The sequence below is a fragment of the Haemaphysalis longicornis genome, unplaced genomic scaffold, assembly GCF_048455015.1.
Source record: "Haemaphysalis longicornis isolate Haplotype H1 unplaced genomic scaffold, Haemaphysalis longicornis Haplotype H1 scaffold_12, whole genome shotgun sequence".
Taxonomy (NCBI): domain Eukaryota; kingdom Metazoa; phylum Arthropoda; class Arachnida; order Ixodida; family Ixodidae; genus Haemaphysalis; species Haemaphysalis longicornis.
This window is the reverse complement of record NW_027526225.1, coordinates 41,477,897-41,549,985: the sequence shown is the minus strand read 5'-3', so window position 1 is coordinate 41,549,985 and position 72,089 is coordinate 41,477,897. Positions and strand designations below refer to the sequence as shown.

General features: G+C 46.0%; 1 non-coding gene and 1 pseudogene across 1 annotated transcript; both read left to right on the top strand.

Annotated features, from left to right (window-relative positions):
* Positions 1–34,376: 34,376 nt before the first annotated feature.
* Trnat-cgu (transfer RNA threonine (anticodon CGU)) lies at positions 34,377–34,449 on the top strand. The gene has a single exon. It is a non-coding gene; the product is annotated as a tRNA-Thr (tRNA).
* A 2,596-nt stretch (positions 34,450–37,045) lies between these two features.
* LOC144161571 (uncharacterized) lies at positions 37,046–69,340 on the top strand (annotated as a pseudogene).
* The last annotated feature ends 2,749 nt before the right edge of the window (positions 69,341–72,089 follow it).

Below are 72,089 nucleotides of genomic sequence, written 5' to 3'. Positions count from 1 at the left end.
CAAGTTCGCTGCAATAAACTTGTTTTTTCTTGAAGACAACTGCGTCGTCTTTGGGAACGTGACATCTGGTAGAGGTGCTGGGTACATGCACCCTCAACCCTCTTCAAGTCGTCAAGAAAGCCCAACTCGTTGCAGCCGCCGACAGCAAGGCCTAGAGCCGGAGTTTGGGCTACTATCAGATAAATTGAAGGCGGAAGACGTCACGACCGTTTCCATGAACAACGTATCCACGATGACCAACGCATCGAGCCATCCTGTAGTTCTGCAGCAACCCCGGGAACCACCATCATTTCATGAATCACCCACGGAAGATAGTGAGGACTGGTTGGAGAAAGGGGAGCGTGTTCGGATCTTTAACAGGTGGGATGACGAAGAAACGTTTCGGCATGTCTTCTTCTGTTTGGAGGATGCAGCACGAACTTAGTTCGAGAACCATGAAAACTCTTTGACTGATTGGACTGTCTTCAAGAGCGAGTTCCAAAAAATATTCGCCACCGTCGTGCGAAAGGAACGAGCCGCACTTTTGCTAGAAACGCGCGCGCAACACCCCAATGAAGGGTAGGGATCTTTGCTGAGGAGATGAAGAGGTTGTTTCGACGTGAGGATCCGGAGATGAGAGAAGAAAAGGAACTAAGGTTTCTCATGCGAGGGGTAAAGCAGGAGTTTTTTGCTTGCCTTGTCCGCTACCTTCCCAAGACGGTGGCTGTATTCGCGTCTGAGGCGGCCGCGATGGAGAAGACGCTCGAAGTTCGAACGAGGCAGTACGATCGCCCGGTCAACGCGCTGCTTTCCGAGACGATCGGTGCCGTGGCTACAAGCTCCGACACACTGCGCGAGACCATCCGAGCACAGGGAGGAGCTTCGGAAGCTTTTTCCAACGACGACGCCGCAACTTCAAGTGGATTCTCTGACTGCCGTCATCCGCGAAGAGGTTAAACACGCTTTGGGCACTTCTATGCCATCCGAGGCACCCGGCGAGCCACAGGCGATGACCTACTCCGCGGCTGTTCGTCGACCCCGCCCTGCTCCAGCCCGTCTACAAGAAGTTCCGCCCTACCACCGTCCCCTCTCGCCGCCGTCCCCACGGTCGCCGCCGTCCACCGTACCGCCGTCCACAGCCCAAAAAGCAGACGCCGAGGAAGACCGACGTTTGGCGAACCACCGATAATCGTCCGCTGTGCTACCACTGCGGAGAGGCCGATCACATCTATCGTCGTTGCCCATACAAGAGACTCGGACTGCGAAGTTTCTCCGTCGACGCACCTCACCATCTCCTTGGGCAACGACCACGTGAAATCGACGACTACCTTTCCCAAACCAGCCGTGGCACAGCCCGCTTCAACCGTTCACCGTCGCCCTACCCATAGAAATCGCCGAGCCGCCCTAGCAATGCTGACTTCTCACGTGGAAGGTCCCCCAGCCCACGCACGCGAAACTAAAAGCAGCAACTTCGGGAGGTAAAGTTGCACAACGGCAGAAAAATAAAAACCCTCCAACGACGCAGCGACTCGCTGAAGACCATGATTCACGACATGCCCCGACCCCGACGACCCAATTTAACTTTGATGTGACTCCCGATGACGACGACAGCAAAACGGCGCTACGCGTACCCGACATGACCGAACCTGCCGATGAGAATACAACGAAGACCAAGACGCACAGTGCCCGACCGTCAACACGCAGAAGCCGAGATACGACGCCACGACGCACCCGGAACTCGAAGAAGGCAGCGTCCGACGTTCAGCTGTCCATCGACGGCTTTGAAGTAGTCGCCCTCATACACAGGAGCCGACTACTCAGTAATAAGCGGAGCTTTTGCGTCTAGGCTGAAGAAAGTTATGACCAGATGGGACGGTCCGCACATTCGCACAGCAGGAGGCCACCTCGTGACGCCAAGTGGAACGTGCACATCGCACGTCACCATAGACGGCACAAGGTACCCTGCGGCGTTCTTCATTTTGCATAACTGCTCCCGCGACGTAATTGTTGGAATGGACTTTTTGACGGACAACGGTGCAATAATTGACCTACAGGCCAAGCCCATAACTTTTTCCTCCGATCACTCCATGACGCCGGAACCGAACCCCGAAAACAGTGCTGCTTTAAGGATCGCCGATGATCATGTCACACTGCCACCCCGCGCAAGCTTGATGATCACCGTCTACTGTGAAGATGCTGTTCCTGACGTCGACGCCATCGTAGAGAGTGACCAAAGGTTGCTCCTTGACCGTGGTGTTTCCGTTGCAAGAGGCATTGCGCGCTTTACACAACGACAATCCCATGTTTTGGTCACTAATTTCAGCGAGGAATACCAGCATTTAAACCGGAGCGCTGAAATTGCGTTCCTCAAGAAACGCAAGAAGCATGTGACGTGATCGCGGTTGCCGACTTTGAACGCGCACCCGAAGGTACCTTCAAGGTTACGAATTCCTTCGACGTGAATTCGGCGTTACAGCAAGAAGAACGGAAGAAAAATATTGGATTTGCTGCATCGCTACAGAGAGTGTTTTTCGTCGAACTCAAAACTACGTCAGACACCTCTAGCGAAGCACCGAACAATAAAAGAAGATAGAGCCCTACCTACCCGACAGTCACCGTACCGCGTCTCTTCACACGAGCGGGAAGCCATCCGGACTCATGTTGACGACATGCTCAGCGACAACATTATACAGCCATCGCAAAGCCCCTGGGCTGTGCCGGTGGTACTCGTGAAGAAAAAAACACGGCACATTAAGGTTTTGCGTTGACTACCGGTGACTGAACAAAATCACCGAAAAGGACGCGTACCGCCTCCCCCGAATCGACGACGCCCTCGACCACCTCTGCCACGCGAAGTACTCGTCGATGGATCTGAAGACCGGCTACTGGCAAACTGAAGTGGACGAGAGAGACCGAGAGAAGACTGCACTTATAACCCCGGACGGCCTATACGAGTTCAAGGTGATGCCGTTCGGGATGTGCACGGCGCCAGCAACGTTTCAACGAGTCATGGACATGGTGCTAGCTGGCCTAAAGTGGCACATCTGCCTCGTATACCTCGACGATGTTGTGGTATTCTCCCGGACATTCGACGAACACCTTGCAAGGTTGCGGTCTGTACTCGAGGCTATCCGTACGTCGGGGTTAACGCTGAATACTGAAAATTGCCGCTTCCCATACGAGGAACTCAAGTTTTTGGGCCATGTCGTCAACGCCGCGGGAGTCCGGCCTGATCCGCCGAAAACTTCCGCCATAGCGACCTTCCCAAGACCGAAAGACAAGAAGGGCGTGCGGCGATTTCTCGGACTATGCGCATACTACAGGCGCTTCGTCGCAAACTTCGCCCGCATTGCAGAGCCACTCACCCGCTTGACGAAAGATAGCACCCCTTTCAGCTGGGAAAATGCCCAAGAAACAGCCTTCTACGAGCTGCAACAATGCCTGCAAAGCCCGCCTGTGCTCCCACATTTCGACGAAAACGCAGAAACGGAAACGCACACGGACGGCAGTGAAATGGGCTTGGGTGCCGTCCTCGCACAAAAGCAAAGCGGGTGCGAGAAAGTAATCGCCTATACCAGCCGTGGTCTGTCCAAGGAAGAAAGAAACTACTCAGCCTCTAAAAAAGAGTGCCTCGCGATTATATGGGCCATTTCAAAATTTCGCCCATTCGTGTATGGAAGACCATTCAAGGTTGTGACAGACCACCATGCGTTGTCTTGGCTCGCCAATTTGAAGGACCCCTCTGGCCGTCTTGGTAGGTGGAGCTTGCGCCTGCAAGAATTCGACGTTGCAGTAGTCTATAAATCCGGGACGAAACACTCCGACGCCGACTGCCTGTCCCGCGCCCTCTTCGACCCACCACCACAAGACTCTGATGAAGACAGCGCGTTCTTCGGAGTTGTGACTGATAGCGACCTGGCCGCCCAGCAGTGTGCCGACCCCGATTTACGCGTCATGATCGACTACCTCAAAGGATGCAACGTCGCCGTGCCCAGGGCCTTCAAATGCAACTTACCTGCTTTCAGCCTAAAAAACTCCGTCCTCGTGAAGAAGAATTTCAGCCCCGGAACGAGAGCAAATTATCTTCTTGTCATCCCGGCAGATCTTCGTGACGAAATTTTGGAAGCATGCCACGACGACCCGTCTTTCGGGCATCTCGGAACAGCTCGCACAATTGGGAAAATCAAAATGAAGTACTACTGCCCCGCCTTGCATCCGACGTCACCCACTACGCCCGGAGCTGCCATGACTGCCAGACACGAAAAACGCCACCGACGAGACCCGCCGGACTTCTGCAGCCGATCGCCGTCCCATCTAGGCCCTTCAAACAGATTGGAATGGACCTTCTGGGCCCGTTCTCTACGCCGATCCGAGAACAAGTGGATTGTTGTAGCGACAGACTACATGACGGGCTACGCAGAGACCGCCGCTCTTGCGAGGGGGACTGCACAAGAAGTCGCAAAGTTCTTCTTAAGCTAAGTTGTGCTGCGAGATGGAGCCCAGGAAGTCCTAATCACGGACCGCGGAAGGGCCTTTACTGCGGAGCTGATGCAAGGGATATTACGCTACAGCAACACGAATCACCGAAGAACGACGGCTTACCACCCCCAAACGAACAGACTAACGGAACGCCTGAACAAGACATTCCCGGATATGTTGTCAATGTACGTCGACGTTAAACATAAGACTTGGGACGAAGTGCTCCCGTATGTCACGTTTGCGTACAACAAGGCTATCCTGGGAACTACGCAGATGACGCCATTCGAGCTTGTCTACGGAAGACGGCCGACTACGATGCTCGACGCCATGCGTCCGCACGTAGAAGACGATGACCTCAACGCCGACGTCCTCAGGATACCTTCAGCGTGCGGAGGAGGCCCACCAGCTGGCTCGAGTTCGTAGAACTGACGGGCAGCTGGTGGATGCCGGGCGCTACAACCTCCGACGCCGAGACGCTGAGTACCACCCTGGGGATCGTGTGTAGGTTTGGAATCTCATCCGTCGACGCGGACTAAGTGAGAAGCTCCTGCTGCGGTATTGCGGACCCTACCAGATTCTACGACGTGTTGGCCAACTTACCTACGAGGTGATCCCCGATGGTTATACCGGAACATCACGACGACGCACGCGGCCCGAAGTCGTCCACGTGGTTCGCTTGAAACCTTACTACGCATGATGGCGGACTTTTATTTTTTTATTTGTTCGAACGGTCGCTTATGTAAGCATCGAGTCGATGCACTTTTAGAGGGGGGTAATGCCGCGAACCATGTCTGGGTTTGTTTATTTATCGTTTGTTTTTACTGCCGGGCCACGCCCGCCTGTGCTATCTGCATTCCAAACGACGCGCGTCTTTCATTCTTTACTTTTCTGCAGCACTGGCTATCACATTCAGATAAGCAGACTGTTTGGCCCTAACGTCACTATCCCAGAATAATCTTCTGTGATCTACAGTGTTCTGGATGTGAATCGTTTTTCCAGAAACACTTGCGCCGAAAGATAAACGCCTGCAGAGCAGACGCCGTGGCATTCGATCTCCGACACTGGCTTGCGTACGTCACTTTGCTGACTGCTGCTTCGCCGCCCGTGTATTATTTGAGTTGTTAGGGGAGCACAAGTTCGCTCCAATAAACTTGTTTTTTCTTGAACGCAACTGTGTCGTCTTTGGCAACATCACAATATTGGTATAAATAAATTGCGACAATCAGTATAAAAACTGTGCCAACGGAAGAGAGCTAGAAACAAACAAATAAAACTGGTTTCACAAATCACTATTGTGGGAACAGTCAGGGCTGCGGCTTCTATAACTTGATTTGTATGAGTACTCCATTTACATCTTGGGTGCTGTTCTTGGCGTAAGTTTATCTACATTATGGTCACTTTAAGGTATCAACCCTGGAGAAATAATCTTGTTTCACACATAGGATGTCTTCGCAACATCGATTGAATATTTCATCCAACTATCAAGCTCAGTAGAATATGTCACCCGTGTTTTCATTAATAACAAGAAATAAAAATATTCCAAATCTTTTTGTAGGTATGCCTTTGCAGTGTTTCTGCTGGTCAGAATATGAACATTACTGAGATGAAGTAATTATCTCTAGTTAGGCTTCACGTGCGAGCACGCTGCCCAGTTGTTGAAGCTGTCTAACACCTGGAATTGAAGAGTGAAATGGGGGATTCCACTGCAGTTAACTCTTTCCAAATAGTGACCGTATGAATCAGATGTGACAGTTTCATATGGTTTTAGGACTGCTTCATCACTGGTTTGAGATGCTGTTATTTACAAACACTGCAGAACGTATTGCTGCAGCACCGAAGTAAAATATGCACAAGGCACACATACATCGTAGTGGTAGTGTAACATCTCCAATGCAATAGACACAGTAAATGTAACCTGGTTTCAGCTGACTGCCATTCACAAACAGCGCCATGAGTGTCGAGTTGCGCCACCATAAAACGTACGAGAACCACACTTGGATTGTAGAATATTTTTACTACAATACAAACGGCGTAGGGCACTGGTTTCCAGCAGACCAATATTCACAAGTTGTGCATTGGCTCTTGGAGTAGCACAAAAATGAAATATACAGGAACAATACCGGGATCGTACTCAAAAACGTTTGAGGCAATACACTGTATATAATCTCATTTTAGCTGAGCAGGTCTCAGAGGTTGTGCAATGAGTTTTGTGGTAGCCTCTAAATGAAATGTACAATAGCCAGACGTGTATTGTAGTTATCGATCGATCAATCAATCAACCAATCAATCAATCAATCAATCAATCAATCAATCAATCAATCAATCAATCAATCAATCAATCAATCAATCAATCAATCAATCAATCAATCAATCAATCAATCAATCAAAAAATCTTTATTCCACAAACAAACTGGAAAGCCTCCCAGGGCTAAAAGCTGCGTTACGCAGCTTGACGGGGCCCCACAGGCCATTATTATATATGTAAAATATGTTATATATATAATGTATATTATAATATAATATATAATATATATAAACTGAAATATATATGTATATATATATTATAATACTGTATTATAATATATAATATATGTAATATAATATATATGTAATGTATGTAAAAACCAATAAAGGCAGTCTATGCAATTTCTTGGAGATGCTGTTCTTCAGAAATACTGGAATATGTGTTACTGAACAACCCAGATAAAACATACACGCACCACACCTGGATCGTATGGGAATATATCGAAGGTACGAGACACAATGTATGCAGCCTGGTTTCAGCAGGCGACAGGATTATCCGCGAAGGATGGTCGCTTAAATGCCGTACTCGCGCCATCTAGGTGCTGTTCCGATAGTTTGACAAGTTAAATCAGCTTGATAGGCGCGCTTGTGTTAAAGTTATAACCAAATGCCGGAATGTTAACATCCAGGCCTACTTATGTTCAAGAAGCTTCCAGTCATGGCGCGGGACGCTTTTTAACGGAGCTCTGCAAATTTTCGGGATTTCGTCAGCAGCCTTTTTGGCCAGCTTAGATTCAAACTAGTACTTAGATTAGGTGGTAAGAAAGAACCTCAGATAAAAGCTACTGCTCTATTCCCACCAGATAACTTAGAAACATTCCCTTGTCTAGGACGGACGCAGCTAGGGCCCTCCGCATAGTTGTCCGGGAAAAACCAATCTCGCAATGGTCTACAGTATAATTCACATGTGCAACTACAGGTGCCTTTCACCCGCACCTACAACGTCCCCTTCCACCAGGCCTCCAGGTCGGATGCAACTCATCTTTGCCGTCTGAGGAAGCGTCTGAGTGGCAGCTTCTCAAAGGCATGGTAGATGAAACGCACACAAGGTACGGGCTTATTTTGGTGGCATAACCGCCCCACGATATCGTTGTGGTGGCTCAGCTCCTGGTTGAACCACCACACGAAGCGCTAATTGTTGCCGCTTCGGCGGCAGTTGGGTGCTCGTAGAAGAGGAAGGCTCAGGAAGATGGCCCTAACCTCCGGGCGCATGTCGCGAATACCGTACACCATACGAAGCAATGCAGCGAGGGAAGCGAAAAAGCCGTTCCTCGCATTGTCGGTTGTCCAGACATGGATTATGAGCTTCTCCAAGCCTCGAGGTAGGTACTCAAGCATTGCAAAAACGTCTTCGTACAGAGCGCCACCGTATGAGATGAACGCCGGCGCTCCAAGGTCACTAGGGCAAAAGTGTTCATGAACATATTCTATCATCGAGTCCCCGACCACCACACACTTAATTGACACTTCGGGAATCTTAGGGACAGACCCCCGGTCGTAGGGTTTCTGGCAGCCATGATACAATATTGGTCGGGTTCCTTCTTGAATGGGCCAGTTCAGCATAGAGCATAGTGAGGGAGACGAGAATGTTTGTCACGTTTCTTAAATTATTTATTTCCCAACAGTTTCGGAAGTGGAACTTCCTTCATCAGGGGTTATAGTAGAAAGACTGCAAAACTTCTATACACCCGTCGCATACGCGGGACTCCTTTTCTTCTCACCATCGTAAAGAAAGAAGCACCCTTGGGGAAAGTGAAGCAGAGAGAGACGTACATAGCAACAACATTTCATAACTATACAGCAGTGGCAACGCAAGGTGTAGATAGGGAGGGGATAAAAAAGCAAATAGACCGTGGCCAGTGGGAAGCAGCTCCAATCGCGACGTTCACGGAGAGGAACCGGACGCATAAAGCACAACCGATGCATGTACACACGAAACGACCGCGGGTTGAGTTGGGAGAGGAATAGTCAAAACTTGTAAGCCCGAGCGGGAAAGCGCTAAACGGTAATTATACAAAGAACGAAAAAGAATTACCAAAAGACACTTGTTGAGCTACGCTTTGAGAAAGTTGTTAGACCTGAAGAGAAATGCCATCTTGCACACAGTGGGCTTCGGAAAGCTCTAGAAAAAAGGCGAACATGGAAAACAATAGGGGAAAGAGGGGCGGGGGCTAGGGGGAGCATGGGGGTGGATATTGAGACGCGTACATCCCGCCGAAAAACCGCAACGACCCCTCCCCCAAGTCCCGTGCCACGGGAGGAGAAGGACATAGTATCCAAACGCCGCCCTGGGAGGCGGGGGTTGGGGAAGGCACCATTGCGTCCATACATGGCTTCGACCTATCTCTTTTATCACCCCCTTTCTCCTCTGTAATCCTTCATCCCCCTCCTTCATCCCACCAGTTTGCCTCTCCCCCCGCACTGGGTTGTATGCAGGTGAGCCCCCAGATGGGCTCAATATTATCCCCGTGCATTTACTTTCCTTTTCACCCGAATTACCATCTCTCTCTCTCTCTCTCTCTCTAGTTAGCAGAGCAGACGTCCAGCCGGGCCGCTCTCATCCTCCCATTACTCTCAGAGCAGACCGAAAAGAGGGCGAACACAAGTATGACACACACAAAAAAAGACAGAAGAAAAGAAAAAAAAAACTGCACACATGATCTCAGACATTATAAGCAGGGATGGCCCGCCCCAGACACTGTAGTCCCTCAATGTAAGGTTTTCAATGTGTTAGCCGACGATGCCACTCAGTGCTGTTAAAAAAGAAAGTTGCTCGATTTCATCAGGAATCTGAGGTATCAATTAAGATGGGAAGTTAGTTCAGTTAGTTCCTTTAGGCACGGTAGCCTTCCTGTGGTCTCGTTGATTCTATGTGAGTGATTGGAATTTCTAGATGAAAAAGGAGTCCTTGTTTTCCCGATCAAGGTTATTTCGAAAGCCTCATTGGAGCACCACGACCTTGACGTGTTCCAAGCTGTGGTTGGGAAGTCGGAGGTGCCGTTAAAGTGGTGGATTTGGTTTCGATGCAACGTCTGACCTGTGATTGTTAAACCGATCGGAATGGGGTTCCTGTTTGACCAATCTATTCCATGCTGCAGCCGTCGCACTGAAGTCGGTATACCACGTTGGTCCAGTCACAATTTAAGTTTACTTTTATGTTATGTACAAAGTCGGAACAGCTGGACTTTTACTTGTTGGTCGGCACAATGTGAGGACAAACCTTGCAGCGTAGTTTTGCACAAGGATGGCAAACCAGTGCGTTGTCTGGTGGGGCTGTCACAGCCTTCACTATTAAGTCCCTAAGGTTTTTTCTCGCGGGTACACAACCATGGGTGGTCTTTCAAAAATTGTGCACAACCGATTGCTCTGTTTTGTTATGTTGAAATGTTTGCTACGTATGTTGTTAACTCGAGGAGCCATTGCTGAGTAGGTCAGTACAAGGTTGGTCTGAGATACGCTGTGAGTCCGTTGTAGGCTCGGCCCTGATAGAGCTGCAGTGCGATCGCGGCTTCGGGCTTTCTCTATTGCATCGTCAATGACATTTGCAGGGTAGTTCTGTTCTAGAAGGATGATTTCGAGCTCTTGCGTATGCCTGTCAATGTCAGAGTCGTTGGAGCAAAGTTTGCGGTATATGTTGGATTGAGAGTGTGGAATGCTGGTCTTACAGTGCCGGGGATGGCTCCTATAAAAATGGAGGTATCTCTGCCGGTCCGTAGGCTTCCTGTATTGTGTTGTGGAAAGGCAGTTATTGTCTACATACAAGGTAACATCTAGGAAATTAATGACCTGGTCAGATATCTCATGGGTGAAACGGATTGAAGGGTGAATTGCATTACAATTCTCAATAAAACGTACGAGGCCTGTTTTTCCGGAGCTCCACACACTAAATATAGCGACTAGAAACCTTATGTAGAATAATAGTTTGGTAGGGCAGTCCTCCAGAAAGGAATTTCCAACGACGGCATGAAAATGTTTGCATAAATTGGGGCCATTTCGTTCCTATTGCTGTTCCATTGAGTTGAATGTAATGCCTTGTGTGAAATTCAAAGTTATTGTGATTCAATACTAGGCCCAGAAGGGCAGAAAGTATCCTTATCGATGTCCACCGAGGGCTCCTTGTTTTCGAATGCTGCAACATTGGCCGCTATGGCGTCCTTATGTAGGATATTCGTATAGGGTGAGCAGATTATCAGGAACTAGCATCACCGCGTTCTATCAAAGAGGCAGGCGCAGCATCCAAATCTCTACTACATTTAAATGCGCGCTCAGTAGTCAATAAGGAAGACGAAATTTCAATGTTTTTGAGTGATTTCTCTTGTAAATTTGATATAATAATGCTTTCAGAAACGTGGTATCACGACAGATGCAACATGCTTACATTACCAGGGCATGAGCTTTTTTATATTAACCGTCTTAACAAACGAGGTGGTGGTGTGGCAGCTATGGTTGCATCTAGTACACATTGAAACCTAGTTACAGGTTTTACAAAAAGTAGCGAGGATTATGAAGTTCTGGTTCTACATAGCAAAAACGAAATTTTTTCTGTTGTGTATCGTCTGCCAAATGGAAATATTGTTAGATTTTTAGATTTCTTTGAAGGTTTTCTAGAGTATGTAGCAAAAAACAATTTCCGACTCGTATGTGCGGGTGATTTCAATATTAATGTCTTAGAGCAAAGTACTATTAGCCGTGAACTTAATATACCGTTACAGTCCTGCGGTTTCGTAAATCTAATCACGACACCGACCAGAATAACGAGCACTACTTTATCTGCAATTGACCTTTTTCTTACAAATGTTGAAACCAAGATTCTCAGAGTCCGAACCCTCTCTTGTGACATCAGTGATCATTGTCCGATTGTTTGTATATACAACACAGGCATAAAAAAAAAAGAATGAGTTAGGCGATGGCTTCACTTCTTAGCCAATCACAGAGCTAGGCTTGGCGCTATTTAAACTGGACGTTGAGAGGCACGATTGGTCTTCGGTTTTCGAAAAAACGACCGCGGATGATGCATACAATAGTTTCTTGAAAACTTTTTTGCGTCTGTATGAGAAATGTTTCCCTCTTAAAACTGTAAGACGTTCAAAAAAAGTAAGAAAACCCCGGGTGTCATTAGAACACTTGAAAATGATCAAACATAAGAACAGTCTATATTGTTCCTTTCAAAGTACACAATCAGAAGTAACCCTAAACAAATTAAAAAAAATGCGAAATAAATTCAATAAAAATTGAGGCTCGCCAAAGCAACGTACTATCAAAACCTGTTTGCTGACGCCAGTCAAAAGCGCCCAGTTTCTGCTTGGAACATTATCAATAAAATTTTATGTCGAAATTGCACTTCCTACCCCACTTCCTACTTCCTACCCCACTTGCACTTCCTACCCCAGCGCAATAACTTACGACTCTGTCGAATTGACGGGCAAATCTCTGGCAGACCACTTTAATGATTATTTTGTAAATATTGTAAGGCCTAGTGCAAATGTCTTGCATATTAGGAATAAACAGCCCGGACCGGTTCAGAGTATTTTCTTGACTCCAACTGATGAAACTGAAATATATAGTACGTTTATGAATATCCGAAATAGTACAGCTACTGATGTTGATCACCTCCAAATAAAGCCAATTAAATATGTGATATCATCAATTTCCCGGGTACTGGATCGCATCGTTAATTTAGTTCTAGAAACAGGAAGATTTCCCAGTGATATGAAAAAGCCAAGGTTTCTGTAATTCGCAAAGGTGAGGCTAAAAATGTTGCCTGCAACTACTGGCCAATATCCGTACTTCCTGTTTTTTCCATAGGAGTCGAAAAGATTATTTCCGCCCGCGTAACTACGTTTTTAGAGAAAAATAACACCTTGACAGATTTTCAATTTGGCTTTAGGAAAGGCAAAAGTACAGAAACGGCGCTACTTGCCATAAAGGGGAATGTATTACAAAATATACAAAATATTCTTTATAGTATAGGTGTATTCATTGACCTGAGCAAAGCTTTTGACTGCTTCAATCACGATATCCTCATAAACGAGCTCTCGAATATAGGCATTCGTGGCTCAGCATTATCATTTTTTGATAGTTACCTAAGAAACAGAAGCCAGTGCGTATGTATTCACGACCACAAATCCTCTTTCTTGTCCTTGAATTGTGGAGTGCCTCAGGGAAGTATTTTAGGCCCACTTTTATTTAATGTTTTCATAAATGATGGGGCTGAAATAGATCCCAAAGCACACCTTGTTATGTATGCGGATGATATTACTCTGCTTCTGTCTGGCACCAAATTAGATGATATAATTAATATTTGCAACGAAGTTCTTTCAAAATTATCAAGATGGGCCCAGATAAACGATATGAAAATAAACCCCAGCAAGACTAAGGCTGTCATTTTTTGTGCACGAAATAAAAACGTTAGTCTACAAAATAGCATTTATCTTGAAAATCAACTTGTTGAAATAGTCCATGAACATAAAATACTAGGCGTTCACTTTTCATCAAATTTAAGCTGGAACACCCATATTGATTATATATGCAAGAAACTGGCTCAGGTAAATCGAGTTTTATTTCGTTGTCGTTCCTTAATCCCACTGCAGGCAAAACTACTGATATATTATGCCTTCTTTTATTCACGTTTAACAAACTGCAGCCTAGTATGGGGGACAACAACCACATCCAACATAAATAGACTTACTATCCTTCAAAAAAATTATTCGTCTCATTGATAACATCGACCGAATGCAAACAACAAAAGAGGCCTTTGTTAAATACAATACTGTTCGATATGATAACAAGTACAAATTCCGGCTATTAGATACAATGTATTACGCTTCACCGGTTATTGCAAACTTTCTAAAACAATTAGCTGGATTGCGAAGTCACTACACTAATGTTAATACACGAAATCCAATTTTATGGGCTGTACCTTTATTTCGCACAAACTATAAACTACAGTCATTAACATATAACATTCCAACATTGCTGAATCAGCACAAAAACACAAGGAGCTGCCAAATCATTTCGTGCTGTTACAGGAATGATTGCTTGTTGAGATTAACATCTTTCTTTTTTTTTAAGAGTATGAACAAAAGGTGATTATCATGTGAATTAATTACTACCCTTATCTTACGCGTTCAAAGCGTATTCTTATCTTGCGCACAGTTCCGTTATGATAGAAATATTATCTGGGTTTTTAGTTTTATTTTCATCTTGTACTCTCACATTATTTGCTGTTTATATATTCCTTATTTTTCTCTCTTGCCGTATGGGCATATATGTGTGTGATTTCATGGGATATGTACAAGTATATATGAATATATTATAAAAATGTCCACAAATATATGTACTTATGTGTGCAAATGTAGTTTTATATGCAATACCCAACAAAAAGACCAAGAAATTGCATTATTTGTTATTGTCATTTTTCGCAAACATAGAACACGTGGCGATTTTTTTATTTTTATCGTGGAATGTATTTTGTCTTGTTTCCGTGTCACATGCAAACCGATTGCATACCGTTGTCTGGTGTACCGGTTCCTCGGGCTTTGTCAAGCTGGAAAAGTGGCTTTTACCCGAGGAACCATCCACTTGTGGAAAATAAACTGATTTGATTTGATTTGAAACATCCATGGTCACGAGAAGGCTTTCCGGGGGAATTTCTAGGTTTGATATTTCGCGGAGAAAGTGATCGGTATCCTTAATTTAGGAAGGAAAGCTTGCTGGAATGTCACAAATGAGGTAGGTAATGAAGTTAGAAATTTCTTCCGTTGCAGCGCCGTTGGCTGAGACTATGGGGCAGCGAGGGTGGTTCGCCTTGTGTTTTTTTTTGGGGAGCAGGCAAAAACGCCGCGCTACGCCGTATTTCGGCGACATGGCTCTCATCGTAGCAGGAGTCATATTTTTGTCTGTCAACAGCAATGCCTATGTTTCCTTGATTTAGTTTTGAATTGCAGGAAGAGGATCAGTAAGGACTTCTTCTTAAAAGTTAGTGTCACTTACCTAGCGGAACCCTTCCTGCACTTACGCAGCTTTGTCCAGGACCACTATTGCGCCGCCCTTGTCCGCCGGTTTGATCACGATTTCCCTATCATTTCGCAGCTCCTCCAGGGCTCTTCGCTCCTCGCTACGCAGGTTATCGCGGACCGGCTGGTATTTAGAATACGCTTTAATTATCGAAGGAACGGAAACCAGCGAAACAGGACGCTGGTTTCCCTGGACGCCTTTTTCGCGGGTTTCCGTTCCTTCGATTTGTACCAACTGGCCCAGCGAGCTGCGCTTTAATCATGCCTACACTCTTAATCTGGTTCCATGTAAGTTCCAGTTAAACGGGGCGATCCACATATTTTTATCTGGATCTAAACGAAGAATAACTGCAACGAGAGATATAAGTGGATCTTATCTGGAACTGGGCATTTGTTTTCTTTAGGTTTGTGGTTATTATGTGGAACCGAATAAATGAGGGGATGCGCTGTCGGCCGTTCCAGTTACTGTTCCACTTATGTCCCAGTAAAAATTTTGGACAGTGCTTTTGTATATTTTTTGCTCGTGTCTTGTTCCACATAACTTGTGCGCTGCAGTGAAGTATGCACTTAATCGTGCATTAACTGGAACAATGAACCACATATATATTTGACGCGCTTTGGTGCACAAGCGCACGCACAAGCACTTGCACGGACACGCCCACAGACATAGATACAGACACGAACGCACACCCGCGCACCCACACATACACACACACATGCATGCAGTCACACACGCACACACGCACGCACCACATAAAATTTAATAAACTTCGTCGATATCTATGGAACTGTCTTAGAGCAGTTTACTTATATAAGACGGCTAAGACGTATTTTTAGTGACATTATTTGACAGAAAAAAATATGTCCACTGCTTAACAACACCGTACAAAGCATGAAAGGTGCGAAAAAAGGGTATCTTAGCGAAAATAGAAATTCCACGAACCCCTCTCAGGTTGTCTGCGGCGCTCAAACCGCTTTAGTGAATATCGTCTTTTGCTAATTGCAGACGCGCAGTACGTCTGAAATCACCAATGACTTGAATTTGAGAAGGACCAGATGTCCTCAGGTTCTCCTTCTGCGTTTGGGACAGAGCCGCGGTAGTGCTGAAGAATTCATTGGGCTTTTGTGGATACCTCATAAAGACATATGTATAGTTGTTGAGACTATTGCATGTTCTGCATTTGGTTCACAAAGCGTCGCAGAAACATTGTTTTTTGCTCGCTCAGCCATCAGCTCACGGTGTTGTAGTACGTGCACAATTTTAAGTGCTTTACAGGAACGTATAAATGGCTACAATCTGCTGTAAAATAGGTACTTAGTCCACGTTATTTATGCCCTGATGCGGTATATACATAGTGTTAACCGACTGTGCCGCATTTCACACTGCACGCAGCATGTCACGCATGCAGTTATATATGCTTGGATGTTCGTTAGCATTTTTCGTCTCGTGCATGCTATTAAGGGTGACTCACCTGATCCAATTCATATGGGACTCACTAATTCATGACGCAAATTCATGAGACTTACTAATTCAAAAGCACCATGTACCGATACAAGAAGTTTTACAAATTCACAGAAATGACACTAACGACCCGGTTTGCTTCTTCTAGAAATACAGTAGACCCTCGTTAAGACGAACTTGGTTAAAACGCTGCTCCGTCCACAATGCAATACACATCCGCTTAAGACGAATTTCGGATAATACGAATACATTTTTACGGTCCCATCGGGTTCGTCTTAACGGGAGTCTGCTGTATATCATTTCTTTGCAGTGGTAAAAAAAAAACAAGAAACGCATTTTGGTTTATCCAGTCTTCCCTGGAAGGCGCTAGCGGTCTACCATGTGAGAGTTTTATTTCTTTGTTTATATCTAAAAAAAAATCCCCGCATTTCCCCGAGGGGAAGAATGTGAAAGTGCGAATGCATGAGTTGAATTTGCGCGGTTCGGTAATGTTCGCGAAAGAGAGATCACACACACACACACCACTACAAAGAAAGAAAGATGCATTTATTCACAGACACCTATTTGTGTTGTCGTTGTACTTGATTGCTAGAGCGGATCTGAGCTTTGAAATTTCGTGTCAGTACTCCTTTAAGCAGGTGCATTAGCCCTTCTCACGCCCGATTCTTGGCCAATCCCCCACGTGGGTATGTGCCATGTCAGCGGCCAGGCAGCGTGCGCCCATCTCCCCCCGTTGCCAAGGAAGACGAGGAGATTCCTGGCCAATCCCCCACGTGGGTATGTGCCATGTCAGCGGCCAGGCTGCGCGCGCCCATCTCCACGTGCGCGGACATCGCCGGTGGACGCAGGTTCAGGGTCGCTTAAGAAGTGCATTGCACTTAATAAGCAAAATAGGCCATTGTGAATATCGGTATGTATTTGTAAAACTATTCGTATTGGTGCCCGATGGTTTTTAAGTCCGTTGGTCATGACGTGGTAAGTCCGATAGGAATGCTAACAGGTGAGTCCCTTTTAATTTCCACAAGAAAAACAAAAGCCTCTTTGCAGGGAGCGGTTGACTGGGTGAACGGAACTAAACTTGGACAACTAAATATACCACGTGATACCTGCATTATTTTGTATGTATTATTGATGATGATGATTGTAGGGTGTTAACGCGCCGACGCAACGCAGGCGATGAGGCGCGCCGTAGTGGAGGGCTCCGGATTAATTTTGACCACCTGGGGATCTTTAACGTGCGCCGAGATCTCGTACACACGGGCGTTTTTGCTTTTCGCCTCCATCAGAAAAGCGGCCGCCGCGGCCGGGAATCGAACCCGCGACTTCGTGCTGTATGTATTATTGCTGAAATGGCATTGTATTCCTAATTATGCTGTGCAGTAACGGCAAAAATGCGCAGAGTTAACTTGCTGTTGTTGTGTCTTGTAATAGTAATTGAAGTTCATTGAATGATCCGCCTTCTCCAGCTGCTTCCCCAGTTGCTGTTTTCCTGTAGTATTGGTGTTCAGGAGGGAAAAGGGCTGGGAAACGAGCCGATGTATTACTCGCTAATTAGCTGTAAGTAGCTTTATATAACGTGGGTATCTAAGAGCGTCGCAGTGTATTTTATTGACTACGGAAAGGCTTGTTGTCAAGAAAAGCAGTAAATGAAGCCAAGCCCTTTTGCGTTCATTGTAAACAGTAACGCAGAAACTGTCATCCAAAGTTAAGCTCGGATATCGCACGCACTCACGGCCCTCCGCGAGAAACAACTTTAGCCAGTATTAACGCACTAACGCGGCTATTATCTGAGCTTTGTTTCGACATCAGCGGGCGTAAACGTCCGCTTAGACGCACCCGTTTTGCGAATCAAACAAAAGCCATCACGTGTGCCGAGTTTGTATGAGCTCTTATGGGGGCGCATCGCCAAAGCCTCCGCGAGAACGAAAGTTTGCCGAAGCCATTAGGAAAAGACCGCCACTCCAGTAGCGCATTCCATGCGCATGCGTCAGCAGCAGCACGGCAGAGCTGTTTTTGCGTTGATTCACGGTACAGTGGGGCTGCAACGGGTACGACGACGACGGATGAAAATCGGGGCTGCGTCAACACTTTAAACGACAGCAGCGCTCCCATCTTCCAGGATTCCCTCCGCTAATTTTATGGTCTTCCGCATGCAGAGCCACCAGTGGCATTCCCAAGCGGGTTGCTCAATTGCTCGCACGATGCGCCTGATATGTACTAAAGAAATTCTCGGTCTCGCTGGCGAGAACCGTTAGCGCCGTTAGCAGCTTGATTGGGTCGATTGCGGCGTGCAACTGCGAATTTTTTCATATCCCCGGGCTGTATTTCCTGTTCGACGAAGTGGAGTTTTGCCAGGAGGCGCTAAAAAGGTCAGTGCTCCTTAGTTATGTGCTGGTAACCGTTGTTGTTCAGTGACATCCTTGTTAACTGCGTCCGATAAACATACCGCTTCTCTGCCCGTTATTCGTGTGTCGTCCATGCTTGTGGTCGCGGCGTGTAACATTTTGTGTTGGAGAAACGTTTGCAGCCGTAATTTACCAAAACTTCCGTGTTCGTGGGTCAGAGTCGGCTGGACATTTCTGACTGCGTACGTTAGCCATTGCTATAAGGAAGTTTCTGGTTTGCGCGTTTCATGATTGGATTTTCCCTTACTGTGTGGCTTTGCTTAGTTGTATATTGACGGTTGCTGTGTATCTCTGCGGTAGCGAATCTTCTCGGGTTAGTCGCTCGCGATAATCGCGCGTGCACACGTGTACAACTTCCAAGCAAGTTTGTCGGAGCGTCTGTCCTTAGATTTATTGGTATTTTTGCGTGGTAATTGCGTGGCGCCGCAACTTGCGTGGTAATTGCGGCGTTGTGTTAGTCTGCTGAGTAGAATGCATTTGCTGTGCTTACCAGACCGCGAGTCTTCGACCTTGCCCGTTGCGCGCAAGGTAGACGCTATTTCGAGTTGTGTTGATGTGCTTTCAAGGTGTCATCTTACGTTTATCTGTTCCATGATTCCATGTTTCATGTTTATGTTCCATGTTTCTTCCAATTTCTTTGACCAATTGAGATGATCTATTTTAAATAACATTGCCTGAAGTGTAGAGAAATGGAAGGGGCAGTTGTTGTCTTAGCAGTACCGCAGTAACAAACGTTTCTTTTGTAGAGGGGAAGAAATGTGGAAGCACGCAGCGGGTTTATAGAAAGTGTGCTGCCGTTTCTATGCTGTTAATGTCAGTGGTAACTCCAGACTTCAGGATAATTATCCAATATCCATAATTAGTGGTTGCTACTTCACGAACCGCGTTAGAAATAAGCCACTCTTGCATTTTTATGCCGTCAATGTCGGTGGTAACCCGAGAGTCGAAATAATTTCCGACAACGCTCAGGTGATAAGTTCTTGCATCACTATGTGCCCCCAACATTAACCCATTTCTGTGCTTCCTTGAACTTAGAAAACATACTGCGAAAACAGATTGCTACATTCTGTATTCGATCTGTATAACCTGTCTAGATGGCTGACTGATGGCTGACTGTGAAGACATTTGTCTCTACACTGGTAGTTTGCGACAATTGTTTTCCTTTGTCTGAAGAACAGAAATTAAAACGAATTATTTTCGTTCCCTACATATACCTCTGAAATCATGGCTGTGGCATTCACTGTTGCAGAAGACATCTTCGGCACGCCGAGGCGTCGTCGTGACAAGTGTGGCAGATTATGAATGCATTGTGGAAGTCATAAAGCCACGAAAGAGTGCCTCTTGAGTGTTGCGTATTATACAGACGTTCACCACTCCGCATGGAGCAAGGACAGGTGAGCCTAAAAATGTTCAAATATTTTTATATCTAAAATTGTTTCGCCTGAAAACGTTACCAGGGCTCGTGCTGCAAAATAAATTTTAGCACAACTAATCAGGCATTGTACGAGATCTTGTAGTACTCCCTTCTTTGAGGGAAGCTAAAATTTATGCTTCGATATTTTTATACTGTTTTTATTTTCTAGGAAACAATGGAACAAGGAATGCATACTGCCATTTTCCTGGTTCTTGAAGGTGTGTGTTCACCGTTCTTGAAGGCGTGTGTTCACAAAAAGGGAAACACATGAAAGCCGTTGTACGGGATGAAATCATTGCAGTCTACAAGTAAGTACGCACTCCCAGTTCTGGAACTTTGATAGTCCCTTTTTAGGTAGTTGCAATATACGTAATGGCTTCGGAACACCATTTCAGTGATAACTTGACCTGTAGGTGAAAACGACAGTAAGAGCTTTTGGGAACACGTTGGCAAAACTTTCCTGGAAATGTACTCCGAGGAGGCCCTGCCAGGAACGCCTGCATCTTAATTTTAGTTGGGTAAGTTGGCATTTTAGTTTTGTGGGACTCAATTTATGGTAGTGTTTATTGAATCTGGCATTTTATTTTTGCGGGACTGAATTTGTGGTAGTTTTGTTTGTAGCAAAATCTTACTGTTAAAAATAAATCGTGAGCTCCAATATTGGGAAATACCTTCACATTCAGCCTGTTTCGGATGCTGCAACATGTGGACAAAAAAAACTATTATTTTGCATTCAAGTTTTGCAAACATTTTGCTTTCACATTGAGAGCTGCTGTGAAGCGCACGGCCACGCCCAGTGCGCTTGCTTTCCAGAATTAGAGAACGGCCATTGACAGTCTGTGCTAATATTTTTTGTACATTGTTAGCAGCATTCCCAGAAAAGAAACCAAGAAATCGCTGATATTTCAACCAATTACTGTGCTATAAAAGGGGTATCCTAAGCAACTCACTCATTTAAAGCCATCGTCTAACAAAATTTTCTTCTTCCTTCCTTAAAGGTACATGACGTGGTCCAGTTATTCTCGAGGTCCAGTTATTTTGCGAGAAAAGAAAATGGCAGCGTAAATATTGTCTGCAAGAAACACGTCATGGATTTTCCGCCTGCGTTGTCACATCAAGATGTGGTCATCCTCCTCGCCGTATATTTCATCTTAATCTCCTGAAACTTATGCGACTTTGGAGAGTTCTGGGGATTTTTGCAGAGTTCTTGGCCATTTAACAGTGGTCTGGTGTCATTTAGGTTGAAAGCTCTGTTGAAAGACTTGATGTGGTCACTCTACTTGTGGTTTTAAATTATTGTTTGACGTTGAAGCCTATTCGGAAAGATATGTCGTGGTTCAAATGATTGGTAGATGCAAGCGGCATGTCAATTGCAAAAGTGAAGTCGTGCTTTCCTTTGAAATTTTTTATTATTGGCACAAAGCGCACGCTGCATTTGCAGCTACTCTGTTACTCTGTTAATGTAGTTAATGGCACTGCACTGTAACGTTTCTATTATTCAAGTGCAGCTCGAAATTTTTTTCCATGGCAGTGCTGCTGTTGATGGATGCAAACGTGAGAGTAATTATTTACACAGACGGTTTGGGGCTTTATTAATCAATTTTTGTACTGTGTCTCAGCTGATACCTAAGCCCTAGAAGAATGCGAAATATACATATTTGGCTTGAAAAAGTTGTTTACTTTGGACTAAGTTGCATTTCTTGCTTGTTAGAGGCAGTGCTTTGGTCACAAGCATACTGTCGTCATGATAGTAGGGTTTGTATAGCACGCAACTGTGAATTTTACCTCAGATAAATGTTCCGGCTGGAAAAAATGCTTCCAAGTTCGCTTGGTAAAATTGGTTACCTGTATGTTTCAACGCTACCTGGCTTGGTTATTTGGGTTGTCTGAATTGTTCCTGAGGGAATTAATAACGTCTTTAGAGTTAGGATGCTTGTTAAATTTTAAAATGCATAACATGCTCCGAGCTATCTGGTTTGTAAAATTTTGTAATATTCACATTGGGTGCTATGAGCTTTTTTTGGATAAGTTATTTTAAATAGCTACATATTGTCGGGGAAGCAACGCGGCTTCAGTGAAAGGCTTTTTCAGGGCGCGTATATAGTCGGTTTTGGCTAGAGTTAGCTTGATATTACAGTTAGCTTGATATTGATATATAGTGTATGTTTTAGTTGTCAATAGTGCCACATGCTTCCGGTAAGTTTTTCTGTGCAAAGGTTATATTGTTAGTATTGGCTCCGGTGTTCTTTTCCTACACTCTTGCAGGTCTTGTGATAATCCAGCCGTGTATGGCTTGTATTTTTGGCTTTTCCCTACAATTTAATAGCAAACTGCATATTTTGGAACCGGTATGCGTAAACATGGTATCGCAAGCGCTGTGGGTACTTCCGCATTTGCGGTACCTGATTTCATGTGATAAAACAGCATATTTTATGCTCACTGTTGTGTAATGCTTTTTGAGTTAGTGCGGGGCTAGATGTACAAGTCTGTTTGTGACGCGGTTGCGCTTAAAGCCATCTTTATTACCCATGTTTTTTTAGCAAAAAAGAATGTAAATATTAGCGAAAATAGGAAAATGCCACTTAGATCGTTTTGGCCACTTGATATCGTTTTAGTATTTGATCCTGTACGCTGGTCATTGTCTGCCCAAGTGGAAACAGATATGTCTCCGTATCTCAAATGTACGCAATAATACGAGCGAATAAAATTTGCTTAGTGTTTTGAAAAGCATTGTATCAGTGCTAATAGTTGGTTTGGTATGTATTTTAATGCGAGTCTTGTTTCTTTACATGCAGCCAAAACCCAGAACAGGATGCGGCGGATGAAGCCAAAGTCCGTGTGCCGCTCAAGGTATCTCAGACCAACTTTTATATAGAACTGTGCTCTGATAGGCAACTGTTGGGAACTGTCAGGGACCACACTGCTGCGGCGGTTTCTGTTTTCCAATTGTTGGTATCACTGTGGGCCATATGTCAAGGCCGCGTTAGAATGGTGCTTGCGGTTTCCTTCTGATACCAATGCATCCGCCAGCCTGGCAAATGCCCTCAGTTTATACCAACAGGAAAGCAGATATATTGGAAAAGTGGAGTCCCATAGACAGCTTCTCAATGTCTACCGGAACACCGTTTTATATAAAGAGCTGGTCTGAAGGTACCTGGAACGGCGCACCGGATAAATCCATAATCATTTTACGTGGATCAGTGTTCCAGTAACTTACACTACCCGTTTATTTGGAACAGTGATCCGTATACTTTTATTTGGAACGCCGATCCAGATAATTTAGCTGCAAAAATATGTGGTGCACTGTTCCACTTACATTTTCAGGGTATGTGGAACACGGTTCCAAATATATAAGTGGAACTTTTTTGCAAAAAAGTTCCAGTTACTAAGTGGATCTTATGTGGATCCTGATTAAGAGTGTATTTGTACCTGCGGATATGTACAAGTTCGCATGTTTGTTCCGTTGTTCGTTTGGTGTCCGAGATTTGTCCGATAACATGGGCACGCTGTTTTAACTCCCTGTATTCTTTTCATGGAAGTACTCCCTTCAGTGCAGGTTCGGGAAAACACATCAAGGGAAAACACACAGTTGAAATTCATCGAATTTATCAGAGGTTCGACAAAAAGTTGCGCCTTTAGAATGTAGGGTTTTTTGGGTCTCCGAAAGCGTTTCGCAGGAGAGGTTAACCATATTCGGTGGTGGTGTTTTTGACCTTTTCATCGATGGGTGAGAGAATAACCACGTTAGTTTTGTTTTAACCTATTCAGCGATGGGTGAGAGATTATCCATGTTAGTTGTTTGTGTTTTGACCTTTCCAACTACGGGTGCGCGCTCAGTGCGAGGAGCTGCTTGGGCGAGGTCCACGTTATCCCGCTGTAATTGTTCTGTTTCCTCTGCGATATATCGTTTTTTTTTCCTTCGGCCTCATATGTGTTCAATGGCTCTATTTCTGATTGAGGAAGCTCAGCCTGCCGGCGCTGCAGGGGCTTCTCATCCCTCAACTCCGTAGCCTGGCGTGTACTGTACTCAACCGCTATATTAGTTAGTCAGAGAGAGGCGTTAGACAGCGTTTCCTCTCACCTTTTTTTCTCGTACTCGTAAATGTTGTCACGGAGTTCGTGCACCCCGCACTAAGACCCTTTGGTGCTAATTGGGATGAAATACACGCGGACAAATGGGAGCATGAAGTTCCAAGCGTACCTTCTTTTCAATTAATTTTCTAATCGAAAGAAATTCGGGGAACCATGTCTGTTTGGGGTGGGCCATACCTGTCTGTGCCGGCAGTCACTCGGACACTGGAGGTCCGCGGGATGTCGCTGCGTCATCCGGCGGCGACGTGGTGTTCTGTCGAAGAGTGTCCCGCCTGGTCGGCAACCGGCCCGATGGTGCGAGCACTTTGTCAGACCCACCGCCCATCGCACCAGCATCATTGCGCGAAGTCGGCATCTTGCGGCTCCAGAGCGCTGGCCGCCAACTCAGCGGCACCGGAAAGGCTGGGCGAGCAGTCCGACACCTTCAAAACTTGGGTGGAGGCCGTCCAAGGCGAGGAAGCGTCTGAGTGGCAGCTCGTCAAAGGCATGGCAGATGAAGCGCACACAGGGTCCAAGCTTGTTTTCGTGGCATAACCGGCGCACGATGTCGTTGTGGCGGCTCAGCGCCTGGTTGAACCACCACACGAAGCGGTGGTTGTTGCCCCTGTGGCGGCGGTTGGGTGCTCGTGGAAGAGGAAGGCCCGGGCGCATCTCGTGAATACGGTACAGCATACGAAGCAATGCAGCGAGGGAAGCGAAAACGCCGTTCCTCGCAATGTCCGAGCTCCCGACATGAATGATGAGATTCTCCACGCCGCGAGTTAGGTACTCAAGCATTGCCGGTACGCGGTCGTACAGCGCGCCACCGTATGAGATCAACGTCGGGGCTCCAAGTTCACTAGGGCAAAAGTGTTCATGAACATATTCTATCATCGAGTCCCCGACCACCACACATTTAATTGAAAACTTCGGGAATCTTAGGGACAGACCCCCGGTCGTAGGGTTTCTGGCAGCCATGATACAATATTGCTCGGGTTTCTCCTTCCACGGGTCAGTTCAGCATAGAGCATAGTGAGGGAGACGATACCATTTGTCACGTTTCTTACTTTATTCCGAACAGTTTCTTAAGCAGAACTTCCTTCATCAGGGGTTCTAGTGGCATGACTACAAAACGTCTATACACCCGTTGCATACGCGGGACTCCTTTTCTTCTCACCATCGTAAAGAAAGAAGCACCCTTGGGGAAATTGAAGCAGAGAGAGAAGTACGTAGCAACAACATTTCATAACTATACAGCAGTGGCAACGCAAGGTGCAGAGAGAGGGGATAAAAAGAAAATAGACCGTGGCCAGTGGGAAGCAGCCGCAATCGCGACGTTGACGGAGGCAGAACCGGACGCATAAAGCACAACCGATGCATGTACACACAAATCACCGCGCATTGAGTTGGGAGAGGAATGGTAAAAAATTGTAGGCCCGAGCGGGAAAGCGCTAAACGGTTATTATACAAAGAACGAAAAAGAATTACCAAAAGACACTTGTTGAGCTACGCTTTGAGAAAGTTGTTAGACCTGAAGAGAAGTGCCACATTGCGCACGGTGGGCTTCAAAAAGCTCTAGAAAAAGGCGAACATAGAAAAAAAAATGGGGACGGAGGCGTCGGGTACGGGGGAGCACAGGGGTGGACATTGAGACACGTAAAGCCCGCCGCAAAACCGCAACGGCCCCTCCCTCCGTCCCTCGCCCTGGTACGAGAAGTCCATAGTATCCAAACGCCGCCCGGATAGGGGGGTCATCAGCAAATATATATATATATATATATATATAAGAGAAGAAAAACTTCGAACAAGGTAAAAGCACGATTGTGGCCTACGTTTCAGCAAAGAGAACTTGCTTTCCTCAGGGCAATCTCTCGCCTGGCAGGCAGGGACCCTAGCAGCCCCCCTAAACTACTGACTCCAAGCAAAAAAGTGTCACCCCGGAGGTCTGCTCGGAACAAACACAAATGACTACCACCGAGTAGGCCGTATGCTCCAACCCCTAAATCCCGCTCTTTCCTCAAAGCTCGAAAACTAGCCGGGAAACAAACCAACTACAGATTTCATCTAAAAACGTACTCCTTGTATCTCCAAAGCAAAAAGATCCCCAAAGGCCTCCGCCTAAAAGTTAGATGTGCCCTTGGTGAGCTCCCTCCTGAACTAGCTGCCAGGTGGCAAGATATTCTGAATAATGCTTCTCTTTCCCTCCTAGAAATTCTTAGAGAACACTGTACTAGCCAACTCAGCCTCTTCAACGACCAGATTGAAGCTCTTCCACTAACCGAGCAGGAGAAACTAGATCTCAATATTTTCATAAATCGTAAGGAAAATGATCTTAGCAATAAGCAAGCGGTTAAGTTTCAGCGTGACCAACTTCCCTCGCAAAATGCAGCATGTACTGTAAGAGATCAGCCTCTCAATAGCCGCGACTATGAAGTACTAGGTCATGTAATGTCCCCCCTCGATACAGAGATCGCTTTATTAGAACCTCGTCCCCCAGCCCATAATCCTATAGAAAAAACGAGCTCTCTCGCTACCTGCCCCAGCAACGTTATTGACATTTCCAAAACACTAACGGCCGACGAAAAAGGTATCCTAGAACGAGGTCTAACTTTCTGTCCCACAAATAACAGTGTGAATGAATACGAGTTACACAAAGATCTCACTGAATTTTCTCAGAGAATGAGACTAAGCGAGTTTTTTTCGGAGAAGCAGGACCAACCTGACATTAACGAACGCACCCTCCACCCTCCTAGCACTTGGACTCCAGATTTAGATCAATCTCCAGAATTGGATCTGTACTTAAAATCAGTATCAAGAGAAATTTTGGCAACAACTAAGCGATCAAACAAGCGCAAGAACCTAACTCCGTCGGAAGAAGTGACCCTGAATTGCCTATCAGCCAGAACCGACATAGTCATAAAGCCAGCCGACAAAGGTGGTAGTGTAGTTGTTTTACCTATGGGAAAATACAAAGATGAAGCTTATAGGCAGCTCAATAACCCTTGCCACTACAAGCCCTTAGATAACGATCCGAGCCAGGAATACAGCCTAAAAATCCTTCAGACCCTCACAGATCTACGATCTAGAGAATTAATAACGACTACTGACTTAAATTTCATGAAACCGAATAATAAGCATGCAGGACGTTTTTACCTCCTCCCAAAAGTCCATAAAGTCCCCGTAGACTTATTGTTCACTGCCGACATTCCTGGCAGACCCATAGTTTCGAATAACAATACCCCAACCGAAGCACTATCTCTGTTTCTGAATCATCACCTATCCGACATTCGGCTCTTCTTCCTTCGTTCGTTCAGGACACCCCCCACTTCCTCCGCATAATAGAAGAGATAAATATGGGCGGGCGCCTACCCAGTGGAACCCTCCTTGTTACTCTTGACGTTGCTGCATTGTATACAAACATTCCGTTCTCCGAAGGAATTGAAGCGATTTCAAAATCTCTATCAGTTAACCCGCAACAACATGCACCAGAAGTGTACATAACTTTGTTAAAATTAGTTCTAACTCTCAATTATTTTGAATTTGACTCTTCTTACTTTTTGCAAGTTTTTGGAACTAGCATGGGTACTCCATTCGCACCGACCTATGCCAACATTTTCATGGGGCAACTTGAAGCTACCCTATTAAGCTCTTTTCCGCATAAACCTCAGGTTTACCTCCGCTACATAGACGACATCTTTATGATTTGGGAACATGGTCGTGCGACTCTAGAAACGTTTATATCCCATCTCAATTCTTCGCATTCGACTATTAAATTCTCCTGCCAGTATACTGAAAAAGAAGTGAACTTCCTAGATACTACCGTCATTCTAGACAACGGTAAACTTAAAACCACGCTTTTTAGAAAGCCAACAGACAGGCAGCAGTACCTAGATTATAAAAGCCATCACCCCAGACACTGCAAACAAGGGATCTTTGTAGGACAAGCCACCAGGCTTAGAAGAGTATGCAGTGATGACAGTGACTACGTAGAGCACCTAGACGAACTAAAGGCCACCCTTATGAACAGGAACCACCCCGAAAGCTCGCTCGATCAGGCGTACCAACGTGTGTCTAATCTCAAAAGGGATGACGTTCTCAAGAAACAGCGGCAAAACGAAAGCGCCAGGCCACCTGCCCTAATAACTAAATTTTCAAACGCCCTCCCAAACGTAAACAATATACTGCGGAAGTACTACCCCATTTTAGCCAGTAATGACCGACTTAAAAAGACTTTCCCGGAAGCACCAAGGGTTACCTACCGGAGAAACAGGAATCTAAAAGATATTTTAGTCCATGCTAAAACAGGGCCTTCAAAGCAACCAGTCATAGCCAGCTGCTCCCGTCCCAGATGCAAGACTTGTAGGCACCTGCAAACAGACTGCGTTGTAAAAAGCACAGCCAGTAATTATGTCCACAAGATTAATTCAAGTTTTACGTGCACTTCATCCAACATTGTGTATATGTTGGAATGCTCAATGTGCCACAAACAGTATATAGGCGAAACGAGCCAACCTATGAGCCTACGACTTAATGGTCACCGGGCAGATACTCTTAGCAAATCCTCCATAGCTGTAGCGCAGCATTTCAACCAACCAGGCCACAATTTTGATGACCTTAAGTTATATATACTTCAGTCAAATTTTAAGTCCCCTAGGGACAGGAAATACCGAGAATCCTACTTAATTCACAAATTCAACTCCATGGAACCTGCTGGAATTAATGCGTCTAAGGGAAACTTGGAATCCTTGCGATATTCACCGGGAATACAGCATTAGGCATTTTCGTGCATATTCCTCATCCAAAGACTATGACCGTTCACTCTGCTCTGTACCTGGTCACCTAATTTCTTTTTCTTTTTTTTCATTCCTTAGTGTCTAGCTTAATACTCGCCCTCATGCCTCCAACCTTTGCTTTTGGAATTCAATTTTATTTATTTAATTTCTCTCTTTTTTTTACTCCGCGTGGTCTTGTGCCCCGTACGTCACTCTAACTTTATCTTTTCGTTTTTGAGTTTCAGGACAGGCCTGTACCAGGAATGTTGCCGTGGGTGACACGTGCCATTTCAGCTGCCGGGCCATTGCTTTTTCTTTTGTGTGTGGGTTTATGTGGTTTCCCTCCCTGTTTTTTTTCTCCTTTTTTATTTTTTTTCTTGACCTAGTTAGTTTTCCCCCGTCTCTATCTTTTCTTTTGACCTGAGGCTTGCAGATAGTTTCTGATAAGGACCCCACCCTTACCGCCTGGTCTGCTTCCGGCGGTTCTGAGATCCTTTTCCTATACCCCGCGGCGGGTCAATAAGCACCCTCTCATCCTTTCTGTCCAAAAATTCCACGAATATCAACCACCAGCTGACTTCCGTGTGACCTACTTCGCGGCTTAAACTAGACAACCTTCTTGGCCCCTCAATCTCTCCCCCGACACACTCCGAAACCAATCAGCTTGCTCAATTTCCCTTCCATCTTTCCCTCTCCTTTCACCTGGGGTCCTACCCCTATATAAACCCTGCCTGCCAGGCGAAAGATTGCCCTGAGGAAAGCAAGTTCTCTTTGCTGAAACGTAGGCCACAATCGTGCTTTTACCTTGTTCGAAGTTTTTCTTCTCTTGTGTTCTCTACCTATATATATATATATATATATATATATATATGTATATAGTATCAAAAGGTAGAGTCCGAAGGACGTCTCAAAAAACAAAAAAAAAAAGGTTTGCTGACGTTTTGACCGAGGGGCCAGTCTTCATTGGAGTCATCATCATCATCACCAGACTGTCTAAATAGAGTGAACTAGAATAAGGGAGTGTCCCGAGCGGCGGCGCCGAGCCGCTCCGGTTGGCGTCGACACCGCGAGGTGGCGCGACTGCGCCCTTTCGCAGCTGGTCTGGCGCAGTGAGACTACGCGTCTGGCCTTGCACTATCATGTTCTCGCGTTCTCTTTCGGCTTTCAAAGGCATTCAGAAGCTAAGCAAGATTCTAAACGGCCAAATGTAATTTTCGCTTTACTTACTGCTGCTCCAGGTCGAGCACAAGACCTGTGACCTCGATGTGGTGAGCCGTTATGGTTGCAGGCACTTTAGTTCCGCTATCCACGATTTTGATTCACCCCGAGCTTTATATCTGGCGCGGGTGCTTCTGAATGTCAATGAACTGTCACCTGTGTTCTCCGCAACCCGCTGAATACTGCCTGGCGATTGACAATTAAATACTTTTTGCGAACTGGCAGGTGTTCAGCATGGACTGTTAGTCCCTGCAGAGGGCAGAGCATCGCGGTCCTAAAAACACGTCATTGCTCGTATAGCAGCATTTATGAGCGACAATTTTTTTAGCCGAGGTGTTGCAGTAAACTCTGATGTATTATTCGGCGCATGTGCGCAAATAAGCACGTTGACCCCCCTCACCCCCAATCTTCTAAAAGGAAGATTAGACTCGCCGCATAGCACAAAAACGAAACTAACTGCTGCTTGCTTGCCAATATGGTATGGAGTCTTTACTATTTTTCACAGATCAAGGAAAAAGAACAGTAACTAATGTTAACACTTACATGCAATGCTACATGTTAAGCAAAGTTTTGTACAGCTATATAATGACCCAGCTTCACCTTTTTCAGACCCGATTACAATTTTTATAATATACATACACTGAACGAGATAGAACAGATTACCTTTCAGTGTGCTGTCATGTTTATTTCGCAATTTAGTCCAGTACTACGGGCATTTACCTAGTTTAGCAAACTTTGCAGATTGCGTCTTTTTGCATTGCTTCTGTTGATGCTTTTGATGTAGAAGTGAATGCGGGTCGTGAGGTAAAACGCACCTCTGCCGCAACAGCCTTACAATGATCACTGCACCCAAGTTCCCACTGCTGCTTAGCCTTCACCACACTCAAAATGTCAAGGATATGCTATCCCAATGAAGCTCAAGAACACTGAAGCATTCAGTGAACGCGTTCTCCATGTTTAGCACAAACCGGTGCAGAACAGCCTGTACACAAAGTGGAGCTCGCACACTGCAGCCGACGATTCTGTGAGGGGCTTGTCCTAATAGTTACAAATACGTTTGCCCATTCAGTCAGAATGCATCTGTTATTTCCCACACAATTCGACGCACAATGTAAATTCTGTACTCAACCAGGCACTCTATGGCACATAATATGGGAGTGCGTCAAGAACCCAGACCTCCCACCTCCTTTTCCTTCCCCTACTCCTGAGCAGTGGGACATACTGCGTTCCAGCTCCCTTTCTCAAGATCAACTTCTGCTGGTCGAGAGGGCCAGTCGAGCCGGGACGGCACATGGTTACCTGAAATGAGGAACCACCCCACCTAAAAGCTCGATAAAAAAAAAACTTTGTCTCTCTCTCCTGCCGGCGCAAATTGCGCTTCCACTTTTTTCGAACCTCTTCGTCTCTTGGGGCGGCGAACAAATACGCCTTTGGAGCGCCCTGATAGCCGGCGTGACAGCCTGGTCAAAACAGTGCGCATCAGTTCTTCTTTTCGCCATCTTCCTCACATGCTGGCCCTTGACGAAATGCACTCCCTCACTGTTTTAAAAAACACGTCAGAACCTCCGCACCGATTCCACCGAACGCACATGCACCCACCGCCTTCCAAGTTCTACGTTTCGTCCGGTCTGAGGGCTGCGGCGACAGCGCGGGCGCGGCTAACCGGCTGCGAGATCGTGCACGAGCGCCGCTAGCCACCCTAGCGGTGGTCGACGGCGTGCGGCACGCCGAAAGCAACGCCGTCTCCGCCCGCTCGGGCCACTCCCCTATTCTAGTTCACTCTAGTCTAAACCCACTTCAGGGCAAATGCCTCTCTCATTAAACTTCAATTACCCAGGTCCTGTTCTAACTTCGACCAATTTATTCCCGCAACCTTTTTGATCTCATCTGCCTCTGCTGCGCCCGGCCACGCTTGCTATATCTAGGGGTCCATTTTGTTAACCTTATAGACCAACAGTTATCTTGCCTATGCCTTACATTCCCTGCCCACGTCCGTGTCTTCTTGATTTCTACTAATATGTCATTACCACGACTTTGTTCCCTGACCCACTCCGGTGTCTTCTTGTCCCTTAATGTTCGACCTATCATTTTCCGTCTCATATCATTTTCCGTCTCACGCTTTGCAATTGGTTTCCGAGTTACTTAGCAATTGAACGTCATCAGCAAATCTTAGGTTACTGAGTTATTCTCCATTAACCCTTACTCCAACCTGTTCACATTCCAATGTTCTCAATACTTCTTGTAAACTTGCTGTGAATAACGTTGGAGAGATTATGCACCCTTGTCTTACGAACTTCATTATAGGTGGTTTACTGCTCTCCTTTAGAGGACGATGGTAGCTGTAGATCCATAGCAGATATCCTCTAGTATTCCTAAATACTGCTCGTCTACACCCTGGTTCCGTAATGCCTAAATCACTGCTGAGGTTTCGATGGAGGCAAAAGCTTTCTGATAACCTATGAAGGCTATATATAGGGGTTAAGTAGGATTCCCGCACTTCTCTATAACCTGAATGATCGTGCGAATATGCACCATTGTTGAATACCCTTTACAAAACCCTGCTTGTACTTTATTTTAACTGAAATGTAAGGCGGCAGAAATTGTGTTAGTTATTATCTTGGTAAGTACCCATTACTCGACTGACAGTAAGCTGATCGGAGTGTAATTTTTCAAGTCCTTCATGTCACCTATTTTATGGATAAGGATGATGTTCGCGTTCTTCCATGATTCCGGTACACTCGCCGTCATTAGGCATTGCATGTAGAGGTTTGGCAGTTTTTCTAGTACAATTTTCCCGCTATTTTTTTAGTGTTCTGCTTTTATCTGATCTTCAGCAGGTGCTCTGCCACCTTGTATTTCTTTCAAAGCGTTCCTTACTTCTTCTGCCTTTACTGGTGGGATGTCTATCAGTTCTTAACTACTTTCTCGTTCGGCATTATCCTCGATGTCCTGGCAATTGTAGATATCTCTAAAGAACTCCTCGGCTACAATGACTATTTATCCCTATTTGTGATGGCTCTGCCTTGCTTGTCTTTAAGTGGACACATATTATTTTCCCCACGCCCAAACGCTTCTTCACTGCTTCCAGGCTGCTTCCGTTCTTTACAGCATATTCGAACCTCTCCCTATACTTCCGTATGTCAGCTGTCACAGGCTTATTGATTAACTTCGAAAGCTCCGCTAGTCCCATTCTGTCATCTCCGGTGAAGATGGTCATGCTTTGGCGTGTCTTAATTAGATTTTTCGTCTCCTAGGAACGTTTACCAGTATCCTGTCCAGCCATCGTGCCCCGAATTCCACTGCACACACCGTGATAATGCGTGTAAGCATTTCGCTGGCTGCCTGCGCCGAAAACTCTGCTTCCTTGGCAAGAGCAGAATATCGGTTCTCCATTGTGATCCTGAATATTTCAACTTTACGGCGTACTGTTAGCTCATTGATCGGCTGCTTACGTACTAGCTTTTTACGGTGCCTTCTCAAATCTAGCCTAATTCGAGATCTTACCATACGGTGGTCACTACATCTTACCCTTCCGAGCACTTCCACATCCTGCACGACGCCAGGGTTATCACATAATATGGGTAATATGGACTATTTCACTTTTGTCTCCTGTTTCGGGCTTAAGAGGGTTCAACGCTGGTCGACCACTCTCGACATGTCGTAGACACTCGAGTCACGGCTTGGGGGTTAAAAGAAGGTCCCCTTCACCCCGAGAAGTCGGAGTGGCGCTGGCTACCACCCCGAAGCACAGGAAAAAAATTACCTTGGCATAAACACCCAAGAAAGTGGAGGGGAAAATAGCCCCGCCGGTAGCGTAGTGGTCATCGCACCAGAGGCGTATTCTGGAGGTCGTGAGTTCGGATCCCACCTGGCGGGCATTTTTTCTCCACTTTCTTTCTGTCTTTCCAAATTGTTTATCAGTTTCAATGACCTACGGCATTCTGCTCTTTGCTTTCCTAGGTTTTCGTGACTGCCAACCCTTATTTATGTCTGAATTCAACGAGCCCCTCATTTCCCATTCTAGATCGCTACATGCACAGCGGGGGCCTCTGTTCTGGAAGTCTTGGTGCCATAGTGAGCTTAAGAGGGTACAATGCTGGTCGACCCCTCTCACATGTCGTAGAAGAGGCACGGCCCGGGGGTTAAAAAGAAGGTGCCCTTTACCCCGAGCAGTCGGAGTGGCTGTGGCTACTACCCCCAAGCACAGTAAACATTACCTTGACATAAACAGCAACGAAAGTGGAGGGGAAAATAGCCCCGCCGGTAGCGGAGTGGTCATCGCACCAGATGCGTATTCTGGAGGTCGTGGGTTCGGATCCCACCCGGCGGGCATTTTTTCTCCACTTTCTTCTTTCAATGTTCTTTATCTGTTTCAATGACCTACCACATTCCCCCTTTGCTTTGCGAAGTTTTCTTGACTGCCAACCCTTACTTCTATATATATATATGCAAATCTAGAGAAAGATAAACTCACAAAGCGCGCAGAAATAGTATAAGTAAAGAGTCGGATACACAGCAAGAACAATAACAAACACGGTTTACTTACGTAGCGGCAACGGGACTTGCGTTCATCAGAGTAAAATTACATGATTTTGCTGTCGCAAACATTTGGAACACATTTCCTATATAGGTTTGCAGAAAACTGTGAGAAGGAGCGGAAAATGTTTCGGAAATGGAGAGTATGCATGCAGTCGGGCTACGCCTATGTTACAACAACAACAAATCAAAAAAAAAAGAAAAGGAAAGAAAGAAAAAAAGGGGGAGGGAGAGCGAGATAGAGAAAGGGGTCGTGTTAACAAAGCAGCGTTCAAGGTTGCACAATGACGGGTCAACGTATGCCGCGTGGGCTGCAAGTTTAGACAATGGGGGAAACTGGACAATCGCTGTTTCAAAAGGAAGGGAAGAGTATACAGTAAGGTATTCAGTGGCTGGGGAGACTGGTTGGGGCGGAAGCCACGCGGCATACGTTGACCTGTCATGGTGCAACCTTGAACGCTGCTTTGTTAACACGACCCTTTTCTCTCTCTCGCTCCCCCTCCCCTTTTTTTTCTTTCTTTTCTTTTCTTTTTTTGGTTTGTTGTTGTTGTAACATAGGCGTAGCCTGACTGTATGCATACTCGCCATTTCCGAAACATTTTCCGCTCCTTCTCACAGTTTTCTGCAAACCTATATAAGAAATGTGTTCCAAATGTTTGCGACAGCAAAATCATGTAACTTTACTGCGATGAAGGCAAGTCCCATTGCCGCTACGTAAGTAAACCTTGTTTGTTATTTTTCTTGCTGTGTATCCGACTCTTTACTTATATATGTAGGTATATATTTTAAAGGCGCGAAGCTTTGACAAGGAAAAGCTGCAAGCGCGGTCAGTGGCCAATCCGCCTACAGAGCGAAGAGAACGTCGGCCGACTGGAAGTGGAAGAAGAAGTAGGGAGCTCGTTCAGGAGAATAAACATGGCGTGTTGAGAATCGGACGTCTATTCATTACAGGTGGCGCGGCCGCCACCCCTTCAAGCCCCAAGGCGACCCACCCTCGGGACCTGCTCTCCCTCGCGGCGATCCAGCCGCAGGGACGGCCCTCAGCAGCGGCCAAGGCCTGGCCCGCCTTCCAGATTTGCTGCCCGAGTTCATCGGTGGGGCCACGGTCTCAGCACGAGCACCGAACAGAGGTAACACCCAAAACCCAGGCGATCCAGCCTTGGGCGCGGCTTTGGAAGCGGCCGGCGTCTTCTGGACTCGTCGCGGCTTCCACAGTTCGCGCCGTGATTTGTGTCGTCTTTAGATTTCCCGCCGACAGTGGCCTACCCTCACAACGACGGCCACTAATGTGAAATCCGGCCGCCTATCTTGGGCTGTCCAAGCACTCACAGAGATATGTGAGCAGCTTCGCGGCGTCCTTCCTAGCCCATTTACGCCGCCCACCGACACGGTCGTCCCGGTCTTCAGAGGGGTCCAGGATGATGCGGTTTCTTGGGTAAAGCTGATCGACGCCCTTGCTACCCATCATGCCTGGCCCGACCGCACCAAACTGTTCGTGGCACAATAACGCCTGCGCGACGCTGCCCGAGCGTGGCTCCTTCACGAAGGTCACTCTCATCGATGCCACCTGGGCAAACTGGAGCGGGGCATTAATCGCGGCGTTCAGTGGATTGCAGACAACTACGACTCTTGCTTCATGGAAATGCGTGCCCGCCTCCAAGGCCCTAGCGAGAACGTTGCGGTCTACATCTACGACAAGCTCGCAGGCTGCGTCTTCGCCTGGGCATCTCCTGTGGAGAAGCGGTACGTCATAAATGGCCTGGCCGACCCTGTTCTAGCTGCAGCTTTGGCCATGCAGCCACCGGAGTTGAGCCCACAAGCATTCGTCCGTCTGGCTGTAGGACTGCAGCAGGGAGCAATGCGGCAGGCACAGGTGCCTTGCATGCAAACCTCGGCTCAGCCCTTGGCCGAGAACGTAGAGCAGAAACCCGAATCGAATAATATGTCCCTGATAGATGAAGAGGCGACCATCGGGACGGGTCCGAGCGTCATTGAAAACGGAGTCCAGCTTCCGAAATGTTTTTACCAAGCGCGTAGCCAGTTGACGTTTTCTCCTATGCAGACGCAGTTCTCCCGTGGCAGCGAACTACCTTTGGCTCCCATAGGTTCGGGGAAGTTGGCGTCTCCGCTGAGCTTGGTCGACGAAGAGATCCTTTCGGAACGTACAAGCGCCTATACCCAGCTTGACTACAGAGCCAACACGAAGAGTAATGCTGACATCCCGACGCCCACAACCTCACCCAGGAAATCGTGAGGCGTGGAAGTCCGAAAGAGCGCTTGAACTACTCTAAGTACCATCGGAAGGCCACGTTCCATTCACCGTGACGTGCGACTCCAACAACCACAAGCAGCGCTTCTTGCCGCTACAAAGACACGAGGAGACGGTTGCGATGGATACTCTGCGCAACTCATCCGCCAGCGTTTCTGAGGCCTCGGGTCAGGAACGGGCCATCGTTTCTTCTCTGTCCGGTGAGACTCAGCGCGAGGAGATGCCAGCTGAAGAATGCCATGAAGCACCGTCAAGAGACCAGATGGACGACGATAATGATGTGCAAACCAAAAATGCACTTGTCACAGACAAGGATATTTCAGCGGCGATTATCCAAAACGGAAACCAGGATAACCAGAGTGGCACTACCGACCTCCTGCAATATGAATGCAAGGACATCATGACGCGCCGGCTGGGGCTAGAGGAGATGATCATTCTGGAAGCCATCCTGACTTCCTGCACAACGGAAGAAGCGAAGCTGGGACACGAACCAGAAAGAAAGATTGAAACCGAGCCGTGAGAAACAATCACCGACAGGAGGCGCACAACGGACTTTTCAGCTCTTCGTGGGTTGACCGTGAAGCCAGGGCCAGCCGCCCATACCCAAGTTTGCTGGGAGGCGTCTTCGCAGTGTGGCCGAATGTAAAGGCGCGAAGCTGTGCCAAGGAAAAGCTGCAAGCGCGGTCAGTGGCCAATCCGCCTACAGAGCGAAGAGAACATCGGCCGATTGGAAGAGGAAGTATGGAGCTCGATCAGGAGACTAAACGTGGCGTGTTGAGAATCGGACGTCTATTCATTACAATATATATATATATATAAATGGGTATAGCTTCTAACAAAACCGTTTATGTGTCGACGTTTCCGTCGGATGCCGAACGTTCTCAGCTATATATATATATATATATATATATGTATATATATATATATATATATATATATATATATATATACAAAGTAAAAGTAAGCTCCTGGGAGAATATTTCCAACGTTTCGACCTGAGACAGGTCTTCCTAAGGAATGAAAGCTTTGGGAAAACATCGAACGGGCTCAGGGTGGGGGCGGCGCCTCGAAACACATGCCACATATTAAAAAAACACACAAACGACCACACACACCATACGGAGCTTATTCTTTATACCAATATTCCACACAGCGATGGCATGAATGCCCTCATTCAGTCGTACAACGAACACCGCGAAGCCGACTCTCCCAGCCCGAGGGTTATTGAGGTATTAACGCGTCTCGTATAAACACTTAACAGTTTTGAATTTGAAAACAAATACTTTCTCCAAAGAAGTGGCGCTGCAATGGGAACAAAAATGGCACCCAATTATGCCACCATATTCATGCACAATATTGAAACGAAATTCCTATCTACTTCAGACAGTTCACCTGCATTGTACAAGCTATTCCTTGACAACATTTTCATAATCTGGACAGACACTGAGCAACGGCTTACTGCCTTTATAGAAGAATTCAACACAGTTCATCCTAATATCTCATTCACCTACGAGTACTCTCGCACCGAAATTACTTTCTTGGACGTTCAGGTTCATGTGCGGGCGGGGTCACTGGAGACGAGTGTGTACAGGAAACCTAGAGACCGCCAACAGTACCTGCACTTCAACAGCTGCCACCGAAGTCATTGCAGGACGCCCATTCCTTATTCCTAGGCACATAGATTTAGAAGAATTTGCTCCAGGGATGAAGACTTTCGTTCGAACGCCAGGCGAATGCGGGGTGCGGGGCGTCCCAGTCAAACCGCATTACCCGCCGGCCCTAGTTGACAATGCCATATCTAGGGCGGCAAGTTTAAATCGTAACACACTGTTACAGGGGTCACATGTGAATGATGGGAATAATTCCCGCGCTAATTTAGTCTTAACTTTTACTAGTAGCCCGCCAAACGTGAATCAAATTTCAAAAAGCACTTCAACATTCTCCAGCAGAGCGAGCGACTTTCCGGAATTTTCAGTGATCCTCCGCGTGTAGTACACAGGCGCGCAAAAAACATAGGGGACTATCTTGTCCACGCCAAAGACAGGCACATCCAGCAATGAGGCTGCCGGCCGTGTGGAAAAAACAGATGTTTGGCCTGTAAACACATGCAGACCGCGAGGGTGGCAATCAGCACACATTCGGACTTTCGATTTTCTGTACGTGGTTCATTTGATTGTGACTCGTCCAATTTGGTTTACCTTTTGGAGTGTGGCGGATGTTAGATGCAGTACATAGGACAGACTGATGGGCTTTTTCGAATGCGGTTTAACAATCACCGCTATCACAACAAAGCACTCCCAAACCTTCCGTTGTCCAGACACCTAGCGATGCAAAATCACTCTTTCGATGACATTAAAGTCACACTTCTACGGAGCAGTTTTTCTAGCTGTAGGGAGCGAGAACAAGAAGTCAATCTATAAATATTATACCCTGAAGGGGGGCCCTAATGAGAGTCCTGGAACGATGACTGTAATTCGTACGCTGAATGACCATTGAAGCATTGTGACCCCGGGAAATACGAGATCTTGTAGTTTTGTTGTCCTTTTGCTATGCCTACATTAAGCCCTTCGTGTGCATCGGCCTTTCCCGCGCATGGTATTGCACGGTCTGAGTTGCACAGGCAGCCTGTTGCTCCCGGTGTGAGATTGTGCATGGAAACGCCAACAACCTAATTGTATGTTCCGCGGTCACTATAATTGTCTCGCCCGTTTCCTACACCGTACCAACACTCCCCTTACCGCCCCCGCTATTTTTGATTTTTTTTCTCTCTCATTTTCTTGTCTCAGCGCTTAGCAAGCATAACACGCCTCATTAATAGCCAGATTGTACCCATTGCCTGCTCATGTCACCAGATGCCATACCCATTTTGTCATTGGGAAATGTGAAATCGAATGTTGAAGCTCCCAATTTCAACCGAGCGTGTAAGAAGTATTTCATTTTGGTGTCTGTTGTAGCTTCTGCCTCGGGTGTCATGTATTCCCATTGTGATCTCCAATGCTACTGCTCACGGGGTGCGCGCGTCCTTCCTTATCTTTTTGGCCATGTTTTGCTTTGCTGCTCTTTTCCATTGTTTCCGTCTTTATCTTTTCTTTCCTATTTTTTGGTTGCCCGGAAGCATGGCACACACCGACTGTCGCCTCTCTGTTCTTGTTTTCATGTTTTTACGAATTGCCGCGCTCTGCCATAATTTCGTGGAATAAACCCAGGGGTCCACGCGTGCGGGCGACAGGCCGAGTGCTAACAGTTAAGACGCCGTGCATTCGCCTGGCGCGACAGGACGTGACGCCTAGTACAGAGGGAGGCGAAGACGGGGAAGGGGACGCCTCAAATGGGCTCCCCCTTTGGCTTTTCTAGAACCCCGCCAAAGTCGCGGAAGCTGCCTGGGCTTCAGATATAGTAAAGGGCCCCGCTTGCATTCTTGACCTTGCCGCTGAAGACGGTCGGTAGTTAATCCTTGTTACCGGTGACGCGCATGTAAACTCAATGCTCGTGGCGGCGTGTGCTTTGTAGTTTTCCCGTCTCGGAGACACCGGATGTTTTACGGCCTTACGCCACCCATGAACCTGTCTCATTTCCTGTCATTTCCACCACTCGCGTTCATGCGGTATGTTCCTGCTCTCCCCCCCTTTTTTTTAGTTTTTTGTTTGTTTGTTTGTTTGATTTGTTTGTTTTGGGGGTCTTTTTCGCTTGCCTTTGGCAGAATAAGCTCTGTATGGCGTGTGTGGTCGTTTGTGTGTCTGTTTCCCCTATGGCTTGTGTTTCAGGGCGCCGCCCCCCCCCCTTGAGTACGTACGATGTTTTCCAAAAGCTTTCATTCCTGAGGAAGACTTGTCTCAGGTCGAAACGTTGGAAATAAAGTCTTCTAAGAGCGTACTTTTACTTTGTGCGTATTCCTGCAGCAATAGGACTCTAGTTCACGACTATATATATCTATACGTCAGAAGTTGCTGCAGTGGGCCCGGTGAAAATACCGTAGAGCGAATAGACGAACGGGTAACAAACAAACAACTTTATTTACGCTTCGGCTTGGGACAAGCCTTTGTCAGAAAAAAAACCCAGGCGCATGAGCACAAGCTCACGAGGCGTCAAGGGCCAATCACAGCAAAGAGGGTCACACGTGCTGCGTGGTACGTCAGAACAGTTGATCAATCTTTAAGAATGGTGTGTGATGCAATATCAAAACATAACAGGTCTTCACAGTGTCATGTTATTCATGGCGGTAGCAAGCTAAAAAAATGGGAAGAGTGGGTGAAGTATTAAAAAACTAGCATCCAATTACAGTGCAGAGTGGAAATAGAGCAACCGCTACATTCCACCAATGCTTCACTATTAAACTATATAAGATGGGGCCTAAGAAACGGATAGTGGAGTTTAAACATTAAAATGTACAAGTGAAACTGTTGGCACGTGCGCATTCTTAAACACGAATACCCATACACAAGTATGCGTAATAAAGATACGAAGGTTCACACTGATGAGTATGAATGCGCCAAAACGGTCAGTGCACCGATGTTTTCGTTTAAGCCTGATGTCATGGATTTGAATTTGTGAATAAGATAGCTTTCTCTGACTTCTGTATCATTGTTTGAATGGAAACCGGATTCAAAGACTGCCACTTTAATTTTATCAAATGAATCTCCTGCTACGTTTATATGTGTGGATAACGGCAGATTTGGAAGGGTCCTAATGTGTTACCTATGATTGTTGAAGCATATTCTGAAAGAGTTGGCGGTCTGGCCAATATACTGAAGTCGGCATTGCGCGCATTGTAGCATATAAATTGCATTTTCTGTGTCAAAAGTAAAAATTCTTTTGATTTTAAGTTTAAAATTTGAAGCTGTAGTAGTGGCTGTTGTGGTCGTCGTCATATTTGGCAAATTTGGCATCGCGGTTTTTGGCAGGGCTGACAGCCGATGTAAGATGGGGGAGTTGTTTTAGATTTACTTTTTGAATCTCGTACGTACTTGGAACGCCGATAGACTACGCGGGCGTAATGTGAAAAAACGCGTTGAAGTTTCTGGCTTTGCAAGATAATTTTACAGTGTTAAGAATTGAGGTAACTTTTCGGGCTGCCGCCAAATAACTTAGAACCAGATTAGTAGTTGGTTGAGCAAGGGGCGGCCTGGTTGGTAGAATAGTTCGTTCCGGCCCCATCTTATATTGTTTAATAGAGACGCATTGTTTGAAAGTAGCGGTTGCTCTCTTTCCGCTCTGCACTGTAATTGCATGCTGGTTTTTTATACTTCACCCTCTCTTCCCATTCTTTTAGCTTGCTACCGTCATGAAAGAGATGTCACTGCGAAAACCTGTTATGTCTTGATATTGCATCACGGATCATTCCTAAATATTTATAAGCTGTTCTGACGTACCACGCAGCAGGTGTAACCCTCTTTATGTGATTGGCCCTAAACGCCTTATAAGCTTGTGCTCGTGCACTTGGCTTTTGTCAATAAATGTCAATAAAGTTTGAAATGTCAATAAAGTTTGTTTGTTTGGAACCCGTTCGTGTATCCGCTCTACGGTATATATATATATAGATATATAATATACATATATATATATATATATATATATATATATATATATATATATATATATATATATATAGAAATAAGGGTTGGAAGTCAAGAAAACCTCAGAAAGCAAAGAGGAGGATGCGGTAGGTCATTGAAACAGATAAAGAGTTTGGATAAAGAATTTTCCCCTCCACTTTCCAGAAAGTGGAGGGAAAAATATCCCCGCCAGTAGCGTAGTGGTCATCGCACCTGACCGGTATTCTGGAGGTCGTGGGTTCGGATCCCACCTGGCGGGCATTTTTTCTCCACTTTCTTGCTTTCTTTCCAAATTCTTTATCTGTTTCAATGACCTACCACATCCTCCCCTTTGCTTTCCGAGGTTTTCTTGACTGGCAACCCTTATTTCTGTGTTATTTCTACGAGCCCCTCATTTCCTATTCTGATTCGCTATATATATATATATATATATATATAAGAAAATTCAGACAAGGTAGAAACCACTATTGTTGCTCTGTTGCCCTGACGAAGGCAAGTCTGATGAAACGTTGGCAACAATCGTGGTTTCTACCTTGTTCGAAGTATTCTTTTCTTGTGTTCTCCATCATCTTCCGAGTTTTATTGCTTCCTATATATATACATATGTATATATATATATATATGTATATATATATATATATAGATTGCGAGAAGGGCTGTCTTTGGTTGCCGTAGCAAATAGTAAAAAATGGGTATAGCTTCTAACAAAACTGTTTATTGGTCGACGTTTCGATCGGATGCCGATCTTTCTCAAGAAAGATCGGCATCCGATCGAAACGTCGACCAATAAACAGTTTTGTTAGAAGCTATACCCATTTTTTAGTATATATATATATATATATATATATATATATATATATATATATATATATATATATATATATATATATATATATATATATATATATATATATATATATATATATAAGAGAGGAAAAATTTCGAACAAGGTAAAACCACAATTGTTGCCAACGTTTCAGCAAAGAGACTGTGACCTACTTCGCGGCTGAAACTATACAACCTTCTTTCCCCCTCAAATCTCCATCGACACACTCCCAAACCAATCCGCTTTCTCAATTTCACTTCCTTCTTTCCTTCTCTCCTCTGACCTGCGGACCTACCCGTATATAAAGCGCGCCAGCCAGGCGAGAGATTGCCCTGACGAAAGCAAGTCTCTTTGCTGAAACGTTGGCAACAATCGTGCTTGTACCTTGTTCGAAGTTTTTCCTCTCTTGTGTTCTCTACCATCTTCAAAGTTATACTGCTCCCTACATATATATATATATATATATATATATACAAATATGTATATAGAGAGAGAGCGAGAGAGAGAGAGTTAAGAGAGAAGATTCCTGGCTATAAGGTTAACTGTACGATAGAGAAGTCACACTGAAAAACATAGCAATATCTATTCTAAAGTTCCGTCCGGGGTCCGGTCTTTTTCAAAGATACAAATAGTGCAGATCCATTGGTTTTAAATACATTTCAGTCATCATCATCATCATCTCCAGCCTATGTACGCCCACTGCAGGGCAAAGGCCTCTCCCATTATTCTCCAATTACCTCGGTCCTGTGCCAACTGTGACCAATTTATCCCCGCAAACTTCTTGATCTCATCTGCCCATCTAACTTTCTGCTGCCCCCTGCAACGCTTGGCTTCTCTAGGGATCCACTCTGTTACCCTTAATGACCCGCGGTTATCTTGCCTTCGCATTACATGCCCTGCCCACGTCCATTTCTTCTTCTTAATTTATACTAATATGTCTTTAACACCAGTTTGCTCCCTGACCCACTCCACTCTCTTCTTGTCCCTTAATGTTACACCTATCATTTTCCGCTCCATTGCCCGCTGAGTCGTTCTCAATTTAAGTTGAACCCTCCTAGTGAGCCTCCAAGTTTCTGCCCCGTAGGTGAGTACCGGTAAGATGCAGCTGTCATACACTTTCTTCTTCAGCGACAGTGGTAGGCTGCTATTCATTATCTGAGAATGTCTGCCATATGCACCCCACCCCATTCTGATCCTTCTAATTATCTCTGCCTCATGGTTGGGATCTGGGGTCACGACTTGGCCTAAGTAGATATATTCGCTTACCACTTCCACTGCCTCGCCACCTATCTCAAACTGCTGTGCTGTCCCGAGGTTATGGATCATTACTTTAGTTTTCTGCATATTAATTTTCAGGCCCACGGTTCTACACTGTTCGCCCAGTGCGAAAAGCATGCGTTGCAATTCGTCCCCCGAGTTACTTAGCAAGGCAACGTAATCAGCAAATCTGAGGTTGCTGAGGTATTCTCCATTAACCCTTACTCCCACCTGTTCCCAATCCAACGTTCTGAATACTTCTTGTAAGCATGCTGTGAATAACATTGGAGAGATTGTGTCTCCTTGTCTGACACCCTTCCTTATAGGTATATTACTGCTCTCCCTATGAAAGATGATGGTAGCTGTAGACCCATGGTAGATATCCTCTAGTATTCTTACATAATGCTCATCTACCCCCTGGTTCCGTAATGCCTGAATGACTGCTAGGGTTTCGACCGAGTCAAATGCTTTCTCATAATCTATGAAGGCTATATATAGGGGTTCTGTATACTCAGCGCACTTCTCTATCACCTGATTGATCGTGTGAATATGGTCCATTGTTGAATAACCTTTACGGAACCCTGCTTGTTCTTTAGGTTGACTGAAATCTAAGGTTTCAGAGATTCGGTTAGCGATTACCTTGGTAAATACCTTGTAGACGACTGACAGTAAGCTGATCGGCCTGTAATTTTTCAAGTCCTTCATGTCGCCTTTCTTATGGATTAGGATGATGTTCGCGTTCTTCCAAGATTCCGGTACCATTGCGGTCATTAGGCAATGCGTATACAGGTTTGCCAGTTTTTCAAGTACAATTTCTCCGCCATCCTTCAAGAGGTCTGCTGTTATATGATCCTCCCCAGGTGCTTTGCCCCCTTTCATTTCTTTCAAAGCCTTCCTTACTTCTTCGGTCGTTACTGGTGGGATGTCTATCTCCTCTGAGCTGCTGTCTCGTTCGGCATTATCCTTTATGTCCCGGCTACTCTACAGATCCCTATAGAACTCCTCGGCCACTGTGACTATTTTATGCCTATTTGTGATGACACTGCCTTGCTTATCCTTAAGTGCATACATCTGATTTTCCCCCACGCCAAGACGTCTCTTCACTGCTTTCAGGCTACCTCCGTTCTTTACAGCGTATTCGATCCTCTCCATATTATACTTCCCTATGTCAGCTGTCTTACGCTTATTGATTAACTTCGAGAGCTCGGCTAGTTCTATTCTGTCAGTTGCGGTAGAGATTCTCATGGTTTGCCGTTTCCTGATTAGGTCTTTCGTCTCCTGTGAAAGTTTACCGGTATCCTGTCTAGCCATAGTGCCCCCAACTTCTACTGCACACTCCGTGATAATGCGTGTAAGGTTGTCGCTGGCTTCCTGTGTCGTAAGCTCGGCTTCCTCGTTAAGGGCGGAATATCGGTTCTGCAGCGCGATCCTGAATTCTTCTACTTTGCGTCTTACTGTTAGCTCATTTATCGGCTTCTTTCATACTAGCTTGTTGCGGTCCCTCCTCAAATCTAGCCTAAATCGAGATCTTACCATACGGTGGTCACTGCACCTTACCCTTCCGAGCACTTCCACATCCAGCACGACGCCAGGGTTATCGCATAATATGAAGTCTATTTCATTTTTGTGCTCCCCATTCGGGCTCGTTCAGGTCCACTTCCGACTCTCCCGTTTACGGAAGAAGGTATTCAGTATGCGTAGGTTATTCCGTTCTGCAAACTCAACTAGTAGGTCCCCCCTGCTATTTCTACAGCCCAGACCATAGTTCCCAACTGCCTTGTCTGCAGCCTGATTCTTGCCTACTTTAGCATTGAAGTCCCCCATAACTACGGTATACTGTGTTTTTACTTTAGCCATTGCCGATTCCACATCTTCATAGAAGCGTTCCACTACTTGGTCGTCGTGGCTGGATGTGGGCGCGTAGCCCTGCACCACCTTGAGCTTGTACCTCTTATTGAGCCTAATTACAAGACCTGCTGCCCTTTCGTTAATGCTATAGTATTCGTCTATGTTGCCACCTATGCTTTTATTGACTATAAATCCCACTCCCAGTTCCCTTCTGTCCTCTAGACCACGGTAACATAGGACGTGTCCATTTTTCCGCGTGGCTCAGTGGCTAAGGCCCGCCGCGGTGGCTCAGTGGCTAAGGCGTTGCCATGCTGAGCACAAGGTCGCGGGTTCTATTCCTGGCCGCGGCGGCCGTTTTTCTGACGGAGGCGAAAAGCAAAAACGCCCGTGTGTACGAGATTTCGGCGCATGTTAAAGATACCCAGGTGGTCAAAATTATTCCGGAGCCCTCCACATTTCAGTATATATATATATATATATATATATATATATATATATATATATATATATATATATTTACACGAACAAAGTTTTCCTGGACGCCGGTAGACTATACACAAAAATTGTTTCGACCACGGTAAAAAAAGAGAACAGATTTAATAACGTTTCGGCCGAGGGACCGGCCTTCGTCAGATGTTTATATATATTTATATATATATATATATATATATATATATATATATATATATATATATATATATATATATAAACCTAGAGAAAGATAAACTCTCAAAGCGCGCAGAAATAGTATAAGTAATAAGTCGGATACACAGCTGGAACTATAACAAACAAGGTTGACTTACGTAGCGGCAACGGGAGTTGCCTTCATCAGAGTAAAGTTACATGATTTTGCTGTCGCAAACATTTGGAACACATTTCTTATATAGGTTTGCAGAAAACTGTGAGGAGCGGAAAATGTTTCGGAAATGTAGAGTGTGCATACAGTCGGGCTACGCCTATGTTACAACAACAACAAACAAACAAAAAAAAAGAAAAAAAAGGGGGGGGGGAAGCGCGAGAGAGAAAAAGGGGTCGTGTTAACAATGCAGCGTTCAAGGTTGCACCATGACGGGTCAACGTATGCCGCGCGGGCTGCAAGTTCAGACGATGCGGGAAACTGGACTGCCGCGGTATGAAAAGAAAGGGAAGAGTATACCGTAAGGTATTCAGTGGCTGGGGAGACTGGTTGGGGCAGAAGCGAAGATGGGTGTGCCCCCCCGCGGATGAAGAGAATAGATAGGGGGCACAAAAGAGCATTTCACAGAAGCTAGCAACTGAACAGGAAATAGGTAGGGTCACAAAAGGTTAAACATGAATAGATCACAAAGAGTTAAACATTCTTAAGTGGTGGTGGGAACGAGGCCTCCTTCCCCAGGACAAATGGCATTGTTGAGCCGCATTAGGCTAATAACGCTGCTTTATTAGGAGAGTTTCTGCGAATTATGATGGGAAACTCGAGGGTAGGAATAATGAGCATAGTTATAAAAATTATGAAGCCGCTAATTTTAATCGAGGGATAAGCTCGTTAGTTTTCCGTAACTTTCATTAATTCCGAGTGTGGCTGACCCAAACTTATAAATGAGATAAGATTCCCGAACCTCGCGGTCGTGGTGCGTTTTGAAGGCGGATTCTAAAATCGTTGCTTTAAGATGTTCAAATGCATGCCCGGGACTGTTCACCTGTCTTGACAGGGGCAAATAAGGGCAGCTTTTTGCATGAGAGCGGTGATTATTGAAGCGTATTCGGAAGGGCGTTTCAGTTTGGCCGATATATTGTTGCCTACAAACAGTGCAATCTAGAAGATATACGACATTAGCGGAATCACAGTTAAAGTTACCTTTTATATTTACGTAGTAGTCTGAAGCCGTGCTGGTGGCGCGCTGTGTAGTGGTCATGTGTGGGCATACTTTACATCGGGGTTTATTGCAGGCCATGCAGCCAGTAGTTGCCGGTCGGTTGATACGAGAGTTAGTAAGAAAGTCACCTAAATTCTTATTACGCCGGTAGACAACGCGTGGTGGTTCGGGGAATATGCTTTTTAAGCGGTCACTTTGCATTAGGATATTGTGATGTTTTTTTAGCACGGTTGACACTCTTGGAGCGGAGGATGAGTGGGTTAAAACTAAGTTAGTTTGCGGGTTCCAATTCGGGGCTTTTTTCTTACAGATTTCGTTACGGTCTAATTGGTTGGCTCGCACAATAGCGTCGTCGATAACTTTTTCCGGGTATTTTTTATTCAGGAGGGCGGTCTTGAGTTCTCGACAGTTTGAGTCAAAGTCGGCTTGGTTTGACCAAATTCTCATAAATCGGTGGGCTTGGCTGTAAGGTATTGCTGTCTTGCAGTGTCTGACATGGCTTCTTCGGAAGTGCAAATACTGCCGCGTGTCTGTCGGTTTTCTAAACAGTTTAGTTTGAAGCCCACCTTGGAAGGTAGTAACGGTGACGTCCAGAAAGTTTACACTGTGTTCCGAATAGGAATGAGCAAGGGAAATACTAGGATGGGCTAGGTTAAATGCCTCAATGAAGGTGAGGAGCTCCGCCTCACCGTGTTGCCAGATCATGAATATGTCATCAATATACCTTTTATAGTACATTGACTTTAAATTTTGGGTGTCAAGAAAGTTTGATTCGAGGTGAGCCATAAAGATATTAGCGTAGTTAGGTCCGATTCGAGTACCCATTGACGTTCCGCTGACTTGCACGTAATGAACTCCGTCGAACTCAAAATTGTTAAGTTCAAGAATAAGCCTAAGGAATGTTTGGAGAGCAGAAGAATCGATAGGTTTGTCGCACGATGACTGCTCATACGCAAGGGATACAGCGGCGATGCCTTCTTCATGCGGGATGTTAGTATACAGTGACGCAACATCAAGGGTGACTAGAAGGCAGTTATCAGGAATTTCAATTTTTGAGATGTCTGAGAGAAAGTCATTGGTATCCTTAATGAAGGAGGGAAAGCTGGGCGGAATGTCGCAAATGAGATTATCCACATAGCGCGAGAGGTTTTCGGTAACATTGCCAATGCCAGAAACAATGGAGCGCCCTGGGTTGTTCACCTTGTAAATATTTGGGAGAAGATAGAATTTACCGGCTACGGGGCTTAAGGGGATCAGGGAACGAGCCGTGGTTTCATTGTAGGCAACAATATATCGGCCAAACTGAAACGCCCTTCCGAATACGGTTCAATAATCACCGCTCTCATGCAAAAAGCTGCCCTTATTTGCCCCTGTCAAGACATGTGAACAGTCCCGGGCATGCATTTGAACATCTTAAAGCAACGATTTTAGAATCCGCCTTCAAAACGCACCACGACCGCGAGGTTCGGGAATCTTATCTCATTTATAAGTTTGGGTCAGCCACACTCTGCATTAATGAAAGTTACGGAAAACTAACGTGCTTATCCCTCGATTAAAATTAGCGGCTTCATAATATTTATAACTATGTTCATTATTCCTACCCTCGAGTTTCCCATCAGAATTCGCAGAAACTCTCCTAATACAGCAGCTTTATTAGCCTAATTCGGCTCAACAATGCCATTTGTCCTGGGGAAGGAGGCCTCGTTCCCACCACCACTTAAGAATATTTAAATCTTTGTGATCTATTCATGTGTAACCTTTTGTGACCCTACCTATTTCCTGTTCAGTTGCTAGCTTCTGTGAAATGCTCTTTTGTGCCCCCTATCTATTCTCTTCATCCGCGGGGGGCACACCCATCTTCGCTTCTGCCCCAACCAGTCTCCCCAGCCACTGAATACCTTACTGTGTACTCTTCCCTTTCTTTTCAAACCGCGGCTGTCCAGTTTCCCGTATCGTCTGAACTTGCAGCCCGCGCGGCATACGTTGACCCGTCATGGTACAACCTTGAACGCTGCATTGTTAACACGACCCCTTTTTCTCTCTCTGGCTTCCCTCCCCCCCACCCCTTTTTTTTGTTTGTTGTAGTTGTAACATAGGCGTAGCCCGACTGTATGCACACTCTCCATTTCCGAAACATTTTCCGCTCCTTCTCACAGTTTTCTGCAAACCTATATAAGAAATGTGTTCGAAATGTTTGCGACAGCAAAATCATGTAACTTTACTCTGATGAAGGCAAGTCCCGTTGCCGCTACGTAAGCAAACCTTGTTTGTTATTTTTCTTGCTGTGTATCCGACTCATCATCATCATTTATTGAACCCTTAAAGGCCCCTTGCGGGGTATTACATAAGGGGGGAGGCAAAGCACAATTCCACAGATGCATGATTGTCAATGGTACAAAGCATAATCGTGAGTGAACTACATGATAAAAACAGTGTCAACAGAAGGAAATAAGTACACATGGGAGATTGTGGGACTCTTTACTTATACTATATATATATATATATATATATATATATATATATATATATATATATATATATATATATATATATATATATATATATATATATATATATATATATAACACAGAAATAAGGGTTGGCAGTCGAGAACACCTCGGAAAGCAAAGGGGAGGATGTGGTAGATCATTGAAACAGATTAAGAATTTGGAAAGAAAGAAAGAAAGTGAAGAAAAAAATGCCCGCCAGGTGGGATCCGAACCCACGACCTCCAGAATACCGGTCTGGTGCGATTTCGTTCGCACCAGACCGGTCTGGTATCGCACCAGACCGGTATTCTGGAGGTCGTGGGTTCGGATCCCACCTGGCGGGCATTTTTTCTTCACTTTCTTTCTTTCCAAATTCTTAATCTGTTTCAATGATCTACCACATCCTCCCCTTTGCTTTCCGAGGTGTTCTCGACTGCCAACCCTTATTTCTGTGTTATTTTCAACGAGCCCCTCATTTCCTATTCTGATTCGCTACATGCATAGCGAGGGCCTCTGTTCTGGCAGTCTTGTTGCCAAAGGGAGCTTAAGAGGGTTCAAAGCTGGTCGACCACTCTGGACATGTCGTAGACACTCGAGTCACGATCCGGGGGTTAAAAAGAAGGTCCCCTTCACCCCGATTAGTCCGAATGGCGCTGGCTACCACCCCCAAGCACAGGAAACAAATCTACCTAACATAAATACCCCAGAAAGTGAATGGGAAAATCGCCCCGCCGGTAGCGTAGTGGTTATCGCACCAGACCGGTATTCTGGAGGTCGTGGGTTCGGATCCCACCTGGCGGGCATTTTTTCTTCACTTTCTTTCTTTCTTTCCAAATTCTTAATCTGTTTCAATGATCTACCACATCCTCCCCTTTGCTTTCCGAGGTGTTCTCGACTGCCAACCCTTATTTCTGTGTTATTTTCAACGAGCCCCTCATTTCCTATTCTGATTCGCTATATATATATATATATATATATATATATATATATATTAGTAAAGAAAGCTTCGAACAAGGTAGCGATTGCTGCCAACGTTTCAGCAAAGAGACTTGCCTTCGTCAGTGTTGGATTCCCTGTGAATACCGCAAGGTTTCCAAGTTGCCCTTAGACACAATAATTCCAGTAGGTTCAATACAGGAGCAGAAGCACTTAATTCGAGCAGCAGGTTCACTGCTGGAATAATGCGTCTAGGCGAAAACTGGAATCCTTGCAATATTCACAGGGAATACAGAAATTAGGCATTGTGTTGCTTGTACGTCATCCAAACAGTATGACCCGTCCCTCTGCTCCCTATGTGGTCACCTAATTCCTTCTGTTTTCATTCCTTCGCTTCCATTTTAGTATGCGCAGGCATCCCTCCATTCTATCCTCTGGAATTGCATTTATTTTAATTCTTTTATGTCTTTTTGCTCCGCTTTCTATTGTGCCCCGTACGTCCTTCTATCTTTTTGTTTTCGAGTTTCAGAAACAGCCTGTTCCAGCAGTGTTGCTGTTGGCGACACGTGCAATGTCAGTTGTGCTGTTATTGGTTTTCAGTGCGTGTGTGTGTGTGTCTGTGGTTTCTCTTTTTTTTCTTTTTTGACGAAGTTGTTTTTCCGCTTCTCTTACTTTTTTTCTGACCCAGGGCTTGCAAACACCTTCTGATAAGAACTTCTCTCACCCCCTGTACTGCTTCCGACGTTTCTGAGAACCTTGCTGAAAGCCACGCGGAATGGCAACAAATACCCTCCCATCCTTTCCCTCCAATAATTTCCCGGAATATCTACTGCACCCGACTTCCCTCTTACCGACTACGCGGCTCAAAATATAGAACCCTCCTTCCTCCTCAAAATCTCCCCCTGCATACTCCCAAACAAATCCGGTTCCAATTTTTATTGCGATATATGCCCGTTGGCATAAATACAATGTCACAAGTAGAGATTAACTACCATTTCGTGAAGAAACGCAAGGAGGGAGCGATGATGGGGTCCCAAAGCCACCCGTTAAGGTCAGGTGGTCGGCCAGGGTGGAGGCCTGTGCCTCGAAGGTGTCTTGTTCTCGCCGTATTCAATGAAGAACACATCCACAGCAAATGTTCAGTGTCCGCATCTTCGGCAGGAGCCGTGCAAAAGGGGCAGTTGTGTGCGAACAGGGCATGGTAACGTGGCGGCCATTCCCGGGTAACAGCGGGAAAGAGGGCTACACCAACACGAAGTCTTCACAGCAGGACCTCCTCCCAGCGAGCATTCCACTTCCTTTTCTCTTGTCTCTTAGGTACGTATACCTATGTAAAGCGTGCCAGGCAGGCCACGGTTTGCCCTGACGAAGGCAAGTCTCTTAGCTGAAACGTTCGCAACAATAGCTACCTCGTTTGAAGTTTTCTTTTCTTGTGTTCTCTACCATCTTACAAGATTATCTGCTCCACATATATATTTCGGATGAAGCGACGGAAATAGGAAGCCAAGCCCAGGAAACTTCGTAGCTCTTTCTAATGAAGAGGCCGGGAAAAATTGATGACCGCATTGATCTTGCCTGGACCCTGGCGTATACCTTCCTTACTTACAACGTGGGCCAAGACTTTGATTGAGGTACTGGCAAAGCGACATTTCTTGGTGTTCAGCGGTAAACCAGCATTGCCGAGACAGGTGAGGACTTCATCCACACGTTAAAGGTGTTCAGCGAAAGGGAACGGAAAAATGACGATATCATTTAAGTAACATAGGCAAGTCCTCCACTTCAAGCCACGACGTACAGTATCAATCATGCGCTCAAAGGTGGCCGCAGCGTTGCAAAGTTCAAACGGCATCACGCGGAGCTCGTAGAGGCCGTCTGGTGTGGCGAAGCCTGCCTTTTCTTTATCGGATTCTGCCATGGGGATCTGCCAATAACCTGACCGAAGATCGAGACTCGAGAAGTATTCTGAGCCATGTAACGTGTCGAGTGCGTCGTCAATTCGGGGCATAGGCTATGTTACATTTTGTTCATCGGATGAACGCTCAGAAGACCTGGGAGTCATTGTTTTCAGGGAAGATTTGCTAATTCCATTTTTTGTGCCGGGGTGGGAGGATGTTATATTTTTTGCGGTGGACGTAGGGCAATTACCCTAATGAAGAAGAAGACGTCTGATCGTGCAGCGTTCGTGTGAAGAAAGAGAAGGAAGAAGAAGATGATCGGAAACGGTGTACATTAAGCGGTCTCAAGTAAATAGAGTTATTGTTTCTTTTACGGTGGCTTCGGACTCCTTTCTTCATCATCTTATGGTGCCGAAACCCGGGATCGAACCAGGGACCTTTAGATGGTCCCTTTAGCTGGTCCCTTTAGATGGTATATGGGACTTGTGAAGATGCTTCCGCGCTTGATGAGCAGACTATGTTACTTGGGGCCATTTCCGGGGACTCTTCAGGTGAACGTGATAGCAAAGCATCTTCAGTTTGGATGTCCAGTGTAGCAGGGGAACGTGACATAGTTCGCCCTTTCGCTTGTGATAGAAAATGTGAAGGGAGCGAAGTTCCGGCCGAGTGCATTCCTTCAGCAGCGTATTCAACATCGGGAGGTTCGTAGCACATCTTGGTAAGTGTAAAAAACTCTTTGAAGTTTGCCGATGCCTTCAAGGTCTTCATTATCTTGCACTGTTCATTGGTGTCAGCCTTGTCTTTTAACCGGTGGTACAATCGGCTCAATATGTCAATTATCTGGTCTTCATACTCAATGTTGGCTGTGAATTCCTCATTCAGGCAGTCGTTGTCGATAACCTGTTCAATCGCATCATTTAAATGCCTTAGCACAACTTCAGCTCTTCGTATGTCGCGCAAAAAATTCTTCAACATACCATGTACACCATTGGTCCTTACATTCAAGCTTAATACTGCCCTTTCGTCGCTGCATATTTTCCGAGCGATTGTCCTTTCTCTATCCCTTTTTACCTTTAAATCTTGAAGCAGAATACTGGACTGAGTGAAACTGCGTGCGTGTTGTTGAAGTAGCCTCTTTTTCGTTGTACGGCAAGCAGCGACACTCACCTCAGCATTCGCCAAGTCACTGTCCGGACCCACCGAGGGCAATCGTGAGAAGTGAGGATGAATTGTCGCGCTCTCGTTTGTCCATCCCGTCTGTCGCCTTTGGGCTGCACCACCGTAGCTCTGCCGAGTGCATCCGTCCGCCGTCCGCATCGTTGGTGTCCTTCTTGTAAGAGACCGATGGTCCAAAGACTTGGAATCTTTGCCGATATCTCATCCAGCTTACGGACACCGACTACGCCGCTTTCACTTGGATTGGTACCCGTTCCGCCAGATTGGTGGCCCCGACGTCTTCCTTCTCGGGTTTCGGCACCATAAGATGATGAAGAAAGGAGTCGGAAGCCGCCGTAAAAGAAACAATAACTCTATTTACATGAGACCGCTTAATGTACACCGTTTCCGATCATCTTCTTCTTCCTTCTCTTCCTTCACACGAACGCTGCACGATCAGGCGTCCTCTTCTTCACTGGGGTAATTGCCCTACGTCCACCACAAAAAATATAACAGGCTAGACGTCTTTCTGGGTAATTCTGTGCACTGAGTGCTGAGCCATCTTTCTTCCGGACCTGGACAACCGGCGAAGACCAGGAACTGCCCGAAGGGTGAACAATGTCCAGCTGAAGCATGTCATCCACATTTTCTTGAATGATTTTGCACTCTGTGGATGAAACACGACAGGGACGAAAGCGGACAATACAAGAACCATCGCTTTCTATGCGATGAGTCGCTGCTGATGTTCGTCCGAGAGTGAGGGAATGGCTGTCAAACAACGCCTTGTGCTTGTTAAGAAGGGCGAGTAGTGATTTTTGATTCTCCTCGCTGAGCTCATTGCTGATGGTGGGTGTAAGGCTCGAAGACGAAATCACTTGCCCACATTCATGCTGGAGTGATACTAGAGGGCAAAGCTCAAGACGGCCAACGTCCTCGTTTAGAATAGAAGCAACCTTTGTGCCTTTAGGAAGCAGAATCAGCTCTGATGCAATGTTTAGTGCGGAAATGAAAGCTTATCCTTGTGAAAAGTGAACGACGCAGGGCGGCATTATTACCCCTTTGCAAGCAAGCCAAGTTCCCAGCTGGTATGGCCAACAAATCTCCATCGGCGATACTGTCAGACGTTATGGAAAACACGGTTCCTTGGCAGGGGCAGGAGACACAATCTTTGGCAGAGGCCAACCGCGGTTCGGGAGCATCTGGTGCACAGGCCATTCCTGTCTCGGTGAGGTGAATCACAGGCTGGCGGCAGAAAATTACCGCAGATGACGCCGATAAAAAGTCCCCGCCCAAAATAATTTCATGAGAACACAGAGTCAGCACCGCACACTGAATGTAATGTAGGATTCCGTCTATGTTAACCCGCACTGTACAAATTCCACAAGGCCGAATCGCATCACCATTTTCCCCACTTCCACTTCCACCAATAATATGTTCCACGGACGTTCAGGAGGAGTTCTGATGTGTTCTAGCAATGCCGTTTCCCCTCCAAAAACTACAGGCGCTAGTTTTCCGAAGGGGGGGTTATTGGAAATTTAGGCAGGACGAAGAGGGGACAGCGAGCGGTGGTAGGACGAAGGCGATCTGCATCGTGTTGGAGTATCACGCTGAGAAAACTCAGGAAAATCGCGATGCGGGTAACAACGGCGAATAGGAGGGACATATGTGCTTCTACGGGTACCATCAGCAAAACGGGCGTTATCCCGCTCATCAGGACCGTACCCTCGGCGTTCATCCTGCTGGCGTCTTCGGCAAAAGCGGGAAAAGTGACCCCGAATTCCACAGTAGTAACAAACCGGGCGATCGCGAGGGAAAAGCTGGCGGTCGGGGCGCACGTGCACGCCGTACATCTGGGCCCCCCGAGAGGGGGCAATGGCTGACAAATGTCCAGGAGCAGACGAAAGCGGAGGCGATTCCACGAACAAGGGGTGTTTTGAAGCGGCATCCGCGTATGTCGTCACGTAAGGGGCAGCAGGAGTGGAATTTGCCGGTGCATACACCCTCATGGACGCAAGTTCTTCCTTGCTTGGATCCTTTAGCGGAGATGGGCTATGGTAGCAGTGATCGCGTGGGAGACACGATGAGTTACGGTTGCCGAGCTCCTCACGAATGATTGCGCGTATAGAGTACGCAGATATGTGTCCCCACCCAGAGGAGCCGGCTCTCGCTGAAGGCGAAGAGACTGCAACTAATGGAGGCGTTGGCAGGTCTCCCGCACATCGCTGATTGTCAGGGGATTCTGGTTAGCGAGGGCGATAAATGCAAATGAAGCAATGCCCTTCAAGTTGTGCCTGGCATGCTTTTGTCCACCCGGCGGCAGAGGGCGAGGACGTCCTCGATGTAAGCCGCATTTGTTTCGTCGGCACGTTGGACGCGAAAACCCAGATTTTTCTTGGCGCCATCGGCTCGAGCTTACGGGGTGCCGAAAGCTTTTCGCAGACGCTAAGTAAAATTGGTCCAGTTCTCGATGGTTGCCTCGTTGTTGAAGTACCATGTCTTTGCGACCAGGTCTAGGTGGAACGAAACATTGCGCAGCTTAAACGCATCATCCAACCAGTTCAATTGGCTGACGCGATTATACTGGTCGAGCCAATCCTCGACGTCTTCACTCCGAAAATCAGCTACGAGGAAGAGCCGCACTGGTGGCCTGTGATGACCATGCCGAGGGAGGTGGATCGCGGGATTCCGACGCGCTTTCGCGTTGCATCGTTGGCTCGCGTAGCGGGAGACGTCGACCGAAATGGAGCTTCAGGGGTGTAGCTGGGAGCGGCAGAGGACGGGACCGCAAGCAACTCCACCACGTGAGAGCGGGAAGCAGGGAAGCATACCTAAAGCAGGGCGGCGTTTATTCCGGTTGTCTTTACCAAGCAGCCAGCCGAACGAACCAACTCCGATGATAATTAGGATCACGTAAGGCCAGGGATACGAGATGACCCCAAACGATGCGTGGGGAGACGATGCTGATGATAGCGTGTTTGGACACAATAGAAAGAGCGACCACTTAAGCAATGAGTGTAAAGACAGCGCTCACAATATACAGGGTGTCCCAGCTATCATGCACCAAGATTTAAAAAAAGAGTAAAGGCGTAACTTGAAGAAAACCTAGTGCAAAATGTTTGCAGTACTGTGAAGAAGCGGAGAGTAATTTTTTCGTTAATGAGAATAAATAAGTAATTGTAATTAATTATCTAACTCGAGAAATACTGCCCTAATCACTAAAGTGTCAATGAGGCACTTGTAGGTAACCACGAGGGGTATATAACTGCGGTATTTTCAGCGATGAACTAATTGCGTACACATTTATTCTGACTGATTAAGGAAACCCGCGAAATATGAAAAATACCACGTGACGGCACCCCCGCGCGCACCGTAAAGCAACGCTCTCAAACAGGCTGCCTCTGAGTTAGCCAGAATGAAATGGACAAAATAAAGAAAGAAGAAATCGCGACCGAGTTTGTTCCTTATCTGCACACGCGTCCCGCAAATCTTGCTGCTTCTGCTCCTTCCATGCATGCTGTTATCAAGGTGATGCGCTGTCACTTCGGGGGGGTAACACGCGAAGCAGTTGCTTTCAATCAGCTTTGTTTGGGGACGCTGCTTTACAATGCGCGCGTAAGCGTCGTCACGTGGTATTTTTCATATTTCGCGGGTTTCCTTTATCGGTCAGAATAAATGAGTACGCAATTAGTTCGTCGCTGAAAATAGCGCAGTTAGATGCCCCTCGTGGTTACCTACAAGGGCCTCATTGACACTTTAGTGATTAGGACAGTATTTCTCGAGTTAGATAATTAATTACAATGAATTAATTAAGTCTCATTAACGAAAAAATTACTCTCCGCTTCTTCACAGTACTGCAAACATTATGCACAAGGTTTTCTTCGAGTTACGCTATTTCTCTTTTTTTAAATCTTGGTGCATGATAGTTGGGACACCCTGTATATGATGCTGTCCATTATCATGTAGTACAGTTACATGATGTTGGACAGCAACATCAGGTAATTACACATCATGTAATAATACGCACAATGAAAAAATTCTTCATTGTAGAACAATGTGTTTGTTGCCCGGCTTTTTCGGTCAGTATTTTAACTCTTACTGATTAATAGCAATAGTGAGGCAGAACTACCTTACAAGCACAATCTAATTTTTTGCAAAGCCTGATCATTTATAATGTTTTGCAGACACATAACCACATATTGAATAACTGTCGACAGAAACGTACCCCAAGAACCCACTATGCTAAGACGGCAGAGTTCTTGACAAGGTACCTACCATTAAGCCGAGGAAGTAGAAGAGGCTCACTCCAGTTCAGGTTTATGTTTTTCTGCGGTTGCCAGTGCTGCTCAGTTGGTAAGTGTTGGTAGGTGAAACAAGTGAATGCCGCATAGCTCATTAGAAAGAGAGTGGTGCCACGAAGACAGGAACGCTTCACTCCTGCAACGTTGAATAGTCAGAGGTATTCTCAGTTGATATTTATGTAGGCTAGTACTCTTAGATTGTGAGAAATTCAGCTATACGCCCCGAGCCCTCCCTGTAGGGGCGCCACTGAATACCCCCTCGCGGCCCGTTTTGAGAGCAGTCGTGGGAGTCTGCGGCCCGCTCCCCACTGTCGTAGTTGCTTTTGCGGCAAGTTAACGTCTGATATTCACCGTTTTTATGCGTTCGAAATGCATACCTATGTGTAGCAGCCTCTGTCTTCGCGAAAGTGGTGTATTTACGAGTAAAAAGTTTCTGACGCGACCTTAGGGCGCTAAATTCGGTCTGTATAAACGCCAGGCGCGTGTCGCTGGCCGGCGTCGCGAAACCGGTGAATGCGTGGAGCTGATTCGTCATTCCGCCGCCCTCAAATTTACTAACAGTATCTCCGTAAGCGGCGTTACTTCAGATGGTCATGATACTGCTATACACTACGATGTAAATAGGTTTCGTGTGCTTACATATTTTAGTGTAGCACTCATACCTGACAGCCCGCAAGTTACGCTTCATATCTCATATTGATCACTACCGTGAACCAACCAATGTTAAATAAAATTCATGGACATCATACGCAATCAGTACGATCGACAATGCAAAATAACATGCGAGAATCAGCACAAAGAATTTACGGCTGGGTCGTCTTCTCGTGAGGTGAGCCCTCGCAAACAGTCATTTTCTACATATATCTTCAGCTTATATCCGCGTCCGTGACTAAACGCTTCATCGAAACATCGTCATACGACATAGGGAGCCTGCATAATCCAGCGGAAGGGTGAAATCAGAGGGCCTTATCAGTTACCACACTCTTCCAACGTCCCCTTTTATCGCTTGTGAACGTGTGTTCGCCGAGTGATCAGCAGTTTGTAAAAGTCGAAAACAAAAAATAAAAGTGAACGCACTGCTTGCGTGTGTGATTACTAAAACGGTTTTTTTTTAAAATTTCACTCCGCATTTCTACACAATGATAGTTAAGCACCCCCACCCCCTGTCTCGGAAAATATCGGCGCATTTCTCATCTAGCTCGTCTAGTGGGTACTTTGCTTAAGTTAAGACGAAGGTATCTAGCATCTCCGAAGCTGCACTGGGTTTTTCGCATAACCGTACTAGCTATTATATTGCTTCCGGATTTGGCATACCATTTATTTTTCAGTGGTTTCATTAACTCTCCTTGGTTCTGGATATCAGGCGGGAGTGGTCACGTATATTTAACGAACCGCAGCCTTCAAATATGCTTATCATTTTCGCGTGGCCTCTATTCCTATAAAGGGCACACGTTATTGTCAGCTATTTCGTAATCACATCGCTGAATCATGTTTTTCTGGGAATTATATATATTACAAGCAAAACCGCATTCATTGTCCGCGCTGCAAAACAAAGTCAATCTCTCCCTGTGCCAGCATATGGTCTAAACGAGGCGAGAATAGAATGCACTTGCGCCTGACATATTCGGAGGTGTGCAGTGGTGATATGCTGCTGCCGTCGTAGGTGCCCGTAAGAGCGGCGAAGAATCGCGCAGTACCACCTTACCGGATAGCTCTTGTTGGTGTTCGAGTACTATCAGGAGGCAGCTGTTTTTGAAGTGCCCTAAACATACTATTTGCTCCCAGTCGTCACAATAAAATGTTGTTTAGGGTGCGGAAAGGCAAAAAGAATCTAAAGAGAACCAAAACACTGCAGAAGCCGCTATCAGCTGCGCAGCGGGCATCCCGTAAGAGCCGCCCAGAAGCGGTGGCAGGCGGCACAGAGATCGCGAGTTCGAGGCGTATACAGATGAATAATTGGGAGAATGCTAATAAATACAATTGGCTGGAATTATATGCTTATATATTCATTTTCAAAATACGGAGAGCGTCAATAAACTTGATGTTTGTTCTACCCTTTCCACAGATTTTTTTTATTTTGGTTCAGCGATTGGTAGAGCATCAGCGACTCACCCGAAGAGCCTTCTTCCTCCGCCCAAATCTTCAACTTGAGAACAGGCGACATTCTGGCGTCACCTACAAACCTACACCTTCCCGCACCCGTGAAGGCGCCACGCCATGTACCCTACTATTCACCATTCCAAAATTCCCTTTCACGCAAATGAGTATGCCAAACTTTACCGCAATACGTGGGCCCGGCCTAGGAGGGTTGTATAAAACTTTGGAGTGCAAGTCTCTCCTAGCCGGTAATGCAGAGAGGTGAGGCAGGAGAAACCGGTCGCCGGCCATATTTCCGTGGGCAGAAGTGCCGTTGAGCTGGCAGGCACGCTGCAGTACTTTCGTGTTTTTCGGGTTCACATGGAAGAAAACGATAGCCATGGTGGCTTTGTCGATGACGGTACTTGAGGGAAGCCTGATGTTCGTCTTACGCGTAAGCTATAGACGTAGGATATGATCCGAGCAGCGAGTTTGAATTTGACATTTGCATATCTCTGAAGAGAGATATGCAAATGCCAAATATGTGAAGAGAGCCGCCGCCGAGTGAAAATGACTAGTGCTGGGATTAACACAACACTCCTGCTTTTAATTCAATAAACGTTTATACAGTGTCTATAAGGCTATAGGCCCTGTCTGTAGCATTAAGGATACGTCAAGTGGCATGTCATGGCAAGACATGCCGCATAAATACGGCTTCTAATGCCCGCATTTCGCACTGAAATGTAGAGTTATTTTTTGGCAGTAATGCAAGTAATGAGAATATTACAGTGTTATATGTTTTTCACATGCAATGTGTTCTGGTTTATAAGACATCCCTACTGAGTCGACATGCATAAGTCCAAACTAAGTAGCATGCCGAGTTACTACGCGGCCCAAATTTTACAATGTCGTGTTTGGGTTCATCTCTGCAATTTCTCGCTTTTTCTTGATTTTACAAAATGTTTGAGGCTGAAACGCATTGCACTGACGTTCATTAGAGTACACTGAAGATTATTAAAGCAGTTTGCTATTCAGGGTACGCAGTCATAATACTTGATAAACTTCACAGAAAGCATGAGAGAAATTTAAGGAATATCGCTTCAAAGGGAATTAAACACAGTCGGTCGCAGTCTCTCGACATCCAGTTATCTCGCCTAACAGCACATTAGGGAATTTTAGCTGACCGTCTTTCACGGTCCGCTCCGCTCCGATAGCGAGCGGAAGCGCCATTGCGCATGCGTGGCGCGCTTGGCCGCGAACGGCATTGGCTCCGGTTACGCTGAGCGGCCCGCCGATACCGGAGCGCAGCGTCGAAAACGGTCAGCTAAAACTCTCTATTGTCACGCCCACCGAAGCGCTTAGTTTCTAGGAAACCTGTGACAAGGGCAAATGTTCATATGTGATGCATGAATACAAAAGCGCGGCACTTGCTGCGTTTGGAATGTTCATTTCGTTTCGGCGCCTCCCTCGCCCTGATTTTTTTTTCCAGTTTTTGACAAAGTTACCACATTACATTCTCAACATCGTGAACCAAGCACGTTCGCACGCGAGTAGCCTGCGATTATAAATTGCGCGCAGGAGGTTACGCTATTGAATTCACCTCATCACTAATGGTTCTCCTTTGCACGCGGGTCGCCTGCAATTAACAACAAAACTGCGCGCAGCAGGTTACTCTATTGCATTCACAGCAAGTATAGTGCATATATTCACGCTAGTAGCCTGCTATTTAAAGAAAAATGCGCTGAGAATACTAATCGCTTTCACAACCTTGCTAACCCGGTATGTTTGCAAGTAGTAGGCTGCCTTTGAAAATAAAACCACCAGGATGAAGAACGTGGGAGAACATTGAATCAAAGGCTCGTACAAAGCTCAGCGAAACGGCTCGGCTAACCTCGCCTTTGTCATTACACGCTTATCAAAACAGCGCACGTGCTCACGTAGGGCCGACTGAGCGCAAATGGTATATTATACATAACTGCCTTGATTTATGCCCGTTACTATCTGAGCAAACACTCTGCATCTAAATTAATGCGGAAGGACAAATCGCGGAACTCATATTATACAAACGTTATTTCACGGAGTCAAACGACTACTAGGACGATGGCAACTAAAACTGAAAACATTTGCGTATCTGCGTAAACAAGTGCGTGAACAAGTAGGGTGACGACTCCTGCTAGGGCGATTTTCCATCGAAGTACAGTATCGGTGCCAGTCTGTGCAAATAGTGGGAAAAATGCACTCGAGACCCAAAACGAACAGAACCAAAGGTGATCCCCGGCGCCTTCTTCCTGCGACTAGAGCAGCCAAATGTGATGCACGAGCACACCATAGCTGATTTCTACAGCTGTGTAGCGTCGAGACAATTTTCACGATTAACTAAGTCATAAATACACGCGTGCAAGCATGCAACCGCCAGACGTGCAGCAGAGAGGAGAACGCGACGGATGCAGTGCAATTGCTACGAAGGAGGACGTTTTCGTTGAAGGCAAGATGGCGGCCGTCGGTGTCAGCTTTGGGGCGCCATCTCCACTGCAGAAGATTTCATACATCCTCCTTGACCTGCACCGACATTCGGAACATCCCCTGAATAACCAAACCAGCTCTTGAGCAGTGTACAGCCGCGCTGGTTAGCTCGGACCCGGAAGGTCAGCTACAGCTGGTACCGCGGACCACGAGTGCAGCCAGAGCTACTGGGGCCCTTGTGTAGGGCTCCCGCTCTTCTGCTCACGAACAAAGCACATATTTTCCTAACCTGTGTAAAATAAAGTTATCTTTCCTCCTTCTCCCCGAAGGCACCGTGACCATTGGTGAGTTCGCATGACCTGACATTTGTTAACCCTGCGACGGTTCATGGGCACCGCCATTTTGTTATTTATGATTTTAGTCGGTCAACTCTTGCAGGCTTAGCTCGTCCTCCCTGCTCCTCTGCTGCACGCTACTGACGCCGATCCGAATGTGAATCAAAGATAACGCATGTACCAGCACCTCAGGTGCAGAAGAATGTCCAAAGATGTCGTTTTGCTGCTGCTTCGGTAGTGTTTTGAACAAAGGACTCGGTCACAGTTAACTGCGAGGGCGTAGATGCGGAAATCTCGCAACACTCATAAACAACAAAATATCCGGCGTTGCTGTTTTGCGGACCTCAGTTGCGGTACTCTAACAGTTTATCTGCTGACACTACGCTCGGCTTCTCTGCTGGCAAATACTGGATCCTGCATAGTATGACACCTGGGCTCGGCGTCTTGGGCAAGAACTGCTCCATTACTGACAGTAGTAAAAAATCTTTACCCGAATGCATGGTGGGGGTTCCGTTGCTCACAGGCGTCTTTACATACTTAATGCGATTTCGATGTTTGTTTTGTGGTCTCATTGAACGAATTCTGAGCTCCATGCTCTATGTCTGACTAGCCTGACGCATGGGTTTGGAGTCGCATTTCTTGCCGCCTTGGCGTTTTTGGACACGGAAATTGTTTTGCACATTGTGATGAAACCATCGGAGGTAGAGGTATACACCTATGCTTTAAATATAGGACATTACTATGTTTTGGACATGTAAGATTACGTATTTCAGCGGAAGGTGGAAAAAAACACCTCCCACACATTTACCATACCAAGTGGCACGGTCGTCCTCGTTCGCTTTGTGCTGTTGTGTCTCGAACCGAGTATACATAATTGAGACAAGTTGATACTAAACCTTTTACGCCGGCTTTTCTTGAATAATGGAAATGCCGCTCATAGAATGTGCTACCTCATTATGCCTGCCCTTTAATCAGCAACCATCGTATGTTTCTGGTGTATTTTTCGCTTTACAAATGCTTGAAAAGCAAAATTGCTTAAAAATGTTTGGCCACATCGTGATCCTACAAACTGTCACAGCGGCTTACTGAGGCAAGCACGTGACGTATGAATCCAACTCACTGGAGGCCAGGACGTCCTGTTACACGGAGTGTCACATAACGGTTTGGTTTTAAGACTCCCGCATCCTCCTTGATACTCGCTGGAACGAGCTGGCTGCTCAACCTCTGTATCGTAGGGCGTCGCCAGGGCAAGGTAAGAGCACGTGGTGAGCGCATGTGGTTGGAGAGCAGGAGAGAAGTCGGCTAATTGGAAAACACTCCTTCTATAGGAGCTTCAAAGGAGCTTGCATTATTTCGAGTGCACCTGGCAGTCGTTACTCGAATGTTCAGAAATTGGGTGAAGTCGTGCGCCGAATGGCAGAACAAGCCGCCCATCGGGAGCGCTAGCAGGAGTTTGCGCGCCAACGGGAATCGATATGCTTATTGTGAGATCCATAAAGCTGAGCCTAAACGCCAGGCAGCATCACTGTTAACCTCAACGGATGTGACATGAAGGCAGGGAATCTGGTGTAATTTTTTTGTCTAAAATGTCCTCTTTGGTAAGTTCTACGGAATGTTTTTGTGGGTATTGGGATTAAGCACTTCTTCGTTTGTTTACGTGCCGCGATCTTCTTACTGGAAGTGGGAAGCCAGCGCTGACTCAAAACAAAATGCCGCGAAAAGCACAGCGTAAAACTCTACTACGTTTGCTTCTGTCGCATCAGTTTCCCCCGTAGGCATGAATAACATACGCATTCGAGGCACCCGTTATGCCAATGAAGCTGTTAGGCTTGACCTCTCTAGAATGCCTCACGAATGACGCTTCGCTCCCTTACTGTCGACGCCACCATGCGTTGCCTCATTATAGCCTTAAACCGTTCAAACCGCTCGCAAGTGATTTATCTGCCAGTTTGTTTTTTTCTGGAGAGAATTTCCGGGGATTCTTACCTGACATTTCCTAGAACCGGTGATGCGCCGCTGTTCGCTGGCAGGATAGTCGGATAGGATGACAATGATGATCATGCCCTTCCCGTGTTCTGCAGGTATCCACAACGGGGGATTGGCCTGCCCTAAAACGCGAAATACGTTTCCGTTGGAGGCGCAAATTGGGGCGTTCAGAGAGATGGATTGGATTGCAAAAGGCTGTATTTTGGGCACTCTGCGAAAAGAAGCGTACTTCGATAAAATCCCGACTTACTCAATATTTCTGCGATCCGTATGAATTAAAGCGATCTGTCGTCGGAACATACTGTTCAATCACATTACTAACATAGATTTTACGTACCCCAGAAATATTGGTCGGTGAGGTGGTATTCTGCGCAGAGAAAGTTTCTGCACCTATGCTAAGTTGGTCCGTACCCACCCAGACAGTTTTGACTGGACAGGAATAAACGTTGCAAATGCGATGCCATTGAAAACAACTATAGACCAAAATAAAAATGTACAATCCCCGCTACTGAGGTGGAAAAACGAAGTAATCAATAAAAAATACTTAAGGACTTGTGCATTTGGACCGCTCACAACTCTAAATAAATTGTATGAGATGGCAATGCGAAGAGATTTTGTCCTGTTTCTCTAATAGGGTTCAGTACTGTATTTGGGAAAGGGAATACCAAGTGCACGTTAACCTTCCTTGCTGCAAAAGGCATGAGCCCTCTATGGCACTGGATGTGAAGAAAGTAGGTGTTTAACGCTTTCTTACTGTTAGTCTCAGAATGTTAACAGATGCCTTTGTAGAGTTAAAGTCTAGATCCTATAACCATGCAAGAAACGTTTGCTGGTTACACTTGTTGTCAGATGCTAGAATACATGAGCACAATACAGTTGATGCCGCTTATAATGGCTGCAGTTATAATGAATGCTCGGTCATAACGTACGAACGTGGCATGACCGCCGCAGTATGCACTAAGGCAATGGCATATAAACTGCAGATCACAACAAATGGGCGTGAGGTCGCCTCTCGGGCACAGCGGACGAGCCATCCTTGCCTGTCCGCGACAAGCGGTGATAGCCGCCTTCAATTTTTACATTTGTCAACTATTGGTGCAGGTTATGTATGCACGGGAGAATACAGCTAGAACATGCATTTCTCTTAAAGTTTCTTTTTGCCTGGTCAGCCAATCTTAGCCAAGTTCTGCTGAGTTCTCAGAAAGGATAAAGTGCCAGGACATTTAACGCTCACTCCAACATACACATTTTTCTCCTTTGAGGTCCGCAGCCTTCTTTGTTACACACCGTGCCAGGTGACAGTTTCTGTGGTGATGATTCACATTTTGATTTTAGGGATAGGTCTCAACAATCATGGCACCCCGTGTCGTATGCGACAACAGTCAAGATTTGGTACGAAATTAAGAGAAGGGATGTGTTGCAAGCTAATAGGTGACCTGTAAAAACTGCAAAGGCTTACGGGTACAATGTCTGCTCCCTCCACTTGCGGTTCGAAAGCTCTCCTGGCCTCCCCTATGCCAGCAGCCTCCACGCGTGTGGGTGCGTGTTTCCACCGAAAAAATGCTCACGCATCGCGTATTCTCTTAAATGACAATGATTAATTTTATTAGGAGCTTCTCTCAAAGGTAACCACTCTGACACAATCTTGCTCTGACAATCTAAGTAGTGTGTAACAAATTTATGAATAGAAAATGCTGCAGTGACTACATTTCAACTTTCAGTGCACTAATTACTGGCCATTGCATTTGTCAGTTTGGGCATTATAAAACCTCAGCTGTGGCTGGGCAGTGTACGCCCTCATACCCACAGCCGTCACCTTCCCCGTCACGGCACCGTCACGTCAACAAAAAGCGACGTTGATGGGACGGAGAAGTGTTCAGACCGGATCTACACGGGAGCTTTCCGCCAGAGTACAGGGCTGTCTGCGTAGTGATCAGTTGTGGCTGTAAATGCGCGTGGTTAATGTAAAAAGTAATAAAAAATGCCATGACATGTATAATTCAAGGTGAACAGATTGCTAAAATAAAAAAACAAATAACAATCTTGTTGAATGCTGAATTATTTCCTTAATTTTGTATTCGTTACGACATGCCGCGTTCAGGCGTACTCAGCGTTGGTAGTTGGCAACCTATGCAAATTGCGCGTCTGAACGCGGGCCGTGTCCTCCATGTACAGGAGCGATGGCACGCCATAACAACCATGCTACGTCTTTTGTTTTTCTGAGCACGCTTCTGCTGATGTTCGTGTTGAGTGAGGAAGCGCAAGCCTTTGCGTAAAAGGAAGGCTCGGTCGAGGAGCGTGTGGATGCGAGAGATGTGCCGCTATCGAAAGTCCGGCCACTCGCCAACTCTAATCCCACTGCTGAGACGGTCTGACCAGGAATACTTTTTTGAGTAAGTGTTGTGTTTCGGGGGTGCAAGACGAGCCTAAATATGCAATACTGAAATATTATACCTGTTGCAGCTACATGAGGATGAGCGCTGCAACCTTCGACAAACTGTTGTCGTTGGTAGGGCACGCAATACAGAAACACAAACTGGAGGGAGAGCATCGCGGCGACTACGCGGCTGGAAATCACGCTCAGGTAAGCTGAAATGTTCATGCGCGCACGTGCACGCGAACCTAAACTGAAACAAAATAACAGCAGACAATGGATAGTGATGGTGCGGCCCAGCAGCGAGAACGGAAACCTACGTCGATATAAAGAATGCGTGTTCGAGACCGCTTTCACTGCTGCTATGCGAGTCGGCCCAGGTCGTTTACTGGAGAATAGATCCTTGCATTAGCTCATATGTGTTTCGTCCCATTTCGCTTATCTGGAAATGACGGTTAGTTACGCGCGACGTTATGGTTGCTTCATAGCAAAAGTTCTCACGGTATCACAAAAGGTCTGGGAAACGTGATTTTTAAAAATGACATTTCACAGTGGCCATATTTCACCATACTTCCAGCCTTATTTAAAAGGAATTGCGCAACGGCGATGAATTGATAAAATGATCGCCCTCAGTCAATTTTTTAATTCACAGTGTTGAATGACGCCAAAAGTAACACGACAAAATATATGTATTCAGATTCACAGCCGTTCTGCCGTCAACCTGAAGTAATGGGAATGTGACTGTGCGCCTTAATCAAAGGAAGCATAATATCCTTGCCTTATACATGAGCTAATATTCTGAGCATTTTCTTCATTTGCTGCATTTCACAGCAACGGATACGTTTTTTTTTTGCAGATTCCTTGCTAGCGGTGACAGCCAGCGCAGCCTGTCGTATGCGTTTCAAGTTGGGAGGTCGACTGTGAGCAAAATAATATCCGAGACATGACTGGCGATCTGGAACATCCTGAAAGACGATTACGTGAAATGCCCGCGCACAGAATGTGAATGGAAATCTGTTGCAAGAGGTTTTCTTCAACGATGGAATGTGCCAAACTGCATCGGTAAATAATACTGAAAAATGCTCGCCTCTTTTTGCATACACTCAAAAAAATGCCTCCAGTTCGTGGTTGCATGAAGTTTTTTTATATCTGGTTTTTACAGTACTTCCGCCATTAAGGTTGTGAATACTAACAGAATGAGAGTACTTCAGCCATTGAGATTGTGAATATGAACAGAATGTTTTTTTTTTCAGGGAGCGTAGACGGGAAACATGTGACAATCGAGGCTCCCAGCAACTCTGGTTCCGAAAATTTCAATTACAAAGGGAGCTTCAGCAAACTCCTTCTAGCCACGAGCGATTCCGCCTACAAGTTTCTTTATGTAGACATTGGTTGGTGAGGAGGCGAGAGCGACGGAGGGATTTTCGGCCGGAGTGCACTCCATCATGTCCTGGAATCGAACCGGCTTGGAGTACCTGGGCCCTCCCGCCTTCCTGGGGGTGACGTTGCACCTTACGTCATCCTTGGGGACGAGGCGTTTCCCTTAAAGCCTTACCTCATGCGTCCGTATCCGAGACGAGCCCTAAGAGGTGACCAGGAACGGGTTTACAATTATAGGTTGTCCCGTGGGAGGCGGGTAATAGAAACTGCTTTTGGCATTCTGACAAGCCGGTGGCGGATACTGAGGCGGCGGTTTAAGGCAACAGATGAGAATGTGAATAGATATGTCATTGCAGCAGTAGCTCTGCACAACTTTTTAATGACACTTGATGAGGAAAAAGGGAGATATTGTCCTCCACGATTTGTAGATAGTGAAGCGTGGAATCGAGATGTCATAGATGGGGAGCGGCGGAAAGAGGGGGAAGCTGTTCCCGTGTTTTCGGAGGCAACACACCTGGGGTCAAACAGGCCAATTCGCATTGCTGAAATTGTTCGCAATCGTCTAAAGGAATATTTATGGGTCCTGGGCAGGTTGACTGGCAAATGGATTACATCCACCGAAGCAAGCCCAGGTCCAGCAGATAGTGACAGTATTTAACAGTTTGGAAGATCCGTTTATTTTTCTTCCAGCAAGGTAACGCGGTTTGTCGCCATCCGCTATCCATCCTTTCATATTGTTGCGGAACTACGCACACATTTGTTGGGTGCCTTTTGTGCTCTGTGGCAAGCAGCAGAAATGTGCCGTTTCACGCATTTGACATTTGTTGACGTCACGCACTGCCGAATTTCTGCAACGGCGCCTCAAGAACGAGGCGAGCAGCTGTTTCAGAACGCACAAACAAAATAGGGCACTGCAGCGCCTTCCCTTAAGCTGGGCAGGCACGAAAGTCACAATGTGCTTTCTTTCCACATTGGTGGAAAAAATTTCACTTTGTCTTCCACACTTCACCCTTCATGCCTTTTCCCCCTGTTCATGCAGCAAATGGTTGCAAAACGTTTGTGTTTGGATGCAGCGCAATATTCATATTTGTTTTGGTTGCTGTTCCTAATTGGTGCTGTGATTCTCTTGTTCATTGTACACGCGTTTTTTATGTGTGCTGGTGCATTACAAGTACATCAGTAAGTACGCATTTGTTTGTGTTACCAAGGTTACTTTCATATTATAGCAAATAAAACATCTGAGCACTGCCCTGGTTTCGTAAATGTCTATGTTTCATGCAACTCCACATAATGCACCCCTATATCTAACTAATGACGACGGTTGGTGGAGAGGCTTCATCGTCAGACAAAGTAGCCTTTTTGGTTGGGCGTTGTCACGGTACACGCACCATCAGTGAGAGCACTAAAGCTTCACTTTAATGAGCTGTGAACCAAGCGAGACCAAAAGGTATGACATTTCCAAGTTTAACCAGCCCTTTATTTCGGTGAGTAACGGCGTTAGGTTTCACTATGTTCAGCAAGTCCACGGCGCAAAGTGGAATGATGAAATGCAGCAACCACAAATAAATACTTCCAACTAGCAACACACCTGAAACGGTTCCTCCACATTCCAAATGAACATACAAGAAATTGTGACTACACAAGAACTATCTGTAAACAGAACACCTACCGAAGTAAAGGAAATACTATTGAAAAAGTAAGGAATCAGTAGGGGGACAAGCAGCTGCAATGCAACATCTACACAAACACACGAGACAGTCAAACACAGAAGCAAATCCCAGGACTTGGACTTGGAAGTGCAAAAGGCAGTGTACTGAGTTTACATTAGCAATGTTTCGTACATTTTCATACTGCACGGTAAGGCTGGAAACAAGGTGTGCAGGAACATTTGCGCAGCGAAGTATGCATGCATGTCCGGGTCAAGGCAAGGTCAAGGCAAGGTCAAGGCAAGGTCAAGGCAAGGTCAAGCAACTAAACAAATAAAGCAGAAAAAAATGTTTCGTATCAAGACAAAACTGCAATACCGCAAAAACCAGACATCTCGAAAAAAATGCTACCTGCACTGAAACTGCATAGAAACACCAATTAAGCCACACAAACTGCTGAGTGACGCATTGTGCCTGCGATGCTGCTGTAGTTGTGACCCTTCTACAGTAAAGGCTCGTTCATCAAAACTCGAAGAGGGACATGACAGTGGGCGAATTAGAGCGGAGTTGCATTTACCAGGCAGGCGCTAGAATGAATGGACTACGCGAAGGCACAACACAAAGACGCCAACTCTGTACTCGTTATCGGGCATTAGGCGTTACTACATGTTTGTGGCAAGTGATTGCGTAATTAAGCTGCATGGAGTTCAGTGACCTGCTCTGGTGGCGCGGCTTGCGCTGCGGAAGCAGCGTGCGCGCGCGCTACGGTGTTGGTATTTTGTTTTGTTTTGCT